Source organism: Heptranchias perlo, chromosome 11 (genome assembly GCF_035084215.1).
Source record: "Heptranchias perlo isolate sHepPer1 chromosome 11, sHepPer1.hap1, whole genome shotgun sequence".
NCBI lineage: Eukaryota > Metazoa > Chordata > Chondrichthyes > Hexanchiformes > Hexanchidae > Heptranchias > Heptranchias perlo.
Window position 1 is genome coordinate 24167453 of NC_090335.1, and position 72089 is coordinate 24239541.

At 44.2% G+C, this 72089-nt stretch overlaps 1 long non-coding RNA gene across 1 annotated transcript; it reads left to right on the forward strand.

Annotated features, from left to right (window-relative positions):
* Positions 1–30175: 30175 nt before the first annotated feature.
* LOC137327180 (uncharacterized) lies at positions 30176–34397 on the forward strand. The gene is made up of 2 exons (XR_010964384.1): positions 30176–30391; positions 33690–34397. It is a non-coding gene; the product is annotated as an uncharacterized lncRNA (long non-coding RNA).
* Positions 34398–72089: the final 37692 nt, after the last annotated feature.

Here is a 72089-nt window from a genome sequence, read left to right on the forward strand (position 1 = left end):
GTAATTTAAAATTTTATAATAAGAATGATGACTGTCTCATTTATTATTTAGCTTTCTAACGAGTAGCCTGATTTAACTGATAAAAGACAATGGATTCCTCTGTCCGTTTAAGTTTCTGTATGCAGTGCACTATTCCTGAGCGTGAGGAAGGCCCCTGCTAATGTTGTTGTTTAAAGGTGGCTGGTCAAAGATGTATGAGAGTGGTGCCTCTTTACAAGGCCAATGAGGCTAAGAGGGCAGAGCCAGGGGTGACGACTCCCTTCCCTAGGAGTTCCTTGGCACAAAAAGGACCCAGGGTAAGATTGGAGGGTATTACACAAGGGAGATGAGGCATACCCATCCTCCAGAAGGCAGCAAGTGGGCCCTACAAGTGGTGCAGGCCACAGATACAGCCTGGATCCCTGAAGGTAAGGTAATAATTTCTTTTTAAAAATCCTAGATTGACCCCCATACAAATGGCGCGTTGGTGGGGGTTCCCATGAGTTCTTCCGACTCAACCGGACATCGGATTTTCCAGCAGCATGGGGCAGGTAAGTGCCGGAGACGCGCCCGTGGTGGTGGGGATGCCCATTAGGCCAATGGAAATAAGATGCAAAATGTGGCAGGGACAGCGCGGGAGGGCACAGCGGGTGTGAATGTGGCATAACTTGGGACCACGGTCTGCGGATTTTCGGGGCCATTGAGTTTGCAAAAGCTTTGCTTAGAATTTTTGGTGAATCAGGAGACTGTGAGCTTGCAAAAGCTTAGTTAATAAAGTTCGCCATCTGATGGAGGGAAGGACTGATTTCCTTTTTAACATTGGACTGAGTATTTTGTTTAAGAGGAAAATTCAGGCTCTAACAACATAGTTTTGGTGCATAAAATTTTCCTTCAAGCAATCTACTTCGTAATGCAAATTAATTGTTTTTCTTCGTCTACACAATTAAAGACTTCATAGTTGACAGTTTCTACATATCAGGTATTGTTGGAGAGCTCGTTAGCAGAATTTTATCATCAAATAATGATGATGTCTGATTGCCAGCTGCTGCTGGTAGAAATACATGGGCAACTAGTGTTAATATACAAGATCTTTATTAATTAGGAGACTGGGTAAGCTAAATTGCTAGGGATTAAACATGAAAGGAATTTCTCTGTGGTGAAAGTCACACTATACTCTGGGAAAAAGCAAACTATAGAATGCACAGAGCTAGATTCCCATGCATATCACCAAGTTCTGGCTGGCATCTTGACATAATTTAATGACAAAGCAATAATGGCTGCCATTGGGTTTGCCTTTTCCTCACAGTTCTCTCCCCTCCTTCCTTTGAAGTCACAAAGGCAGGTGTTTCCAGGGTGGGTGCGGACTGGAGGGCAATGTGCGTGCACAGCCCTTGGGCAGCACTGGAGCGCCTGGATTTCCTGGAGGTGCCCATTTACATCGAGAGGGTGGAGGTGTGTAATTGGAGCAGGGCCACCCAGTTCGAGCACATGTTGCACCTTAAAAGTCTGAGGCTGATTTAAAGGGGCACAGAGCAAAAGGAGGCAGAACCAAGGCGGTGGAGGCACTATTGAGTGACCACGAGATTCTTGCTAAGAACCTAAGTGACTGTTTTGGCAGCTTCTGATAGTTTTATAAAGGGCAAGAAAAAATTGAAACTGGATGATAGGCATAAAATCCTTTCAAAGTATTAGTGACTGAAGTCTGGCCTGGAATGTAAGTGCTGTTTGTTGGTTTTAAAATTCGATCCCTTGATACTGCTCTTCTGCTTCTTTGGCAGGATGGGGGTGTCATCAGCAAAGGGCTCCGCAGTTTGACAAGGCAAGCACGGAAGCACAGGTGTGGGCTGCGGAATGGCGGAGGGGAGGTGCTGTACCCTGCCACGGGCAAAAAAGTCTCAAGACCAGCTGGACGCAATGCATGGCAGCAGATAGCAGAAGAACTGATGCGTGCGTGGATGCAGTGCCAAAAGAAGTTCACTGACCTTGCCAGAAGAGGCAAGGTAGGGCTGGCTTTCCCTGTCACCAAGGAGAAGGTGATTGTCGTGTGCGCCTCAATGCATTCTGTCTCTCACTACCTCTCTTCCTTTGCACGTGTCCTGAAAACCTCTGAATGGAAATAGACTTGGTGCTGTAGAAGAGCAGAGGGATTTGGGGGTACAGGTTCACAAGACATTAAAAGCAGGTTGATGAGGCTGTAAAAAAAACGAATTAAATTATAAGTTTTATCACAAGATTTATAATGATGAGCCTATATAAAATTTTAATAAGACCTCAATTAGATTGTGTGCAGTATTGGGCTCTACACTATAGGGTGGGTTCTGAGGCTTTAGATTGGGTACAATGCAGATTCATGAGGATGCTGCCTGGTATGAGGAAATACAAATATGAAGAAAGATTTGAAAAAATTGGGTCTTTATTGGTCTGGCAATATTTCTCCATTTAGCAGTTAATAGTTCAGCGTGGGCATGCAAACCTGCATACAGATGCAAATTTCAGTTCACAGAGACACGGCCTGCTTATAGAAACTGACATCCAGACACCAACATAGAGAAAGGTCCTGGGAATAAAAAGTCCAAACCAGAACAATATCTACAGATATTTTTAGATCTTTCCTACATCACAACAGTGACTACACTTCAAAAATACTTCATTGGCTGCAAACCATTTTGGGACGACCTGAAGTCATGAAAGACCCAATATAAATGCAAGTCTTTCTTTTCTATGTGATAAAACCACAATCTATTTTAATGAACATACCAAGTCCACACGTGATTAATATTTAATGTAAATACAAAAATCCTTTCAACTTTCCCTTGTAAAGTGATGGATAGCTGTTGAAAGCCCTATATAAAATATGTCTGTTTAGTAATCTGTTTACTTTAGGTGCCCACATTGTTCATCTTGCACTGAACAACTGTGGTTTTAGTGTACCCAGAAATTTCAATTGGAAATTTAAATATTTCTACTACCCACCCTCCAAAAAAATCAATAGTATCTAACTGCATAATCTCCAGTCTTACATTTTAATTATGACTTATTAAACATTTTGAACATCCTTCCCTGCTGCCAGCCCTTTGATCACTGACTCTGTTTCATTTCTATTCCCCTTTCCCTTTTTGTATTAATATCAGATTTCTGGAGAGTCAGAAGCCTGTAAACTTCAAACAAAAACATATCTGATCAGGCAACTTCTCCAGTTATTGATCTGCCCAAAAAATAGATGTTGCCCAGTTGAATTACTATTATAATATTTTTACTAATTGCCCAATATATCTTTTTAAAAAATTGATGAGGCTAATTTCTCTGGAAAACATCTCAAGGACATTTCATAGTAAATTTGGACAAGTTATTCTAGTCTCATGTATTACATTGTGTAGTCAGTGAGGCTACATTTGGAGTACTGTAAGCTAAATATTCAAGCCTGATTTGGGCATGAAATTAGTATAATGTGGGTGGGGGACAAAATTGGGGAGGCCCCGTTTTTGCCACATTTCTCCCCCTTTCTGGCCAGAATTCCAACGGAGGGGGACTCGGTGCTTCCTCTGCTCATGCCTCCTCTCTTGGGATGTCACAGTTGGAGGTGGGGTTGGTGGGATGCCATGCTCCTCAAGAAATCCCACCCATTCCACCGAGCATACCTTGCACGAAACAGTTGTGCTTACCTTAAAATGGCTGTAAGTCAGACTTATGGCTCTAAGTTATGAAGAGGCCCTCTCAGAACTGAACTTGTTTTCATTGGAAAAAAAGAAAGTGAGAGGACATAATCTGGTTTTTAAAATGCTGACGGGGCGGAAAATATAGCAGACTATGAGCGAGGCTTCAGATTGTAAGGAACATTTTCCCACAGATTAATGGATTTGTGGAGTAGACTACCAGCTAAATAAATTACTATTCTACTTAAATTAATATTTAGTTAGGAATGGTTTTGAGAGTCTTGCCAATGAGTATGAATGAGATTGCCAACTGAAAATATGAAAAGGAAGGCTAATTTATCAAGGATGAATAATATTGAATGTATGCTAGTGTAGTGGTTATGTTACTGGACTAGTAATCCAGAGAACATGAGTGCAAATCCCACCATGGCAGTTTGAGAATTTGAGTTTTGTTTTTTAATAAAATCTAGAAATAAAAAGCTGGTATTAGTAAAAGTGACCATGATGCTGAAGGATTGTCGTAAAAACCCAACTGGTTCACTCATGTCCTTTATGGAAGGAAACCTGCCATCCTTAGACCATCTGGCCTATATCCAGTCCCCACACCAACGCAGTTGACTCATAACTGCCCTCTGAAGTGGCCTAGCAAGTCACTTAGTTGCATCAAACCGCTACAAAGAATAACTCCCTACCTAACAGCATTGTGGGAGCACCTTCACCACATGTAATGCAGTGGATCAAGATGGTTCACCATCACCTTCTCAAGGCAACTAGGGAAAGTCAATAAATGCCAGCCTTTCCAGCAACACCCATCCCGAGAATGAATAAAAAACGGTTAGATGGGTATTCTGGACTTTTGCTTGATTGCCCTTTGGCGGGTGAGGAGAAACTCTGAAGAATTATCTGCACATTAAAATAGAATGCATCACAGCGCAGATTGTATGCGATTTAGGGAGAAATGGGCTCGATGGAGTGAATGACCCTTTCTTGTTGCATATAGTGTTACAATAAGGCGTGAGTGCTAGCAGCCTATTTGACTATGTAGGCATCACAGCCAAGCCTAATGCAGCATCCGCATGCAGCATCCACACTATGCACATCCCAGTAAGGGTCATCAGCAGTGATCAGGATTCAGCGGGAACCCGAACTGAATTTCTTCTTTCCTGGGTCAGGAGTACCGAAGCTAACTGGAAAATGTCAATTTTCAGACTTTTATTTATAGGCGAAACAGTATCTTGTATTAGGAACGAGATTTTGGAGGAACGGCCTATACTTTAAAACTAAGTTGTTATGAGGATGAAGTTATCTTTAAAAATTAGCCGATGTTATAAATAGCAAATCGTTCTTTCCACCTGTGACACACTATTCTCTAAGCTCACACTGTTGTCACCATTAAGTCAGCCCAGATCGGAAGTCAAATCTGGGAGCTTTTACTCTGTATGGTCTGGTCCCACAAAAAGCAGAGCCACTGGGGGCACCCACCCTCAATTTTCATTGCTATTATATGGGTGAATTGATAAAATTTAATTTGTGCCGTGAGGTAGATGACAATGGAATTTTTTGCACGGTAAACTAAACAGAAATTGTGTTGGAGATTGGGCTTCTCCTTTTAGCTGACGTAGATTAACAACAAGGTTTTAGTTTCTATTTAAGTCAAAGTTCCTAATCACAAATGTGAGACTGATACGTTGTGAATGCTGGGTTTTCTTCATCATACTTAAAGCAGGTCAACCTCGAGCTGCCTGCCTGACATTAAAGGGTCAAATTTAACCTGGAGCAGGTTTTGGGCAGGCGGGTTTTGGGCAGGGGGGGGGGGGGTGCGTTGAGTGGGTAAAATATTGGGCTATTTTAACTCCCAGGCCTCATTTAGATGCTGCCAGTCCACTTCCTGCCATGAACGGGCGTGAAGACGGGGCAGAGCGGCTGTCGGCAGGTAAAGATCAGGCAGTCCTTGGCCGCCCGCCGGCTTCCAGGTAAGTGGCAAACAGGGGGTTTTGGGAGGGTCTCACGGGAGGGGAGGGGGTGGAGTGAGGCAGGGGAAGCACTTCTGCTCCTCCTCGCCCCACAAAGGGAGGTTTTACCAGAAGGGCCTCTTCTGCCTTCAGGCCTACTGGGAAAGCCACAGCAGCTCAGGCCCCGGTTAAAATTGCATCAGGGTCCTATTGATGTCATAGCACCCCAATTTGGATAGATTTATGAGGCTCCCGCCTGCTTTAGGAGGGCACCTCATTCGCCTGCAAAACCCTGCAGGTCAACATCGCAGTCTGAAATGGCTGGGATCTGAGCAGGTAAGTAACTTGCTTGATTAGAACTATCCACCCTCCTGGTTTCCACCAGATGGGTAGGGTTAAAATCGACCCCTGAGACTTGGATGAGCCATAACTTCCTCCAGCTCAGTGTCGATAAAACCGAAGCTGTCCCTTTGGCTTCTTCTGCGTCATAGGTTTGAATTCCATCAGTTCCCCTGGTTTCCATCTGAAGCTAAGCCCACAGATGCAAAGCCTCAGCATCCTGCATGGCACTGGGCTCAATTTCCTTCTCCACATCCAATCTGTCACTAAAACCATCCCCAAATATTGTATTAAAATAAGTATTTATAATGCCTGAACAAAAGGAAAAATGATGCTCGCCTGATAGCTCAGGAATTTTATCCAGTGAGTAGCTGAACCATACAATCCAGAAACGCTTGTGTTGAGCTGACAGATCTCAGCCAACACAGGAATAGGAGAGCTACAGTTGGCCCTCGGACAAGGCGGGGAGGGGAAATCAACAGAGTTCCTGTTCCCAATCGGTACCCTGCCATTCCTGCTGGAAGTGCACATGTGTGGATGCCGGGTGAAGATGGGTTGGCTGTGATGCTCCCATGGTTAAATAGCCTGCTGACACTCAACGTCAAAGCTCACAAATGAAGATTAGTTGAGGTACTAGAAAGCAACTGGTGGGGAGTTAAAATCTACCCCAATGTTTTCAAGATGGAGGGGGCGAGGGACGGGAAAAAATAGCAGAAAAAGGAGAAAATTAAATTATAAAAAAGCGAAATGTAAGATCATATTCTCAGACTTTGTACATTGTGTCCCGGGCCTTTGATCATTCAAGCTGATAAAAGGAACAGATTTTTAAAAAAGAGAACAGATTGCCTCCCATTGTAATTCTTTAATTATTCTGTCAAGCAGTCCGTTCCTGCCAATGGTCTCCATTGTGATAAATAGCAGCCGGAATTCTGCATCTGCACTCAAGCCAAAATTAATCATCTGAAGCCTGGAAATAAATGGTCCTATTCAAATACTGCAAAAAAAGAGAGACTTTCATTTTACATAACCAGAGCTTTTTAAATGGTTATGGGAACAGAACTGGTTTGAAGTCTCATTGGTTGTTTGGAGCCAATATACTATCCGCAGTGAGAAAGAATGCTAGTAGCCACAGTGCCCAAAATAAAAAAATCTGGCATGCAGCTTCCAGCAACTGTCCACAGTCTCTTTCTTGATGATTAATAACAAGCTGCTGCTCAGTATTCTCTCTGCTGTCAATTAAAAAGGGGAAAGAGAAACTGTGATGGAACGTTATAATCACTGTTCCTCAAAGCTTCTATCCACAGTAATTTTAAATGTAGTATAACCATAGCAAAGATTCGGTCAACATCTTCCCAATTTGCCAAAAATCAGTGAGGATTTTTGGACACGAGAGCAAATAGGTTCATTTATTTATTTTCTTTCAGGTAATTTGATATGTACCTGGTGAAGCAAAGGCACCACATCAACTGGAAGAAATAGTTCAAATCCAGGGGGGCTCGAAGTGGATATTGACGACGGCAGATGTTGTAACTAATGAAACATGGCCATCAAATACCATATTCAGCAATCAGGTGGCATCACCTTTCAAGGTTTCCACAAGGAATCTAACCAGCATCAGAAGGTTTTGATGCTTTGATCCATGTAGACGCAGAATGGTCCCTTGCAGCACAAGATAGCAGCTTTGCTCTGGCATTTAGGTCCCAAGAAATCTCTGGCATTGCATGCTGCTTTAATTACTCCACAGCTCATGTTAATAGTTTCAGGTTCCACACAAAACTTCTTGATAAAGGCGAGAACCTGGTTCTCAATCATCTTGGCACTTCAAAGAATGTAGACAATGCTCTCTCTGCTGTTTGCTTTGCTATCTCTCCATGTTTATATGAGGCACCATATGATTGACAGTGAAATCACAGCCACACATTTTAGAGAATGCATATAATGGCCCTGGTTTACTGCCTATAATATAATGAAAGGAGTGAATTCCTAATCTCTTTTGATGTGCACACCACCTGAGGAAGGAGGAAGCCTCCGAAAGCTTGTGGGATTAAAAATAAAATTGTTGGACTATAACTTGGTGTTGTAAAATTGTTTACAATTGTCAACCCCAGTCCATCACCGGCATCTCCACATATTTTGATGTGGTGCAGTCTCAGATTGTGCTTCACGACACATACTGAGGGGATTTATTCTGTGGTGGATTTACGTGGAAATAGCACTGAAACTGTAAATGTAACTTTGACAAGGACCGGCTCAAATTTCCTTGGTATATCTTTGTTAAATGCTCTTGATGGATTCCAACACTATTAGCACCCTCGAAAGGGGTTCGGGGTGGGGGGTGGGGGGAGAGATAAAATCTAGTGATGCTGCGACAGCTGAAAGGTCCAAGACAGCCATTTTGTGTCTGTAACAATGTCAATCACTGCAATGTCTAATGCTGATGCTTCTTCAGGGCACCGAGCCCACAAATTTAAGGGCTCTTCAGTTACGATGTCACTCTCTGTAATCTAGTGTAAACAATTTTACAACACCAAGTTATAGTCCAACAATTTTATTTGAAATTCACAAGCTTTCGGAGGCTTCCTCCTTCCTCAGGTGAATGTTGTGGAAATCTGTAATCTAGTGAAGGAGGACCCAGCTTTTTGGGACAAGAGAATGAGGCCCATGAAGGCCTGATCCAGGCCCATAGAAGGAGGTAGCCGTGGCTGTGTGTACCACCTCCAACAACCCCAGCAAGGCTACTCAATGCTGAAAGTTCACTGATCTCTCCAAGGTAACAGAAGGCAGTCATAACTTGCAACAATGCACTATAATAAGCTTCCTACCCAGTTGTAGCACCATCTGGAACGTACCACATATGTACAGGTACCATAATACCCTTAACACCCCCTTCCTTCTTGTGCAACTGTTCCTTTACTCACAGCTGAACACAGAGGGAAGCAGTGGGCTGCTTACATGACAGGATATTTCATTGCCATCCTCATCCCATTAAGGAATGCTTTCTGAAACCTGAGTTTCATTTCATATGATGGCATGCAGTTCACTCTCTCAACTTTCCTCTTGGAAATGCCCACAAATCTCCTGCAAATCATTGGCCAGCCACCTTCGAACCTCCTGCCACAATAGGAGAAGTAAGAGGCTGGGATTGAGCAGCGACACAATATCAGACACCGGGGGAAGCATGGTGGCCTTGAACAAAAGGAAGGTTATCAGATTTGTTTTCAGTGAAATCTTTTTGTCACCGATGGGATGTGTGTGGAATGCTTTGGGGCAATGGCTGCACAAAGGAATAGTGGAATGAAAGCCTTGGAATACAGCCAAATGTCAGCAATCAACTAAGTTGAGTTTGTTGCCGAAGGGGCACCGTCATCGGATTAAGTGGCACCTTTGTAGTTGACTCCTATTGCAATGTCAAATGGTTAGCTCCATTTGCTCGATATAGGTGGCTGTCTGGGATAAGCAGGGACAGGGTAAGAGGTGGGGACTGTATAACCCTCTTTATACCACATATAATTCAAACAAAGAAAAAGAGCTGTCTCGAACTTGCTCGGGTTGTGCACCTAACTTAGAAAGCTTGCAAATGCCGACCAACAGTTTCAAAAAACTGATACAGCCTACAGAAAGCTCAAGAACAGCCCTGAATCTGGGTCTTAAAACATGCGAGGACAAGTAGTTAAACTGAAAGTGTAATGGGATATGGGCTTGTCATAACCTGAGTAGTGGGTACACCCAACAGTCAATCACTTTTATCACAGATGTAAAACAACTGAAGTACACAAAAAATGAGGCTTGTAGCAGTAATAAATGTAGAAATCACTGAGGGTGGGGGGGAGGGGACGATTGGGAAGGGGGAGAGGAGCAGTCCTGCTCCTTGTGACTCCACAAAAAAACATTTTAGAAGCTTTGAGGCCTTTTTTTGAGTGGCCTTCAGCGGTCCCTTTGGTTAGGCTGCTCAAAACTCATGCATCACAAGCTCCAATTGGGGCACACAAATTTAGGAGTCCGGATCTGAAATGAGCAGCCGCCTAAAATAAGATCCCAACCAATTTAGCAGTGACCCAAATTCCAGTGCAGATCGGGTGCAGGCCTCTGCACTGCTAGTTTGGTTCTCATTACACCCGTTAAAGGCCCATAAAATGGCCGCAACGATGTTTAAATCTAGACCCACTTGGGCGGAACTTTCAACCTCAGCAGAGGCGAGAAATGGGAGTGATCAGATCGGCCACCCATTATACACTCAGCCTGAATTTCCTTTCCATTGCAAGTTTTGCCGATTGTCTATAAGAGCAGGGAAGAGGCTGGGTACTTCTTGAATGAGTGGATTACCTCCTGACCCCACGAAGCCCACCATTTACAAAGTTCAAGTCAGGAAAGGCCAAACAGGCTGGGCTCTTTTCTTTAGAAAAGAGAGGGCTGAGAGGTGACCTAATAAAGGCCTTTAAAATTACGAACGGGTTTGATAGGGGGCGGGGGAGACAAAGCTAGGGGCCACAAATATAAACATAAGATAGTCACCAATAAATCCAATAGGGAATTCAGGAGAAACTTCTTTGTGCAAGGAATGGTGAGAATGTGGAACTCGTTAGTAGTTGAGGCAGTTAGCATAGATGCATTTAAGGGGAAGCTAGATAAACACATGAGGGAGAAAGGAATAGAAGGATATGCTGATAGGGTTAAATGAAGAGGGGTGAGAGGAGGCTCGTGTGGAGCATAAACGCTGGTATAGACCAGTTGGGCCAAATGGACTGTTTCTGTGCTGTAGAATCTATGTAATTCCGTGTAATTTTATGACTGTGATGGATTGCTCACCACTCACCTGGGATATTCTCATGTGAGATTGTACACTCCTGTCATATGATCATAATCTCACTCCTGTGTGGAGTGTACTGGTAATTCCAGATATTTGCCTTGTTTTCTCTTGGCTAAAGAACCAGAGGTGGGAGGAGGAGAAATTTTTTCACACAGCGAGTTGTTATGATCTGGAATGCACTGGTGGTGAAAGCAGATTCAATAATAATTTTGAGAAGGGAACTGGATGAATACTTGGTAAAAATTTTCAGGGCTTTGGTGAAAGAGCAGGGGAATGAGACCAATTGAGCCAGCACAGGCATGATGGACCAAATGGCCTCCTTCTGTGCTGTATCATTGAATGATTCTATGTATGCTGGGATAGCCCTGCTTCTGTAGGGGCTCCTGCTTTTTTCTCTGTTCAGCCAGTGAAAGCATGAGGAAAGTCTGGCAAATCTCAAACAGTGACGAGAAAGACAGAAATAGAGAAGAAGAAAAATAGGGGAAAAAAAAGGAAGTGATAGAAAAAGGATGAGAGAGAAAGAGTAAAAGGGAAACAAGCAGAAGAGGATAAAAGAGAGATGAGAAGAATATATTAATGTGCTTGGCTGTCTCTTGTGGCCCATGAAATAGATGCAGCTTGTCACTTTTAATCGTGTTTATGTTTTGGGTGTGAAGTGATACCTCAGGTATATGGCTCCTGACTGAAAATCTCACAGATGTGATATCTCCAGTGTTTCCCAGCTTTGGAGCACATGTGGAAGATACACACGTATCAAGTGTCAATGCAATTGAAGAGGAATGAAAATGATCACCCATGTCCTCCTTTACCAGTGTTAATTCACATTTCAACTGGGCATTTGAAAGCTCAAGTATAATGTGCCATAATACTGTTACATTGTGGTGAATTTGACTGCTTATAAAATATTTACAAACATTTCATCAGGATGAATACTCACATCTCTCTGTGCAGGGATGTAAAGGTTTCATTGTGGATCTCTTGTGATTAAGTTTGCAAATTTGGTAGTGGGGTTGCAAACCAGAGTTTTAGACAAACTCTTGCCTGAAAGTCAGAGAATGACATTATAGATACAACGCAGACAGTGCCCCAGACATCCTCAGAATAGTTATTTGGATAACAGACGCTGGCTGATTAGTGTTCTTTTTCAAAATCTCATGCTGTGGCCAGACTTTGAATCGATTAAAAAAAAAACTAATGGCTAGAACTGAAGTAAGTGATCTGTGATGAATGACATTCCTAAAATCATTAACCATCTGTGTGATTATCAATGTTCAACAGCAAAGGCTGTTGCTGCCCTCCTGTGGCATTTCCACAAATCACATGCTCTATTCTTGGTCTTACTTTACCATTTCCCCTTCTTGTCAGATCCTTGTTATCTTCTCACTCATGGGACCGGATTTTCCTCTGGGAATCTGTCTGTTTTCAGGCGGAAAATATGGTGGGAGGCCTGTTGCCGAATCCCCACCCCTAAAACTGGTCGCTCACATTTTCCTCCATCACTATTGTCATCTATATTGCTCACCTGGCCACGGCCCACCCTACCACATGTAGATGATGGTGAGGGGGGAGGGGGCTGTGGGACGGGGCTTAGGACTCTGGCTGACTTTGTTCCCATCCCTAAACCACCAATGGAGGGGAAGGCCAAAAGAGAGAAGGACGGTGGATGTGGGAGGCAGGAGGAATCATTCTCGTGGACGTGGGGTATGCGATCTGGCCACCTCTCCCTCATCTAGCCCCTCCACCTGCCTGCTTTTCTGCTGCTGGAAGCTTTCAAAGCCAGTTTAAAATACCGACGTGCACATTTTGGGAGCTCCTGTCCCATTTATATGTAGCCCCACCCACTTTAGGCATTGCTGTGAGTGCCCTGCTGCTACTCCAGCACATTTTCCTTCCCATTAGTGACAGACTCCCTTTGAAGATGGCAGATACCGATGGACACTCACCCTGAAGTGAACTGATTCCGACCCTGGAAAACGGGTTGGCATCATGATGGGCCTGACCCACTTCTGGCAAGCGATACCGCCCTTAGGGAACACCCCCCCTCCCCTCCCCATAGTTTTGCGATGAGGAGATCAATTAATCTACTTGGAGATGGACTCCTCCATGTTCTGCAACATTGTGGGGTGCAAGCTCTCTGGCGGGCTGCCTGGTGCACCTAGCATTTCCAAGTGTATGCCCATCAGACTTGTTCACTAGCCTGGGCCCTCGTAGTCTGCTTCTGAGTCCTCTGCAGCAGAACTAGTATGTGACCTCGCCCTCTGGCGGGCTGGCACCTGTGGCGTCCTATCCCCTTGCCCTGGCTCCTGCGCAGTTATGCCCGGTGAGCCACTACATGCAGATGCCTCCTCTAATCTAGCCTCTAAAATCTGTGCATTGACAATATCTAAGCTGGTGCTTGCGGGAGTCCTCCACTGGCTGAGGGGCGTCGACATAATCAGCAGCTGAAATGCAAGAGAGGGACAAGGACTAGCTTGTGGTGAGAGGGAGAGCAGAGAGAAAGAAGTGGGTGTTGAAAAACATCTGCAGCTTGTCATGCAGAGTGCGTGGAGTGAAGGGGAAGTCAGAAGAAGCAAAGAGGACCAGGTGTGGAGAAACCCTGTGTGACTTCTCCTCCAGCGTTGCCCGTTGCCACAGAAATCCGATTTTGGGGGCGATTGCATTTCTGGGCCATGGTTCACAAAAGTTCTCCACTGCTGGGGGTTTTCCTTGCATCATGTTTGGGTCTGTTGTAGACTAATTGATAAGAGATTCATTGCTATGATTAGTCAACAACTCCATTATCGTCGTATCATGCGACTATCAAGATGGTAGAAGGTGAACTGGATGGATCTTGGTCTTTTTCCATCCAATAATTCCAATGTCCCTGTGTAATTTTAACTATCGGGCAGCTCAGGCAGAACAGCCAGCCATTCTCTCCGACAGGAGGCCTGGACCATTTTGAGAATGGGGCCCCATTAACAAGCCCCAAATGGGCGTCCCGCTGCAGCTCGCTGGCTCCGGGCTGGCGCAATATTGGGCGGCCCAGAGGCTGCCCCAGCCAGCAGGATGATAAGTCTGATGAGCAGGTGATCCCAGAGGGGGGAGGAGCCCCAGGCGGCAGCTGCCCACATCATTGTTATGGAGCCCGGAGGATTTTTCACATACCTTGTTGGGGCCTCTTTCTCGTGATTGCCAGGTTTTACTGACCAGACGTCTGTGGCACACGCTGTACCCGGTAGGCCATCAAAACTGCATTGGGGTCCTAGGTACGTCATGGGACCCCGAATTGCATAGAATAATGAGGCTCCCGCCTGATTCAGGTGGGTCGCCCAGCGGAAGGCTCTGGGGAAAATGGCGATGGAATGGGGGCGGGGCGGTAAGTCGACCACCTCAATGTTAACTCCATTACCATCCCATTTCCATCTGTCGTAGGGAGTTAAAATCTCACCTAGAACGTATGACTTTAAAGTCAGGACTGAATTATGTCTCCCTGCCCTGGTTCAATTTGTCCCTCGCCCTTTAACCCCGCTTCACCTGAAGATTAGTATTGCTCACGACTTCAGTGGGACTGAAACTCGGGCAAGGCGTATGACAGGAGGCCGGTGCAAAATAGCTCGTTCTGCACTACACCCAAGATCAATTTCTACCCCCTACTTTGTGCAAACCTACAGGAGATTACGAGTATAAATTTAAAGTTATATCATTCCAATGCCAAAAGTCCATCTGTGAGCCACGCCACAGGTTTGTAGTACTGCAGAAGTAAAACAATGGGCTTCGTTTTAGCACCCGCTATCAGGTGCGTTCCTGGGGGGGGGGCTCCGAAAATCGGGGAATCCCAGAGCGGGTCCGGAGCCCGGCTCCAACCCGCCCACTTCCGGGTTCCCCACTGACGCGCCAACGTGCGCGCGCAGTCCCCGCATGTGGGAATCCCGCAGGCAATTAAAGCCGGCGGGATGCCACTTAAAAGTATTTACTGAGGTATTTCAGGTCATTAACAGACCTGATTAGGGGAATATGTGAGGAGGGGTGGGATTTTATAGCAAACTGGGACTGTTTCGCATACTGGGGGAAACACTCCCAGTTCAAATGGACGTGTTGCAGCTATCAGCCTGTGGCAGCTGCAAAGGTCCATTTGACAAGTTGGGGGGGGGGAGACTCTCACTCATTGCAGGAGGCCACTCTGTCACTTGGGACAAAGTTTGGCCTCCACCACTCTCCTCCTGACAAGAAAATTCACCAACTTGCACACTTACCCCGGGGTCCAGAGACACGTACCGACCTTGCGGACCCCCTCAGATGTACATCTTCCGGATGGGGGCCGCCGTAGCTGCAGTCATGCCCTCCTCGGAGGGCGAACAGCATTACCAGCCTCACCAGCCTCGCCGTCCACCTCTGACATGTGGAGCTCCACAACAGAGTGCTGTGACACATCCACCTGCACAGCAGGAGGGAGGGCAACCGCAGAGAGAGATGCGTCGCAGAGGGCACTACCCTCGCCACAGGGTCCACAGACCGAGGCTCAGCTTCCTGGACCTCTCTGAGCAGCAGTGCACACGGAGGCTCAGAGTCACTCGACATGTAGTCATGGACATCTGCAGCCTCCTTCATGCCGAGCTGCTCCCGGTTGGCCCGAGCACCATCTTCTTACCTGTCACTGTCAAAGTCACCAGTGCCCTCAACAACTTCTCCTCCGCATCCTTCCAGGGTGCCACCGGGGACATCGCCGACATCTCCATAAAAGAGCCCTGCAAATACACCTACACCACTCTGCAGTGACAGAATGGGTGTCATCAGTTGTGTGTCTTCATTGTGATCCTCAGGAAAGGGCATTATTGCACAAACCAGACAAGATTCGCAAAGACGTGGCAGTAGTGGTGCCAATATAATATGTAATGTGAGTTGGTCAGAAATTCAATATAAGTAAAAACCATGACAAACCCTCAAACACCCTTGTGCATCCCCTTCATGCTCACAACACGTTTGCCTTACGCTTCCTACTGCACATATGTGATGCATGCCCTGTGGCTGCAGCACAGGTAGTGGCAGGTTGAGTGAGGCTGACTGTAAAAGAGATGCACGAGAGGGTGAGTATGAGAAAGAGCCATGAGACTTTATGAGGATTGGGTTCAGTGGTAGTGGCGGGATGAGTACTGGCGAGGTGAGTAAGTGCAGGTAAGATGAGGATGAGCTTTGAGTGGGTATGAGGGGTGATGTGACAGAGTAGTGTTGGCAATGCAGAAGGAGATGTGGGGTGGGGGCGGTGATGTGGCAGACAGAGTGTAGGGGAATGAGTAAGTGTACTCACTTTGGCTGACCTACTTAGGTCATTGGAGCGCCTCCTGCACTGTATGCAGGTGGGCGATATGTTGGTGGTGCAGGTGACCTCCTCTGCCACCTCGAGCCAGGCCTTCCTGGTGGCAGAGGCAGGCCGCTTCCTCCCGCCCGCTGGGGGGAAGATCTCTGTCCTCCCTCTCCTCCTCACCCCATCTAATGATACCTGGAGTGAGGCATCATTAAACTGGGAGCTGCCTTCCCCCTGGGCTGCTCCATGCTGTAATTTTTTCTATTTGTTGCAGCATCTGTCAGTGGAGGACTGCCCCTTTAAATAGAGCTCCTCCAGCTGACAGACCTTACTGCGCATGCGCAGCCCGCCCAACGCGCAGATCAGCAGTGGGGAACCCGGAAGACCAGGTAAGTGGATCCAATTAGGCTGCGATTGCGCGGGGGACAGACTGATTTACCCACGCGCCCAATAGCCCCCCCGCCGTGAACCCGCAGCCCTGCTAACATCGAGCCCATTGTCCTTAAACTCAAGTCCTCATGAAGTTCATATGGTGTAGCTGAGAGTGGCCACTAGGGATCAGCAAACCACAGTTAGATTCTCACACCAGCATTAGAGACCAGGAAAAACACTCAAGACATACACTTAGAGACCAGGAAAAACGCAGATGTTTTCAATTAAAGACCAGGAAAAACACACAAACATTCAATTAGAGACCAGGAAAAACACAGACATTCAATTAGAGACCAGGAAAAACACCCAGACATTCAATTAGAGACCAGGAAAAACACAGACATTCAATTAGAGACCAGGAAAAACACCCAGACATTCAATTAGAGACCAGGAAAAACACCCAGACATTCAATTAGAGATCAGGAAAAAACACAGACATTCAATTAGAGACCAGGAAAAATACCCAGACATTCAATTAGAGACCAGGAAAAACACAGACATTCAATTAGAGACCAGCAAAAACACCCAGACATTCAATTAGAAACCAGGAAAAACACAGACATTCAATTAGAGACCAGGAAAAACACCCAGACATTCAATTAGAGACCAGGAAAAACACAGACATTCAATTAGAGACCAGGAAAAACACCCAGACATTCAATTAGAGACCAGGAAAAACACAGACATTCAATTAGAGACCAAGAAAAACACCCAGACATTCAATTAGAGACCAGGAAAAACACAGACATTCAATTAGAAATCAGGAAAAACCCAGACATTCAATTAGAGACCAGGAAAAACACAGACATTCAATTAGAGACCAGGAAAAACACCCAGACATTCAATTAGAGACCAGGAAAAACACAGACATTCAATTAGAAACCAGGAAAAACACAGACATTCAATTAGAGACCAGGAAAAACACAGACATTCAATTAGAAACCAGGAAAAACACCCAGACATTCAATTAGAGACCAGGAAAAACACAGACATTCAATTAGAGACCAGGAAAAACACCCAGACATTCAATTAAAGACCAGGAAAAACCCAGACATTCAATTAGAGATCAGGAAAAACACCCAGACATTCAATTAGAGACCAGGAAAATACCCAGACATTCAATTAGAGATCAGGAAAAACACCCAGACATTCAATTAGAAACCAGGAAAAACAGACATTCAATTAGAAACCAGGAAAAACACCCAGACATTCAATTAAAGACCAGGAAAAACACCCAGACATTCAATTAGAGACCAGGAAAAACACAGACATTCAATTAGAAACCAGGAAAAACACAGACATTCAATTAAAGACCAGGAAAAACACCCAGACATTCAATTAGAGACCAGGAAAAACACCCAGACATTCAATTAGAGACCAGGAAAAACACCCAGACATTCAATTAGAAACCAGGAAAAACACCCAGACATTCAATTAGAAACCATCATACTATTATCACGATTAGAGACCAGGAAAAAGACTTATTTTATTGAAATGAGGCATTTTTTTTTCCAAATAGATCTTGCAATGGCTCAACTTGATCACTCAAGGACATGTGATGAATGAAGGATATAACTCAACATATTGTCAGGAAAGTTCTTGATATAAACGATAGATTGCAGGCAGTAATCCCTGCTCTTTGAATTGTCCACAACTAGAACACTCAAAAATATGGAGCTAGCCAATTATCTGCTCAGAATCCAGAGATAGAAACAGGACTGTATGAATTGGAGGACACATTGCCTGTTCTGACTAAGATTAGCTGTACTTTTCTAGTTGAACATAACAGGAAATTTCCAGTGACATGTCAATAAATGGGTGAAGTACCTTGGTGACCCCTTTTTGGAGCTTGTACATAGAGAATGCTGTAATATAATGAGCTTAAATATCAAAAATAAAAACAGCTAGTGCTTAATATGCACAGCTGGTCAATGGGAATCTGAAAGAAAGCGATAAATCCGGCTTCTTCATCGCCCTTAGGTTATACTCCATGTGGTGTCAATCACAAGCAGCGTGAGACGGCCTCCTAGAGGAGGTTGCATATTGCCGTGTTCTGGGGGTCAATTTTAACCCCACCCATCCAGAAATCGGGCAGGTGGACAGTTAAAAACACCTTGCACTCACCCTACCCTACCCGAAACCCACTTTGGATTAAAATCAACTTCTTGGAGTCAAATTTGGACTTAACCCTGGAGATATAAGAGCTCATTTCATGAAATTGTGCTCCCAGCATGGAGTCTTGCCTTGCGGAAGCCCGTATCAGGAATTTGGCTGGACGCTCATCACGATTTTCCATGCATTCATCTTAAAGGATCGTAATTCATGGGAGGCACTTATGAATTCCCAATATGTACCTCTGGTAGGCTATGCTCTACACCGGGAGTGTAATTTTGTAAAATTACTTCTGAACTGGCACCTTAGCATTGCTGCAAAGTGGAAACCTTATCACTACAATGCAAAAGTGGCACTACAACTGCATCCTAAGAAGTGCCTGTACAGTGGGAAACCCCTGAATTTGTTTTGATTTCATACCTTAGATTGGTGTATAGTTTGGTCAGCTGATGAGCATAATATTTTTAATACAGAGTTCACTTGGTTAAGGCAGGCAGAGTTGACAATCCCTTTATGAGCAGCCTTCTTTACTAATTATTTCTCCAAGATGGTCCATTCTGCATGATTTGAATGATCACAATTTGCTATTGCCTGTGATGGTAGGATGCTTTGCTGTTTGATCCATTCTTTCAGTGGAAGAAATATGGCTTTGAACTACATTAGAATAGCTAATAAAGCAGTTACTCCATTTGACAGTGGTACCACTCGAGTGGTCAGCACAGAAGTATATTGCCTGCTTGCACTATACTCAATTCAGAGCTCTACACATGATATTTAAAGCGCATCATCAGGCTCCAACTGCTAGTGACATTTTTAGAAAGAAAGACGTGCATTTCTTGATCTCAGGATGTTCTAAAGCGCGTCACAGCCAATGAAGTACTTTTGAAGTGAAGTCACTGTTGCAATGTAGGAAACGCAACAGCCAATTTGCACACAGCAAGCTCCCACAAACAACAATGAAATAAATTACCAGATGTTCTCTTTTTAGGTGTTGCTTGAGGAATAAATATTGGCGAGGGCAAATCAAAATGTGAGCAGAGCAGAGGACACTGCCTGGAAGTAAACTACAGAAATGGCACCATTTATTAAACAGGGTCAAGTTCAAACTGGTCCAGTGATCAGGAATGATTGTTTCAAATATTTCACAGTTGGGAGGGGTCATATGATGGTGAAATAAATGTTAATGAAGTATGTCTAAATTCAGGGCTTGATCAGAATAACATTAGTATTTCAGCACTTGTATTATCTGGTGTGAATTACTGAGTGAGGGGACATCTTGTGCTGTTTCATAATATGCTTCTCTCAATTAATCAGTGGCTAACAGACCTGAGCCAGTCTCCACAGTTAGCAGCAGACTGAGTCATCAACAAAGCTCACAACCCCTGCAGTGCAGGACTGCTAACAGTTCACAGTGCAGCCAGCTAGTGCTACACTTGTTTTAAATACAGAAACCGGCATAGTGTGAGAATAAGCTGACCAATTATATAGTCTCTTTTTCTCCCATCTCTTTGTTAGACTGTCCTGTGTTCTACTGGGAACAGGAAATTATAAGTTGATCATCAAATAAGAAAGCATAGAAAAAGAAAAGGACATTCAGTCTGTTAACTCTGATCTCTGCACAGTAAAGGCATTTGGCCGGTTAAGCCTGATCCCTCCATAGGCTTCCTTCATTCTTCCGCTATTGCAATCTATATTACCATATCTCTTATGCCATACTGATTCAACAACACCCACTCCAAAACTAGTATACATTATTATTCTACCTGACGTAGAAATTCAATCTCTCCCACATGATTCAAGATTGTAAACCAACTGAATTATTGCCTTTAATAGCTTCGCCAATGGCTCAGTGGGTAAAGGATATCCCTGGTTTAACACTAAGCCATAGGATATCCCTGGTGTAATGCTAAACCATAGGATATCCATGGTGTGATGCTAAACCAGAAGGTTATCCCGGATGTAACACTAATGGAGATGGATATCCTTGGTGTATCACTACGACACTAGTTAACTTCTCATCACAAGAACTTCTTTTAAAAAGAATGTCTCAACACTAACCTTAACACTTGCCCTAGCCAAAACCCTAACCCTATCCCTGGTCTAGCCCTAACTCTTTTTAACTCTAAATGTAACCCCAACCCCAACGCAAACCTTAACCTTGCCCTAGCCCTAACTCTATCAGTATCCATAATCCCAATGCTAACCCTAATCCTAATCCTAGCCCTAAACCTATCCAAGTTAGTCCAGTTAATCTATTTGGGTGGGTAAGTGCATAAATCAAGGCTTTTGAAAGATGGAGCCTCACTATCAGTAAACAGATGTTTTCACCATCAATCCCCATTTCAAAGAAAGAGTCTCTTCATCAGGAACCCTTTTAAAGAGCAATTTTCACCATTAAGAACCCTTTTTACAAAGGAGGTTTTACCATCTGTACCCATTTCAAAGAAAGAGTCTCATCACAAGAAACTCTTTTAAAAAGAAAGTCTCACCATTGATCCTTTCTGAAGTAAATGATACGAGATATTACTAAAAATTCAAAGAAAGGCAAAAATATCAAATCAAAAGGAGAGAAATTCAGTAGCAAGGGGAGAAGGCATATTAATCATCGTTCACAGTGTGGGGTGGGTGAAGAAACTGGTCAGCAGACACTCCCCAAACTCTACATTGTAAATCGTTCAAACCTTTTTAGGGGCTGAGCATTTTATCTCTTCAACTAAGGCCCTGAGCCTTTAGAGGTTTAGCCTGGTATAACTGGAGTACATACACATATACAATTATCCCTGACTATTGTATTTTCCACACATTTAAAACTAGGCATTGGCAGCACAAGGAAGGAGGCCAATATATTAGCAGATAGGGATCTAAAAGGGACCTTCATGGAAAACAATGAATCTAAAAGGAATCCTAATGGAAGGCAATGAGTGGGATTGGGTCAATAGCTGCCTCAAGTTTAGACTTTAACTTCAGTGCCATTGTCCAGATACACTGGATCAGGGCAGAGGTCCAAAATATATGAACAAGATCACTGCCTTTCGTGGAATTTTAATCTGTCATTCTTGTAACCCCATTGCTAATGAACTGGTTAATAATTCATCTCTGGACCCTTGTCACATCTTGGTCACATTTTCCTATTTGTCTAAATATTACCCCATTTCTCCATTGTGGTCAGGTGGCCAATATTTGCCTTCCCCTCTTCCCCACTCCCAGGCTGTAAAGCAGCCCAGTACTCACAAGGCCCATAGATGGGAAATCAGCACAGGGACATGAAAATAACATGAACTCAGAGGTAAATATGTTAAAAGTACTCCAATGTCAACACCATCTAGAAGATATTCTCAAGAGTTGCATCCAAAGCACTATATAGGTTTTTCCGAGCAACCCTGGTCTTACTTTACATTCTGTAAGAAAAAAAGACTTGCATTTATACAGCATCTTTCATGACCTCAGTGCTTTACAGCCAATGAAGTACTTTTGAAATGTGGTCACTGTTGTAATGTAGGAAACGTGGCTGCCAATTTGCATACAACAAGTTCCCACAAACAGCGATGAGATAATGACCAGATAATCTGTTTCAGGTGTTGTTTGAGGGCTAAATATTGGCCAAGACAGTGGAGAGAACTCCACTGCTCTTCGAAATAGTACCATGTGATCTCTTACGTCTACCTGAGAAGAAAGACGGGACCTCAGTTTAACTTATTATCCGAAAGACGGCACCTCTGACAGTGCAGCGCTCCCTCAGTACTGCACTCGAGTGTGAGCCTAGATTTTGTGCTCAAGTCTCAGGGATGGGATTTGAATCCACAACCTTCTGACTCAGAGGCAAAAGTCCCACCACTGAGCCATGGCTAAGGCCACATACCAACTTATATTTCTTATAAGTTGGTATTTCTTATAAGTTGGTGTTTATCATCTGTCAAAGCTATTGAATGTGTAATATTAAAAAACAGCATACCTAACAATTGATTCTCACCTCTTGAAATGACAATTGTCTCCCCGCATTGCAATAGTGCATGTCATGCATGAGAGAGTGCAGCTCTAAGTCAGTTAACTAAACTGCATGAAATAAGTCCAGGCTGCAAATCCTCAAAACAATGTGGAAAATGTTGGTCACAGTCACATCCTTTAATGAGCTGGGTAATAATTCATGCCTGTATCATTGTCACTTCTAGTGCTGGTGACCTACAGGATGCCACAGACTGGTTATAATCAATCAGAATAACCACTTGTTAGAACAAAAAGGGCATTGGAAAGGCTGGGACTGATATGATAAATACTCATTCTGCACAACACATTTACACCTTGTAAATGGAACCTTAATGGAGTTCCTGAGAATTGAATTAATCTGCTGAGATTTGTGTTTGGACATTGTTCAGCTGGGCACTGACTGGCAGGAAGCACAAACCAAAGTGCCCACAAATCATTGCAGTTTCAAAGCTGCCATTCTGTATGTTCCATAATGGAGGAGGGTTAAACGATAACTGGCTCTTCACTGAGTTGTGTGAAATGTTAATGATTCCAAAAATTGTTTGATAGAAACACTGTGGAGTAAGGAGGGGAGGGGGAAGAGGGAGATAAGTGCAAGAAAGATGTCACCTGTGTATCTCCCCATTCACCACTGTTCGGAACATCTGCTCTGGGCTGGAGAGGAACTTGCAGTGGGAGGGGGAGGATCCAGTTGCCGTGGTCCACGTAGGTACCAATGACATAGGTAGGACGAGGGAAGAGGTTCTGCTTAGGGAGTATGAGCAGCTAGGGGCTAAATTAAAAAACAGAACCTCAAAGGTAATATCTGGATTATTACCTGAGCCACGAGCAAATTGGCATAGGGTAAATAAGATTAGAGAGTTAAGTTCGTGGCTCAAAGATTAGTGTGGGAGAAATGGATTTTGATTCATGGGGCACTGGAACCAGTGCTGGGGAAAGTGGGAGCTGCATCATTGGGACGGCCTTCATCTGAACCGTGCTGGGGCCAGCGTTCTGGCGAATCATATAACTAGGGTGGTAGAGAGGGCTTTAAACTAAATAATGGGGGCGAGGGATCAAGTAAGGGAAGATGTGATAAATTAAAGAAAGAAGAAAAGACAAGACAGCAAGGTAGCAAAAAGGGAAATGATGATCAGAGAGTGGCAGGAAGGGACAGAGCATGCAAACTTAAGAGTGCGCCAGCAGATAAGACTAGAGGTTGCAAAAATAGTAAAAAGACAGCACTAAAAGCTTTGTATCTGAATGCGCATAGCATTCGTAATAATATGGATGAATTGACAGCTCAAATAGAAATAAATATGTATGATCTGATAGCTATTACAGAGACATGGCTGCAAGATGTCAATGGCTGGAACCTGAATATTCAAGGGTGCTTGACATTTCGGAAGGACAGGAAGCTAGGAAAAGTTGGAGGGGTAGCTCTGTTAATTAAGGATGACATGAGAGGAGACAATAGAGAGAAATGACCTTAGTTCTAAAGACCAAGATGTAGAATCAGTTTGGGTAGAGATAAGAAATAGTAAAGGTAAGAAGTCGCTTGTGGGAGTAGTTTATAGGCCCTCTAACAGTAACCACACTGTAGGACAAGGTATACAGGAAGAAATAATGGGGGCTTGTGAGAAAGGAACAGCGATAATCATGGGTGATTTTAATCTACATATAGATTGGAAGAATCTGATTGGCAAAGGTAGCCTGGAAGGTGAGTTCATAGAGTGCTTTCGGGACAGTTTCTTACAGCAGCACGTTCTAGAGCCAACCAAAGAGAGCAGGCTATTCTAGATCTGGTAATGTGTAATGAGACAGGATTAATTAATGACCTCATTGTAAAGGAGCCTCTAGGTAGCAGTGATCACAATATGATTGAATTTCGCATTCAGTTTGAGGGAGAGAAGAGTAAGTCTAAGACTAGTGTTTTAAACTTAAATAAGGGCAATTATGAGGGCATGAAGACAGAGCTGGCTAAAGTGAACTGGGAAATTAGGTTAAGGGATAGGTCAGTAGAGATGCAGTGACAGACATTTAATGAGATATTTCATAACACTCAGCAAATATACATTCCAATGAGAAAGAAAGACTCTAGGGGAAGGATGTACCATCCGTGGCTAACTAAGGAAGTTAAAGATAGTATCAAATTGAAAGAAAAAGCATACAATTCCGCGAAGATTAGTGGCAGGTCAGAAGATTGGTTGGAATACAAAAAACAGCAAAAAATGACTAAAAGAATAATGAGGGAGAAATTAGAGTACGAGAGAAAGCTAGCTAGAAATATAAAAACAGTTAGTAAGAGTTTCTACAGGTATTTAAAAAGGAAAAGAGTAAGTAAAGTGAGCATTGGTCCTCTAGAGAGTGAGTCTGGGGAATTAATAATGGAGAATAAGGAAATAGTGGATGAATTGAACAGATATTTTGCATCCGTCTTAACTGAAGAGGATACAAATAACATGCCAGAAATAATTGTGAATCAAGAGGTGAAAGGGAGAGAGGAACTTAAAACATTTACAATCACCAGGGAAAGGGTTCTGAAAAAAATATTAGAACTAAAAGCTGACAAGTCCCTAGGTCCTGATGGACTTCATCCTAGGGTCTTAAAAGAAGTGGCTACAGAGATAGTAGATGCATTGGTATTAATTTTCCAAAATTCCTTACATTCTGGAAGGGTCCCATCAGATTGGAAAATAGCAAAGGTAATTCCTCTATTCAAGAAAGGAGGGAAACAGAAAGCAGGAAACTACAGGCCAGTTAGCGAAAATGCTAGAATCTATTATAAAGGAGGTTATAGCAGGGTACTTAGAAAATCTCAATGCAATCAGGCAGAGTCAACACGGCTTTGTGAACAGGAAATCGTGTTTGACTAATTTATTAGAGTTCTTTGAGGAAGTAACAAGCAACGTGGATAAAGGGGATCCTATGGATGTGGTGTACTTGGATTTACAGAAGGCATTTGACAAGGTGCCACATCAAAGGCTACTACACAAAATAAGAGCTCATGGAGTAGGGGGTAACATATTAGCATGGATAACGGATTGGTTCGCCAACAGGAAACAGAGAATCGGTATAAATGGATCATTTTCAGGTTGGCAAGATGTAACGAGTGGAGTGCCACAGGGATCAGTGCTTGGGCCTCAACTATTTACAATCTATATCAATGACTTGGATGAAGGGACTGAATGTATGGTTGCTAAATTTGCTGATGACACAAAGGTAGGTAGGAAAGTAAGTTGTGAAGAGGACGTAAGGGGCTCAATTTTAGGGGGCAATTGCGGGTGCATTGGGAGCGGGGGGGGGGGGGGGCTCCAAAAATCGCGGAAATCCTGTTTGGGTTCGGAAGCCGGCTCCAAACAGCGATTAAAGCCGGTGGGATGACAGTTAAAGAGCCAAATGTACTTCATTGAGGTACTTAAGGCACTTTACCTGTGATAGATGAAGTAAGTGTAAAGATTTTTAACTTACTTGGGCGGCTTGCCCACCGCTTCTGATTCACGCCTGGTGAAACCAGGGCCGGATCAGGGAAAAACAAACAAAATAAAGTACATCAAAAACCATAGCAGGAAGTTAAAACACAAAATCAACCGACCTTTGCACCCTGCTCCGATGTCCGATGTCTCCCTCTCCGATCTTCCACTCTTCACCCCCCCGGTGTCCTCCCGCTGTCCCCCTCTTCACCACCACCCCCCCGGTGTCCTCCCAATGTCCCCCTCTTCACCCCCCCCACCCCGATGTCCTCCCAATCTTCCCCTCACCCCCCCCCCCCCGATCTTCCATTCTCCCTCTGGATCTTCCACTTCCCCCCCCCCCCACCCAGTCTTCCATTCCAGCTCCAGATGACGTCTCGCTCTCTCTCTTTCTCTCTCCCCGCCCTCGCATTGCAGCCAGCCTGAGAATCAGCACCTTCACCCCCCTGCTGCCAACCTGCCACCATTGCTAAATCAACCCCCAGGAGTCTGCAAAGGGATATAGATAGGTCAATTGAGTAGGCAAAGATTTAGCAGATAGAGTATAATGTGGGAAAATGTGAACTTGTCCGCTTTGGTGGGAGGAATAGAAAAACAGTATATTATTTAAATGGAGAGAGATTGCAGAACTCTGAGGTACAGAGGGATCTGGGTGTCCTAGTACATGAATCACAAAAAGTTAGTATGCAGGTACAGCAAGAGATTAGGAAGGCAAATGGAATGTTGTCATTTATTGCAAGGGGAATGGAATATAAAAGTAGAGATGTTTTACTACAGTTGTACGGGGCATTGGTGAGACCATATCTAGAATACTGTGTGCAGTTTTGGTCTCCTTATTTAAGAAAGCTCATAATTGCTTTAGAGCGGTTCAGAGAAGGTTCACTTGTCCGATTCCTGGGATGAGGGGGTTATCTTATGAGGAAAGGTTGGACAAGTTGGGCCTGTATACATTGAAGTTTAGAAGAATGAGAGGCGATCTTATTGAAACATATAAAATCCTGACGGGACTTGAAGGGATAGATGCTGAGAGGATGTTTCCCCTTGTGGGAGAGACTAGAACTAGGGGACACAGTTTAAAAATAAGGGGTCTCCCATTTGAACCGGAGATGAGGAGAATTTTTTTCTCTCAGAGGGTCGTGAGTCTGTGGAACTCCCTTCCCCAGAGAACGGTGGAGGCAGGGTCATTGAGTATTTTTAAGGCTGAGTTAGATAGATTCCTGATTAACAAGGGAGTCAAAGGTTATAGTAGGTAGATGAGAAAGTAGGGTTGAGGTCACAATCAGATCAGTCATGATCTTATCAAATGGCAGAGCAGGCTCGAGGGGCTGAATGACCTACTCCTGCTCTTAATTCGTATGTTCGTATGTTATATCATACTCAGAATGGAGGAGGGGAGATGTCTGTTAAATTCTAGATGTCTATTAATAGCTACTTATTTGCCTGAATCGTTTTGAAACAATGGCCCGTGAAGTAACATACCACAGTATTTCATTCCCAGAGTACGTTTTAGCTATTGGAGGCAATATTGACTTAATAGTGTGAAATTGCCTGATGCAGCAATTGTGTGGAAACCACTGAAACCAGAAGAGATGACGGCATCTTGGGCAATTAAGCAGCTTAGTCAGGTTAGTCAGCCGACTTCATTTTATACCTATTTATAAACAAAAATATTACACCTAGAGTGGGTCATTTTTCTTCAAATTTTGTGTTTGCCAGTTACCCTATTATTTGATATTTGTATCTGTTTGTCCAGCTTTCTCTTCCACTCTCTACTGAAAGAGAGAAGTTGCATTTATATAGAGCCTTTCATGTACTTAGCTCATCCCAAAGTGCTTCACAGCAAATGAGGTACTTTTGAAGTGCAGTCACTGCAGCAAACACAGCAGTTAATTTATGCTCAGCAAGGTCCCCCACACAGCAATGAGATAATTGGTCAGTTAGCTGAGCCAGGACACCAGGAGAACTCCTCTGCTCTTCTTTGAATAGTGTCATGGGATCTTTTACATTCACTTAAACAAGCAGATAGGACTTCGGTTTAACATCTCATCCAAAAGACAGCACCTCTGATAATGCAGTACTCTCTCAAAACTGCACCGGAGTGTCAGTCTTGATTTATGTGTTCCAGTCCTGGGGTGTGACTTGTATCTGAAATCTTCTGACTCAGAATCAATAGTGACACTGCTGAGCAGATGATTGTTGGGTTACAGGTCTATGGGCACTGGCAGCCATCTGGTATCTCGCCTAATGGCCATTCTTCCCGTGTGAGTCCAAACAACACTCAGAGTTGAGCCCAATTCTGTCCTTTGATGTACACACATAATTCTTTTCCAGCAGATGTTACTAAACAACATTCAGGTGTGGGAACCTTGGTTGATTTTTCTTCTCCTTAGCCCTGGAACACTGAGGCCAATTGTAGCACTTCACCACCGTTCCAACTGAGATCAGCTAACTTCTCACAGACCAAGGATCAAACCGATCTGTGCAGCTCAGTACCTCAACACATGATGCCATTGCCCAATGAGCCATTGGTGAGAAGATATTGAGGTATCTTTCATTAAAAAAATATAAATTTAGCTTCCAGCAAGGTGTTAGGATATTTTTTAATCTCTGAAGTATGTGTTCCAACTATCTTCAGTTGCTTCATCAATGACCTTCCCTCCATCATAAGGAAAGAAGTGGAGATGTTCACTGATGATTGCACAGTGTTCAGTTCCATTTGCAACCCCTCAGATAATGAAGCATTCCATTTCCGCATGTAGCACGGCCAGGCTTGGGCTGATAAGTGGCAAATAACATTCGCGCCAGACAAGTGCCAAGCATTGACCATCTCCAACAAGAGAGAAACTAACCATCTCCCATTATCATCGCCGAATCCCTCACCATCATCATCCTGGGGGTCACCATTGACCAGAAACTTAACTGGACCAGCCACAAAAATGCCGTGGCTACTACAATAGGTCAGAGGCTGGGTATATTGCGGCGAGTAGCTTACCTACTGACTCCCAATACCTTTCTATCATCTACAAGGCACAAGTCAGGAGTGTGATGGAATACTCTCCACTTGCCTGGATGAGTGCAACTCCAACAACACTCAAGAAGCTCAACATCATCCAGGACAAAGCATCTCGCTTGATCAGCACCCCATCCACCAGCATAAACATCCACTCCCTCCACCATCAGTGTACAGTGGCTGCGGTACTATATAGTGTGTACAATCTACAGGATGCACTGCAGCTACTCACCAAAGCTTCTTCGGCAGCACCTCCCAAACCTGCAACCTCCACCACCTAGAAGGACAAGGGCAGCAGGCACATGGGAAAACCACCACCTCCAAGATGCCCTCCATATCACACACCATCCCAACTTGGACATACATCGCCGTTCCTTCATCGTCACTGGGTGGAAATCTTGGTACTCTCTACTAACAGCATACGGACTACAGCGGTTCAAGAAGACGGCCCAATACCATCTTTTCAATTACAGCCAGGGACGGGAAATAAACACCGGTATTGCCAGCCATATCCATGTCCTGAGAATGAATTTTTAAAAATGAGATATTCACCAGGCAGGCGATTTATTATTATCATTTCATCTTTTACATTTGATGATTGCAGTTCTTTGTCTTTTTTTTGCTACGGTCTCAGTGATAACACCAAGATCGACTTATGTTTGCTTTGTGCTCAGGTGCTGCATTTTGTTTTCTTACAAGACAGACCGAAAGATGGAATTTCATGGTTGTTTTCTCATTAAAATTGACAGATATTTGGGGGGAAAATGGGAACAAATCTGAATGATAATATGTATGTAATTCATTGATGAACCTGCTGTATTGGTAATTGCAGCATTTACAAAATAAGACAGCACACTTGTGGCAACCTCTCAGAGTGCATTTGGTATTCCATCTGTTATGTGATCGCCCTGCCACCAGAGGACTGCATTGCAGCATGTGAATGCAGCAGACTGCGGCTGAATCACATGACAGGCTGGTTAATATTCTGTAGCCTTGCTTCTAATACACCTTTTGAACTGCTTGAGGTGACATCAGTCTGGTCTCGTTGGCCCTGGTGCATGTTGATACTATGCCCGAAAACAAACACTGACAGACAGGTTAAAGAGCACCGAACCACTTGTGAAACTGGTACACATCTGATTTGCTAGATTACGTAGCACAGGGTGGAGTAAAATAGAACGCGGAGGTACTGTAGCTTCCCTACTGAAAGTATGTCCATAATTTAAACATTTTCTTTCCTTTCGTTCAGCTTTGAAAATCAACATTATGCACAGAAACCTTACACCAGAACAGAACTTGGCCTGACTTCCTCATTAAATGCTTTGTAGTAGTTTAACATGGCTGCTGACAAAGTGAGGACAAGAAGGACACAACTGGGATTGTATCTGCTGTGAGTCTCACAACATATTGGTTTCTGAAAGTTTATATGACCACTAATGTGCAGTAAACAATGACAGGCAGCAGTGGAGGCACCAGTTAGAAAATATAAGCTGATGAAGGCATAATGTTGGCTCGTTTGTTGAGCTACAAAAGATTTGTAAAAGTTTTGCATTCTTTCTAAGGGTGGCCGTGGTTTCCTGTGAAACGGGCTTATATCTGCATTGTCTAATGTTATTTGGCCCTATTTTCTAAATTTTGTGATAGCTGTTTGTATTGACAATGTTTTATGTTAGCTCATTAGACATTTGACAAGTTTATATATGTAGCAGAGTTCAGGCTGAAAAAGGAGCACAGCAACAGATGTTTATAACCTGTGACACATGGGGGCACAGCAACAGATGTTTATATCCTGTGACACATGGGGGCACAGGAACAGATGTTTATAACCTGTGACACATGGGGGCACAGGAACAGATGTTTATAACCTGTGACACATGGGGGCACAGGAACAGATGTTTATAACCTGTGACACATGGGGGCACAGCAACAGATGTTTATAACCTGTGACACATGGGGGCACAGCAACAGATGTTTATAACCTGTGACACATGGGGGCACAGCAACAGATGTTTATAACTTGTGACACATGGGAGCACAGGAACAGATGTTTATAACTTGTGACACATGGGAGCACAGCAACAGATGTTTATAACCTGTGACACATGGGGGCACAGCAACAGATGTTTATAACTTGTGACACATGGGAGCACGGCAACAGATGTTTATAACCTGTGACACATGGGGGCACAGGAACAGATGTTTATAACCTATGACATGTGGGGCACAACAACAGATGTTCATAACTTGTGACACGTGGGGGCACAGGAACAGATGTTTATAACCTATGACATGTGGGGCACAGCAACAGATGTTATAACCTGTGACACGTGGAGGCACAGGAACAGATGTTTATAACCTGTGACACGTGGAGGCACAGGAACAGATGTTTATAACCTGTGACATATGGGGGCACAGCAACATATGTTTATAACCTGTGACACATGGGGGCACAGGAACAGATGTTTATAACCTATGACATGTGGGGGCACAGGAAGATATGTTTATAACCTGTGACACATGGGGCACAGGAACAGATGTTTATAACCTATGACATGTGGGGCACAGCAACAGATGTTTATAACCTGTGAAACATGGGGCACAGCACAGGAACAGATGTTTATAACCTGTGACACATGGGGCACAGGAACAGATGTTTATAACTTGTGACACATGGGGCACAGCAACAGATGTTTATAACCTATGACACATGGGGCACAGGGACAGATATTTATAACCTGTGACACATGGGGGCACAGGAACAGATGTTTATAACCTGTGACACATGTGGGGACAGGAACAGATGTTTATAACCTATGACATGTGGGGCACAGCAACAGATGTTTATAACCTGTGACACATGGGGGCACAGCAACAGATGTTTATAACCTGTGACACATGGGGGCACAGGAACAGATGTTCATAACCTGTGACACATGGGGGCATAGCAACAGATGTTGATAACCTGTGACAGATGGGGGCACAGCAACAGATGTTTATAGCGTTTGACACATGGGGGCACAGGAGCAGATGTTTATAACCTTTGTCACATGCATGTGTGCGTGTAAGTGTTTGCGTGTGTGTGTGTGTGTGTGTGTGTGTGTGTTGAATGAATACAGTATCAGGCTTGGCTGTGATGCTCATGACCAGTGTCTGGGCTCCATGTGAAGAAAGATTACCGAGATCAGAAGACAAGGGATTTAAATTGGATGAGTTGGGGAACAGGGAGCCGATGTAGCTCAGCAAAAAAGGGGTGATGGGGAATGGGACTAAGTGTGGGGCAGTTGTAACTTATGGAGGATGGAAGGCCAGCAAGGAGGACATTGGAATAATCAGGTCTTGAGATGACAAAAGCATGGATAAGGGTTTTAATGGTAGGGGACTGAGATAAGTGAGGAGAAGGGACATATTCTGGAGATGGAAGAAAGTAGACTTAGCGATGGAGAGGATGTGGGGTGCGAAGTATATTTTTGGGTGGAATGCAATGGCAAGGTTGTGTATGGTTTCCTTCAGCCTGAGTATCTGGGGAGGAGGATGGTAACAGTGGCAAGGGAGCAGAGTTTATGACGACCACCAAGAATGATGGCTACGATCTTTCCAATGTTCAGCTGCAGCACATAGTGACTCACCCAAGACCTTATATCAGGCGAGCAGATTGATAGCATGGAAATGGGGATGGGGCTAAGAAAAATGGTGGAGAAATAGAGCTGGGTGTCATTGGTGTACATGTGAAAACGTACACTGTGACTACATAAGAATATAAGAACATAAGAAATAGGAGCAGGAGTAGGCCATACAGCCCCATGAGCCTGCTGGTTATTCAATAAGATTATGGCTGATCTTTGACCTCAGCTCCACTTTCCCGCCTGGTCCCATATCCTTTGATTCCCTTAGAATCCAAAAATCTATCGCTCTCAGCCTTGAATGTACTCAATGACTGAGTATCCACAGCCCTCTGGGGTAGAGAATTCCAAAGATTTACAACCCCCTGAGTGAAGAAATTTCTCCTCATCTCAGTCCTAAATTGCTGACCCCTTATCCTGAGACTATCCCCCCTAGTTCTAGACTCTCCAGCCAGGGGAAACAACCTCTCAGCATCTACCCTGTCAAGCCCTCTCAGAATCTTATATGTTTCAATGAGATCACCTCTCATTCTTCTAAACTCCAGAGAGTATAGGCCCATTCTACTCAATCTCTCCTCATAGGACAACCGTCTCATCCCAGAAATCAATCTAGTGAACCTTCATTGCACCGCCTCTAAGGCAACTATGTCCTTCCTTAGGTTAGGAGACCAAGACTGTACACGGTACACCAGGTGTGGTCTCACCAAAGTGCTGTATAATTGCCTTTGTCGTCCAGTACTTCCCCGGAGCGGAGAAACTACGCCATGTTCTCCGCAGCCTTCAACATGTCATCAATGACGACGAACACCTCGCTATGGCCATCCCCACACCTCCACTACTCGCCTTTAAACAGCCACCCAACCTCAAACAGACCATCGTTCGCAGCAAATTACCTAGCTTTCAAGAGAACAGCGTCCACGACACCACACAACCCTGCCACGGTAACCTCTGCAAGACATGCCAGATCATCGACACAGATACCACCATCACACGAGAGGACACCACCCACCAGGTGCATGGTTCATACTCCTGTGACTCGGCCAACGTTGTCTACCTCATACGTTGCAGGAAAGGATGCCCCGGAGCATGGTACATTGGCGAGACCATGCAGACGCTGCGACAACGGATGAACGGACACCGCGCAACAATCACCAAACAGGAGGGTTCCCTCCCAGTCGGGGAACACTTCAGCAGTCAAGGACATTCAGCCACGGACCTTCGGGTAAGCGTACTCCAAGGCGGCCTTCGAGACACACGACAACGCAAAATCGTCGAGCAGAAATTGATAGCCAAGTTCCGCACCCATGAGGACGGCCTCAACCGGGATCTTGGGTTCATGTCACGCTACACGTTACCCCACCAGCGAACAAATGTTATCTGTTTTTAATATAACGGGTCAGTTGCTGTCTTTTCTATGTTTCTTCCTCTCTATCTCTGTTTTTTTTTGGTGATTTGTATATTCGGAGACCTTGCAGGTAACACCTGTCTGTCTGCACACTGATTGCCTTGGCAACGGGCAGTTGAAAAAACTGTCTGTAATCACCAAGCATTGTTCTGTGATTTATAAATGCGATTTCATTTCGAGGATTTCATTTCCAACAACGTTCACCTGAGGAAGGAGGAAGCCTCCGAAAGCTTGTGAATTTAAAATAAAATTGCTGGACTATAACTTGGTGTTGTAAAATTGTTTACAACTGTATAATTGCAGCAAGACTTCCTTACTCTTGTACTCCAACCCCCTTGTAATAAAGGCCAACATACCATTTGCCTTCCTAATTGCTTGCTGTACCTGCATTTTAACTTTCTATGTTTCGTGTACAAGGACACCCAAATCCTTCTGAACACCAACATTTAATAGTTTCTCATCATTTAAAAAATATTCTATTTTTCTATTCTTCCTACCAAAGTGAATAACCTCACATTTCCCCACTCCATCTGCCACCATCTTGCCCACTCACTTAATCTGTCTATACCCCTTTGCAGACTCTTTGTGTCCTCCTCACAGCTTACTTTCCCACCTAGCTTTATATCATTAGCAAACTTGGATACATTACACTCGGTCCCTTTATCTGAGTCATTAATATAGATTGTAAATAGCTGAGACCCAAGTACTGATCCTTCTGGCACCCCAGTAGTTACAGCCTGTTAACATGAAAATGACCCGTTTATTCCTACTCTCTGTTTTCTGTCCATTAACCAATCCTCTATCCAAGCTAATATATTACCCCCAATCCCATGAGCCCTTATCTTGTGTAACAACCTTTTCTGTAGCACCTTATCGAATGCCTTTTGAAAATCCAAAGATACAACATCCACTAGTTCCTTCTTATCCATCCTGCTAATTATATCCTCCAAAAACTGTAATTGATTTGTCAAACACAATTTCCCTTTCATAAAACCATGTTGACTCTGCCTAATCATATTATGATTTTCTAAGCGCTCCATTACCACTTCCTTAATAATAGACTGTGCATGACATTGTCAAGGAAGAGAGGGGGCATGAGGGGAGGTGATTCTACAGGAGGGAGGAGCAACTATTGCTGGAGATGCGCTGGCTTTGTCTGGACAGGTGGAGATGGAACCACACAAGGACAGTTCCATGGAGCTGGACAATTTAAGAGAGCCAGTGAAGGAGGATGACATGGTCAACTGTGTCAAATGCTGCAGAGGAGGACATGGAGGGAATTTGTACCATGGCGACAGTAAATTCAGTTGGTAAATATCTTGCTCAGTGTGGAACATACAAATCAGGAAACACCGAGTTTGATCCTTCTTCAATGCTGAGTTGGCTGATCTTACCTAAGGCTCTGCAGGGATGCTTCAATTAGCCTCGCTGCTTCTAGGCTAGCGAGGGGAAAAATTCAGCCAGAATTCCTGCGCCTAATCAATATTCAGTACCTTTACATATATGGAAATAAGGCAAGGTCAAGATAAGGTGTAACCTTACACATCAAGAATGGCCAATTAAGCAAAGTAGTGGAGGCCACCCCTGGGACCGTATTTCAGTGAGTCAGAACCTTCAACACAGAGGGGTAGAAAAGAATCAGTATATTTAGCATATATTAAATATCAAATGCTGCAGTGGATGTTAAGAGCTCTATTGTGATGATAAGTTCATAAATTACAAACTTCTACCTTGTGATTGATGCCATCAGATCCTCAATTGAATTTTGTAGCTCTGCACAGTATCTATTACCAATACTCCATATATTATCTCTGTGATTTGTTTTGATAGTGGCCATTGCTGCCAACTCTTAGGAATCTGTAGAATTCCGAAAGATCAGCAGATGTTTTTGTATTTGAATATTTTTGAACTATTGTGATCAATATGATGGGATTCTTTCTTTCTTTCTTCCTCACTTTCTTTCTATCTTTCTTTTTCTTTCTTTTCCATTGGCTTGCAGAGTTATCTGGGAAGGGATGGGAAGAATATCAGCTTTTAGTAACTTGTCTGCTGCTACAGGTTCCTTTAGTGAGTCAAGCTGCTTAATCTATCATCATTGACTAAATACACAATGGTAAAATACATTAAAAATTTATTAAAAATTGTTGAGCATCACATTTAGCTGCCTGATACTGAATTGAGCCAATCTGATTAGTTAGTGCACATGTGAATCGAAATGATCATTTCCTTAGTGTTGAGCATGCATTATTTGTGCACTAATTGACAGTTCTTTTCGGATTGTACTATAATGGAAGATTAATTCCTGCTTTGGGAGCACATCAAAGGTTGTTTACTAAGGCAGTAGTTCCCCATTTTACTGCTGCCTGGCTAACTCCCATCTCAAACTGTTGCTACAGTAGAGGCTGCAGACGGCTACATTTCAGTGCCAGGTATCAGCTACAAGGGTGGAGATTGCTTTAATATGCAAAATATTGAGAATTGGAATGGGTTCAATGATGACAACGAGCCAGCTGTGGATCTTACAATGCAGCAAGGAATACTTGGTATCAGCCACTCATACAGGATTCCTTCCTATAACTTCCAGATCTGCCATAAGAACAAACCCATCCAACCTCCGATGACTCTAGCCTTTATTAATATCATGATCTCTTTCAGTTCCCTGTCGTGTGTGACAGATCAGAGATTCAGCCATGATGGTTCCTACTTCTTAAAGGAGAGTCTGATCAGTGGTTACATCAAGTAGCTGCCTGCAAGCAGGGATTTCACTGTTTGTTTCATGGTGTCTTTAGGGTTCACTATTACAGCTGTTTACATCCTTTCAAAGCTGTATTTCATCTGCTATCTGTGGTCGTTGGCTGGGAGAACAGTTATTGAGCTCTCCCTAAATAGGTCCTAAGGGTATTCTGTGGCCAAAAATCTATTGCCTTTGCACTGGACTCCCTATGTAACTTCAAGAATCTGCCAAAACAACGCAAACTTAGCTGAGATCCAGATACACCAGGTCCCGGTCTTGCAATGGAGTTCCCTATTGTTCTTGCCAGCCACTATAAGGCCAATGATATAAGGGGAGAGAACCTGGAGGAAGCTCCTTAAGCTGGGAGTTCCCATATCCCGGCCCTCAGTTAGGACTCACTGTATTCTGATGGAGATGTGCCCTCAACTCACTAAAGGCCTGGTCCTTGCGGCCCCTTTCTCTGATCCCTTAAACTTTGGTGGGGTCAGCAGCAGAGGCCAATGGCAGGCACATCCTGGTACTTCAGCTGCATTGCGCTCCCCCTGGATTATTGGAACCTTTGCTGATCATCTCTTTCTAACTACTTGTTCTAGAGGAGGAACAGCAGGATCAGAGGAGATATGCAGTACAGACTGGCTGAGGCGTCCAAGATTGCAGCCTGTTGTGACTCACACTATCTTGACTGGCAGAGGGCCATTGCAATGGAACAGGTGGAGAAGAAGAGGACCCCAGAAGAGGACCCCAGCCATCAGCCACCTGATGCAAGCACCTTGTGTTGACTATGTGCTTGGTATTTATTCCTTACCAAATTTCATGGATGAACTGGGGTTAGTTGAACTCTCTGGTAAATTCCCGATTCCATGGAGAAACTTTGCATCGTGGATGTTTGCCCAAAGTAAAAGTGGAACACTACAGAGAATGGCAAAAACTTTGATACACTTTATTGTCTTGCAACAGATTTGTTAAGTAAGACATTATGATTTAACTATTTGCTGCAGTTTGACTCTTGCACCACTTAATCTTATTTCTTAATAAATCTGATTCGTAATTTGTAATCTGAAATATAAGGTGAGTCAGGGCGCTATCTGTCCACCAGTCAGCGAGATCAGGGATATGCAGAGATATCTCATACCATTCCCAGTGTATACCACATCAGTAAAATGGTTCATTGTTCATCTTTTGCCCTCCTAACCCAAATTACTTTGCACATGAGGTCAGAACAGGAACCCTGACTGATTTTCCCTTCCCTAATTAAGGGTGCTGCAGCCTATTTTAGCTTGGCTAAAATCAACTAATTAACAAAGACCAGGGATTGAATTGAGGCCTTTTCCTGGTCTGTATGGTTCAGAGACAGAGGCCTAAATTTTAACCTGGAAGAATGGGTGGGTTGGGGGCGGAGGGGCGGGGGGTTAGTGAAAATTTTAAAAATCTAAAACCCGACCCGAACTCGCCTCCAATTCGCCCACTTCCGGTTTTAACGGAGACGGGATGAGGGGCAGGTGACCAACCTGCTCTTAGAAGGCTTTTGAGGAGGCTGCACGGCTCCATTTTCACAGCTTTTTTATTTTTAACCCCTGGGGGCCTGGATTCCCAGGCCTTCTACTTCATACCACGTGAGAGGAGGCAAGAAGGCCCGAAACAGCAGTAAGTGCCTTTATCGCACTGCTTGTGGTCCCAGAGGAGCAGGAGTGCTTCCCCCAGGTCTAACAAGCCTACCTGCAGCGACCCCCCCTTCCCACAACATGATCTCCAACCCCCCACGATCTCCGACCCCCCCCGATGATCCCCGACCCTCCTGATGACTCCTGACCCCCAACCCCCCAATGACTCCGATGGCCTCCGACCCCCTCGATGACTCCCGACCCCCGACCCCCCCGATGACGTCCGACCCCGACCCCCCCCAGGACCCCGATGACTCCCGATGACCCCCGACCCCTGATGACCCCCTCACCAACCCCGCCCCCCCATGTCCGACCCCTCCCCGCCCTCCCCATCTATGACATACCCTCTTGCATCTGCTTTCTCCCTCTTCTCCCATCCGACTGATGGCCAGCCTGTCAATCAATCAAAATCTTAAGGATGTCTGCGAAACCTCTAGTTCCAGGTTTCCCGTCAGGAATTCCACTCCCCTCACCGTCTTCCCGGCTCCGTGTTAAAACTTAGGCCAGAGATCTTATCTCAGTCATTGGAGCCACAACTAAGGAGCGCTAAGTGTATCATTTGGATTTAACTCCCGTTCTACCAAGTTAAAACTTCCCTCTTGAGTGCCCATTTCAAACTTTAGCCACATCAAACGCAGCTGCTGTGTTACAGCCTGCACCCCTTAGCTCTGTCTGCATTTTTGGACTTTTCCTCAGCATTTAGAGAGGCATCTTCATGAAAAAAGTTTGCCAACCTTTTTTTTGTTTCTTAGCTCAGTTGGTAAGTGTACAACGGAGCCTTATAGACCAAAAGGTTTTCGGGGTTGCTTCTTGGTGCTTTGAAATCCATCATTCGTGGTTTATATTTGGTATCAAAAGTAACACGCGGATCTTCTAGCTCTTCTCCTTTTCCTAGCACTTTTTGACAAAGGTGGTGTTTTAAATTATTCTTGCATGTTACTAGACTGTTATTCAGCTTGCCAAATATGGGAATTGGCCCGAAGATGCAAATTAGTGCAGGAGACATTTGCTTCAATTCTCAGAGGAAAAGGGGAATTTTGTGATAAGATTTGAGTGCAATGTTCTTTCACACTGTGTTCCACTATTTTAGGCGAAATAAAACCCAATGCTTCTGAAGAGATTTTAAAACCCTCTAAACTATACCTGCTAAAGGTAGTTACGCTGCACAATTCATAGTGGTGCAGGAAAGGTGCTTTATACTGTGCTTGTGCCAGTTTTACACTGAAATGGAACAGTGCTGCTGCGGGTGAATGTATCTTGGATTTATGTTGGAATGTTTTATTATACAGGGCTTTAACTCAAAACTTTTGAATTTATTCTGGTATTAAGTCTCTAATGTAACTGGGGTAAAATAATTTGATTTATGTTCTTCAGTGAATTGTTTGCTCATGGGTGTGAGAGACAGCAGTGCTGCAAAATGGAATACATTCCTCCTTTTTGAACGCAGAGTCTACATTGAACACTCCCAGGTCAGGTACAGCATGAACAGATGGAGAACAAAGTTCACTCTGTTGACTCCCAATAACGGGGGAGAAAAATTGGATCGGGCCTATTTTCGAGCGTGGGTAGCGCGATCTGCTTTTAACCCACGCCCAATGGCCCCTGCGCAGGCATGGTGAGACTTTCGTCGGGCCTGAGGACTTACCTTCAAGCAGTGTTGGAAATCAGCGTGGACACGAGGATTCAATGCAATTCACACTTTCCAGAAGCAGAGGGATCCCCAATCTCTTAAAGGGAGGATGTCTCTTAAAATCTCTTAAAGGTAGCCGGTACCTGTTATTTGCTGAATATAACAGTCAGCTGTCTGCATGGAGTCTGAACGGAGATCAGACATCACACACGTAAAACACAGATGCAGGTCCCGCCTCTATGTTTACAAACTGATGAGTTATGTTAAAACATTGAATAAAGGTTGCACACTACTAAATCCCACATCCTCCAATCTGCATGCCAGACCTCACCAATCTGCCGATCTGAGTTTGTACCAGGCCTGTGAGAGTGCGTGCACCAAGGTTCACTGATGATGCACTGGAGACCTTGGTGTAAGAGGTGGACAGAAGGAGGGACATCCTATATCCGCAGGGGGCAAGAGGCCCTCCACACATATGGGGCTCAATTTTATAGGGAAATTGCAGGTGCGTTGGGGGCAGGGGTGCTCCGAAAATTGGGGAAATCCCGTTCGGGTTTGGAGCACGGTTCCAACCTGCTCACTTCCGGGTTCCCCATTGACACATCTGGATGCGCGCGGGCCTCCCGAATGCGGAAGTCCCACCAGCAATTAAAGCCGGCGGGATGATACTTTACATAGTTGTTCAGGTACTTTAAGTACTTGAGGTACTTAATTTTCTCCTGATTTTGGCAGGGGTGTGATTGTGAAGCATCCTCAGCATGTTTCCCGTGCTGTGGGAAACACTCCATGTTGCAACAGATGTGTTTCAGCCAGAAGCCAGTGGGAGATTCAAATGCTTAATTGACAGATGAGGATAATAGGTCACTTATTGCAGCAGGGCACTCTGTTCTGTTAGACAAAGTTTTGGCTGCAAGATCTTTGTGTTTGCAATCAAAATTCTTACTTTCCACTCAAAATTCTGCTGTTCAAACATATTTAACTACTTTGCGCACCCCTCAAACTCACACCGTCAGGATGGGGGGGGGGCGCATGGCTGCATTCACTACTATATCAGAGGACGAGCAACATCTCCAGCCTCACCAGGCACGCTGTCCACCTCCTCCACCTAGAGCTCCACAACACGGTGCTGAACCATAGGCACCTACACAAGAGCACAGAGGACAACAACAGAGAGAGCGACGCCGCAGGAGGCACTACCCTCGCAACAGGGTCTACAAACCGAGGCTCAGCTTCCTGGACCTCTCTGAGGATCAGTGCAAATGAAGGCTCAGAGTCAGTCATCAGGTAGTCACAGACATCTGCAGCCGTCATCATGCCGAGCTGCTCCCAGCTGGGCCGAGCAGCATCTCCTTTCCTGTCGCTGTCAAAGTCACCACTGCCCTCAACTTCCTCGCCTCCGGATCCTTCCAGGGTGCCACCGGGGACATCGCCGGGGTCTCTCAGTCGTCCGCACACAAGTGCATAAGGCAGGTCACTGACGGCTTTTTTCGTAGGGCCTCGCACTACGTCAACTTCCCCATGGACGACCTCAGCCAGACGGAATGGGCTTTCACTCTGTGGCTGGCTTCCCACGGGTGCAGGGTGTAATCGATTGCACCTATATAGCAATACGAGCACCTCCACACGAGCCAGGACTGTTCATCAACAGGAAGGGCTATCACTCCATCAACACTCAGCTCGTTAGTGACTGCCGCAAAAGATTCCTGCATGTGTGCGCTAGATTCCCTGGCAGCTGCCACGATTCCTTCATCCTCTGGGAATCTAACATCCCACCCCTCTTCCACACACCGAATACCCTTAAGGGCTGGCTCCTTGGGGACAAGCAATACCTCCTGCACATGTGGATCATGACACCTCTGAGGAAACCCATAACCAAGCAACAATGTTGATGCAATGACAGCCTCATCACCACCAGGTCTATAATTGAGCATGCTATTGGGCTGCTCAAGATGCGCTTCAGATGCCTTGATCTTTCTGGGGGAGCGCTTCAATAACCACCAGACAGAGTGGGACGCACTATAGTCGTGTGCAGTGCCCTGCACAACATGGCACAACAGAGAGGGGTGCTGCTTCAGGAGGCCTCATCCACATCTGCCACCCACATTGAGGAGAAGGAGGAGGAGGAGGAGGAACAGGAGGAACCCATGGGCAGAACATAGGCTCACCTGGCTGCTCGTGAGGCCAGGGAGTCACTGATATGTGAACGGTTCTCCTAACATCAGAAAGTGTGAAGAGGCCAGTCCTCACCAGCGCCCACACCAGCTCTCCCCCCACCCTTCCCTGGACAAAACAGGTCTGCAACTACACATACACCCACTGTAGAGTGACCCAATGGGTGGCATCAAGTGTCGCCGCTCATGGTGAACCTCATGAAAGGGCCTTATTATAGAAGCCAGTCAAGAATGGCCAAGACAATAATAATATTTAATATGCGTTTAACAAAAAGCTAATATAAATAAAAAACATGACCAACCTTCAAACACCCTTGTGCGTACCCTTCGTGCTTATAAAACCATCGCCTTTCTCTTCCGACTACTTCTAAGTGGTGCTTCCCCTGTGGCTGCAGCAGAGGTAGTGGCAGGTTACTCTTGTTCATGCCCTGGCTGCATAGGTGCTTTCAGCCTACGCCCTCTGGGTTTTGAAGCCTGGGAGGGCCCCTCCAAAGACTGCTCCACCTGCACCTGTGCAGGAGCAGACTTGGCCACCTGGAGAGGAGGCAGCATTGTGGGTACTGGTTGAGAGGGGGGCAACGGGTGAGACATGGGAGCACTTTGAGTGGCGTCCCCACTTCCATGTCCCCTTTCACCATCAACCCTCCCCTGGCCCACACCACTCCTACCACTCTGCTGGACAACAGTTTGGAGAACGTGTGAAGCCTTGTAAGGCCAGTGCTAATGTATCTGTTTAAGGCGGCAGAATGTTGTTCACCCTGAATCCGAACGGTCGTTGTCAGGGCCTGAATGGGCTCACTTGTGAGCCGTGCTTGAAGCTCAATGGAGGCTAGCCTTCTCTCCATCGCAGACGTTCCTGCACTTACCCATGACAGTATCTCAGAAATGCCCTCATGTCCCTGTGATACTATCTCAGAGATCCCCTCTTGTACCTGTGTCACCATTCCACTCATGCAGGAGTTGGACTCCTCCATCCTCTGCGCGATTGTGGAGAGTGCGCGTGGCACCTGTTCCAGCACCTCGCAAATGTGCTGCTGCCCCTCTATCATTCTCCTTTTAAAGGATGGTCCCCAGGGTTCAGCATCTGTGTCCAGCTGAGCAGAGCCTGGAGAGGAGTGCCCCCATCGACATCGACTCTCCACAGCTGCCCCTGCCACCAGTGACTGCTCGTGCTCATATGTGTGTGGTAACTCACCAGGTGCGAACCCAACTAACTGAGGACTAGGACCCACTGAAGTGTGAGTATCTGCACTGGTGGATGGCTTGCTCAGATTTGACGGTGTACCCTCAGAGGTCGGCAGGTCCTCTGAGGAATCACCCTCTGCAGTCACAGCAGTCGCTGAAGGCCTTGTAAGAGAACAGAAGGCAATATTAAGCATCATCACAGATGTGTCATGTTGCAATGAGCATACTGAGGTACTGAAGATGGCAAGGCACGTTAACATCAATTCATATTATGTGTGATGAATGTTAAAGTTATGTCACCAGACGTTTGTCGGGTGTCAGCCTCGATGTCCCCGACGGATAGACGCTTGAGGGTTCTGCTGAGCTCCAGCGCCTCCCGCTCCATGTCTGTAAGGACGACGATTTGTTGCGGCCCCGCTCCGGTCCTTGTCCTCTCCTGTTCATTCTGGACTTTCTTCTCATATGAGGGGAGAAAGTACAGACCCTTGAGTGAGTGATAGTGATGTGGCCAACCGATGAATGCATTGGTTTGTGTTCGGCTGACCGTGAAAGAGATGCATCAGAGGATGAGTATGAGACAGAGCCATGACATTGTATGAGGATTGGGTTGAGTGGTAGTGGTGGGGTGAGTACTGGGGAGGTGAGTAAGTGCAGGTAAGTTATGGACGAGCCTCAAGTGGGTGTGAGGAGTGATGTGATAGAGTAGTGTTGGCAGTGCAGAATGAGTTGTGGGGTGGGGGCGGTGATGTGGAAGACGGAATGTAGGAGAATGAGTAAGTGTACTCACTTTGGCTGACCTAATTAGATCATTGAAGCACTCCCTGCACTGGACCCAGGTGTGGGAGATGTTGCTGCTGGTGACCTCCTCTGCCATCTCGAGCCAGGCCTTCTTGGTGGTAGAGACAGGCCACTTCCTCCCGTCCGCCGGGTAGAAAACATCCCTCCTCCTCCTCACCCCATCCAGTAGCACCTGGAGCGAGGCATCACTAAATCTTGGAGCAGCCTTTCCCCTGGGCTGCTCCAATGTGGTGTGTGGGTGTTTGCACCAGGAGCAGCCATTGGAGGACTGCCCCTTTAAATAGAGCTTCTCCAGCTGACAGCCTGTGATGCGGGCGCGCAGTCCGCCCGCTGCGGAGTTTTCAGACGGCAAACCCGGAAATCATGTTAAGTGGCTCCAATTGACTCACTATCGCGTGGAAAACTGACAATTTTATTGGGCGGGTTATCCACGTGCCCAATTAACACCCCGCTGCCATTCCGCCTCCATACTAATATCGGGGCCATGGTCCCGAGGCAGTGGGAGGCAGCAGGGAACGAAGTCAATGCCAGGAACATAGTACCACGAACATGGATGCAGTGCAGGAAGAAGTTCAATGCTTTGACATGAGTGGTCAAGGTGAGTGAGGTCAACTGTCAAGTGGCGTCTCCTACCAACTGCACCAGGCACTACACCCATCACCCACATACCAATAAACTCTTTCAATCAGTACTCAACTCTTCCAATCAGTTGTTTCATCTCACCCTTACACATTACCATTGTTGCAAGCCGCACACCCACAATTCACAGGCCACACACACTGGCAGCTATTCAACCATGAAAGGCACATCACGCAGACACGTCCGGCTTTCTTGCAGGAGCAGGTGGCGCATATCTGGCGGCAGCAAGTGGCAGTGGCATTTAGCCCCTCGAGCCTGTTCCACCATTCAATGAGATCATGGCGTATCTGTGACCTAACTCCATATACCCGACTTAGCCCCATATCCCTTTGTACCCTTGGTTCCCAGAAATCTATCAACCTCAGATTTAGAATTCACAATTGAGCTAGCATCAACTGCCGTCTGCAGAAGAGCGTTCCAAACTTCTCCTACTCTTTGCGTGTAGCAGCATTTCCTAACTTCATTCCTGCATGTCCTGGCTCTAAATGTTAGGCTGTGTCCCCACGTCCTCGTATTCAAATATAGGAGACCTCCAAAAACAGTTACAAATGTATCAGCAGCCAGAAGCAATAATCCAGCCACTAACATGTAAATCCTGCATGGTCCCTTTAAATAGCACTGGTGGGGGTCCTCCAGGCACTCTAAGATATGTTCAGATGGTTGTGGTTAAGACTGTGCGTTGAGTTGAGCGCTAAGTTCCAAAATGGTGTCTAACACTTTAAATCAGCTTTGCACACTGCTTGTATCCATTTTCTCCTTACTTTACATGCAGCCGGTGTTTGGTATTTGCACATGCGCTAATACCTATACCAGGATGGCGTCCGGCACACGTCACGCTGGAAACGTGCTTGCGCAGCCAAGGCGCCATCTTGGCACTTCGGGAGGCCATGTAGCGCCAAAACAACGGATGCTACAAGGCCCAATTTCTCGCCCTATATGTTTTAACTCCACCCGTACCCACCTATTGCACCTACACAGAGTTAAAAGGTCAGTTTCAATAGTATAAAGGTCTCCTTCTATTTGTGTTTTGAAACACTATCTCGCTGAGGCAAGGAGTGGGAACAGTGCTGATTCAAGACACTGAAAAGGGAAGGGAAACTGGAGTAGAGGTAAAAGTATGAGGGGATGAGAAACAAAAGTATGGGGGAGGGGGAAAAGAAGGAGTTAAAGCAACAACATTAAGGTTTCCTGAAACATTTTATCAGGACACTGGGACAAACATTAGACGAATCAAATAATCTCAACCAGACCAAGCCACCAGATCATGGCACCTGATAAGTGAAAAATGCATGTTTTTAAACTTTTCCTCTCCAATTTTCCCACTTCCTCTTTTGAAGGTGCTGAGGATACAGTTGTATGGACACTGGGTGCTCTCTGGTACCATATCAAGTGGCCATTCTTCATGTGTAAGCCTAGGCACTGATGTTGGTAAGCTGTTCTAATATGGGAAGATATGACTATCCTCATCAGGTGTTGAATCACACACAGTTTACCAGCAGAAATCACTGGATAGCAATCAGTAATAGAAATGCTAGCTATATAAAAAATTCCTTTTCAAGCTCAGAGCCAATTGTAGTGCCTTTACCACTATCCCAACAGAGGTCATCTAACTCGTCACAGACTGGGGATCAAACCTGGGAACTTCCTGGTCTGTATGGCTCATTTGCATATTAAGCTATCAGAAGAGCTGGAAAAACGGTTCCAGAACTTACAGGGTTAATGTGCAAAAAAAAATCAGACGTTTGACTTAATGCACTAGAGTGGGGCTCAGTGTGCTATGCAGCATTTATTTATAAAGTTTATAGCTTGCTCTGAGGGATTATTGTATTTATATAAAATTGATGAAAAGCAGGAATTTTAATATTTATAATTTCGAACGGCATAATTTCAGTGCTGCTGGGAGGGTTTTGTAAAAATACAGATGCTCAGTGACACGCCACTAATACCAGTAAATGAAAAATACTCCCATCCCTGTATTTTCCTTCCCTGTTAAGCTTTAAAAACATAATTCATTGCTTCAATTAGTAACATTTTTTTCGCAGATAGAAAACATAACTTGAGGTGGGTGAAATGGACCTGGAAGAAACAGGTCGATGTTTGAGACATAGTTCAGAGACAATCCAAAGAACGAAAGAGCATTAATATATTTTGGGCAGGAGAAGAGCCATCAGTCCTCCCAGCCGGCCCATTTATCACCCCCTTTCCCTATTATGAAAAACAAAATAGATGCAACCAAATCCCACTGACTGCTAGGAAGAGGAACAGAACATAAAGTTATCTTAATCTTAAAACGAGTAGATACAAATTTTGTAAACTTCCCTATATCCTAAGTCATTGAAATATTTTAATAAGTATCTCGTTGGAAATAGTGATAGTAAATAGTGGGCCGAATGACCTTTTCTCATTCCATGCTTATGTTCTTATGTCCCATTGTTCTCTGACGTTGTGTGATACCATTTGGCCTGCTTTTGGTAACAGTGCAAGGATCAGCTGTAAAGTTCAGAATGATTCCACCTTAACTTTCCTATGATGATACTGGGGTCTGGATCCTCCCATTCTCCAATGGATCTTTTGGTAGTCCTGGCCTCTGATATTCTGCACAGTGTTTGCTTTTCCTGGGCAGTGCTTCAAAACTTAGATCAGGGGGAGGGACAGGGAGGGAGACAAAGAAAGAAAGACAAAGGTCTTCCAGTATTACCCACTTAAGGCCGTTACTTTAATTGGGTCTTGTTGCTATGGATGCTTCAGAATGAGTAAGGAGACCACACAAGTGCCAATGCCCCCCCACCCCAATTTTTCTTACATCATCTTTTGTTTTGAGGGACCATTAAGCATGATCCCCGAACAGAGAAAGTTTTTCTATTTTCTGGAGCTTCCCAACCTCATTCCCAGTTGTTTTCTCTTGTTCAGCATAATTCCCATTGCACACAGGTGAAGCACTACTTATTTGTAGTAAATTCCCACTGCAATCAGGAATGACGGGTCAGTGCTGGGATTTTATGACTCCTGGTTGGGGGTGGGGGGGGGATGGTCTGTGGTTAGTATACTGCTCCCAGAAGATGGACTTAGTTACTATTTCCTTTTAAATAAGCTCCAAATTCCAGGAGGTTTCGAACAAATTTTTTTTTTTTAAGTATTTGTGCAAATGGCGCAATGAAACACTTATTCTTTAAGGTGGCAGCACGGTAATATTGTGATCAATGCTGTGTGGTATTTTAATTTAATAAGATTATGGGGCAGCATCTCAAGCAAAGAATTAATACTATCCTCCATCCCTTGCATTACAGTGCACTGCAAGCATCCTGCACTACTGGTCAGAGAGGGAGAATCAGATGGGGGAAATTTTAACCTAACTCGCCAGTCGTGAAACTCAATGGAGAGTAATATTGGGCGGGGTGTAAATCCAGCGTTTCACCTGATCCCGTTGGTTTCCAGCCAGGTGAGTTAGGTTAAAATCACATTATTTCTATCCTACACGTTTGTGTGTACATCATGGGACACAATATGAATGCAAATTCTGGCAGTGCAGGTGCAGTAAAATCTAGTCCACAGCGTTATCTGCTAACATTTATTTACATTCAAGGGACACTTTCTTTACAAAAAAAGAGTTTAAGAAGCCTTTGGTTGTTTTTATGATGACTCACAGTGCAGCAAGATGTGTCAATATATTATGAAAATGGTAGTTCATCGCTTGTATGTGACATCAATATGATGAGAATAATGGGCAGCTGTCCTCCCTCCCTGTTATGAAGGTAGTACCTGTTTAAGAAATTACACTTGGTGACATTAAATAAAGAAGAAATCTGATATCAGGTGGGACAGCAGTAGGGGTATACCACAGCTGACTCTGTGTCCCTGTGGTATGGGGGAAAATCAGCACCAAATGGTTATCCAGTAATGCCTGTTGTAAAATATGAATGGTGAGATGAAGATAGTTTGGGGCTAAACTGTGATGTTCCCCCTAGTTTAATACGCTCACTTTATACATTCACCCATCAAGGGTGGCCACATGCTTGTGGTACTAGAAGACTGTTAGCATCCGTGGAACTGTACAACAGCTTCAGGAGAAGGGGGAGGAAAGTGTGAAAAAGGGGGAAATAATAAGGGGGAAGAAACTTAATATTTCTTTCAGAAAACTAACTGAAATGAAATTTAATTTGTCACAACAAAATGTTACTTCATCTGTAGTTTCACTAAATTTGGAATGTTACGATAGGTTCCAAATTTAGCAATTCAAAGGCTTTGTAATTCAAAGAATATACTATAACCTAAAACTAACTGCATATTTTGCAAAAGGGATTGGAAGCAAAATATCCACCATCATTTCACTAAGCTGCTCATGTTACGCTCAAGTGCTGGATTCTTGTTTTGTGTTTTTTTTTGGCTTCCATTGCTTTATGACTAAGCACCAATTCCTATTGATTATTGAGAGTCACTGCACCTTATGGCCTAACCAGTGAAAGACTAATACTCGTGTTTTCATTATACATCGGGAATAAATTTGCTGTAATTGGAATGTCTTTCCATTTGATGCAAGTGAACTGAAGCTTTGGCTTTTTAGGGTCAATTGTTCTGTCCCCCCTGCACCTAGCCACTAGTCAGGTGGAACACATCCAAAGTGGGTTCCACCTGATCAGATCTGAACCCAGCCAGGAAACATAGCCGTTGCTGTGGACCTCTCAGACCTATAGCAGCAGTAATGGTCAACAGGGTCAGGAACTGAGCTTTTCCCAGGCCCCATGGAGCTTCACTGCTTTGAAATTCTACCATATAATTAAATAAATCTGTGGTGATATTGTGTTTAACATATGTGTAGTGTCATGCTGACATCCAGCTTTGAGGGAACATTTAAGCTTACCCTGACTGCTGCAGGGTTCAAATTGCCCTTGTAGTGGGTCATCAGACCACAATATCTGTATTATCCTTTCTTTTGAGACATTAGGCGTCTGTATATTTCTCCTTCTTGCTGTTTTTTAGTTGACTGTAGAACAAATACGGCTATTCATCTGCACAGTGGATGCACAGTACAGAAAGAAAAGAGAGACTTGCATTTATATTGGGCCTTTCATAACCTCAGAACGTCCCAAAGCGCTTTCCTGTCAATGAAGTACTTTTGAAGTGTGGTCACAGCTGTAATGTAGGAAATATTAATATAGGATTAGGTTGGACACAACCTTGAGTTATACCTGTAAGGTGGTGATTATACTGGGTCAAAATGTTCACAACCTTTGTCCCGTCTGCTTCTATTCCATACCTTTTATACTTCACTGTTAAAAATACAGCCTTCTGACGATTCACTCCTCTAATATGAGTGGTGCGATTCCACCATCAGAAATGTGTGCTAATTGTTACTGTTATGCTCTTTACACTTCCAATCGCTAAATGATAATAACAGGAAATACAGTATATCAATTGGATAATAAAACTGCTTCAAAATCCTAGTTGATTTTTGAACTTTTTTTTGCAAATCTACTTAGTTTTGGAGCACCCTCTGTGTTTGGAAATTAAATTCTAACCCAACTGTTGATCGTGGAAGGATGCCACATTTGATTTAAGATTAACCAGCACTCAAATACAACATGATTGTAGCATTTGGCTTTAAAACGGCAAACCTCAAATAAGGAAATGGGAATAGAATCAACTTTATTGTTTCATGCAGCTAAACAATGATTTCCTTTCTTATGTGGAATATCTGTGGTGAATAAGCAACAGATTCACAGCATGACACTTGGAGCCAAACATCCTGCCTGAGATGACGGTTTCAGTGAGGACAATGCCTAGCCCTGCAGGCTAACTGTGCACGCAGTCACGGGCATTTCTCACACGGTCTTGGACTCACTAAATAGAGTGGGTCACACTCTCTGGCTGCTGGATGGCACATACTCCTACACCCTACTGACTCTCAATCACTGCCAATGAGAAATAATGTGGAGATGCCGGTGATGGACTGGGGTTGACAATTGTAAACAATTTTACAACACCAAGTTATAGTCCAGCAATTTTATTTTAAATTCACAAGCTTTCGGAGGCTTCCTCCTTCGTCAGGTGAACATCGTTCACCTGACGAAGGAGGAAGCCTCCGAAAGCTTGTGAATTTAAAATAAAATTGCTGGACTATAACTTGGTGTTGTAAAATTGTTTACAAATGAGAAATAAGTGAGGACAGTTTCTTTCGAGATCTGCAGCAAGATAGATTTGTTAGATTGTGCCAGAACACTGAGACAATTTATACTTAGCTACACGGGCTCAATTCCATCTAAAGAAAAAAAGAAAGAAATAACTTGTATTTATAGAGCGCCTTTCATGACCTCAGGATGTCCCAAAGTGGTTTACAGCCAACGAGGTACTTTTTGAAGTGTTGTCACTGTTATAATGTAGGAAACTCGGCAGCCAATTTGACCACAGCAAGGCCCCACAAAGAGCAGTGAGATAAATGACCAGATAATCTGTTTTAGTGATCTTGGTTGATGGATAAATATTGCCCTGGACACCCGGGAGAACTCCTCTGCTGTTCTTTGTAATACTGTTGTGGGATTTTTTATGCCCACCTGAGAGGGCAGACAGGGCCTCGATTTAACATCTCAACAGAAAGGCGGCACCTCTGACAATGCAGCACTTTCACAGTACTCCACTGTTCCATTGGGCCCAGGTCTGCCTTTTTACATTTTGCCTTAGGCATAATCTCAAACCTGGTAGCTTGTTTGTAACTAATGATTTTAAAGGGGTGATAAAGATAGTGGATCCCATTTTATAACACCTTTACCTTGCTAAATTGTGTCCATCACCACGACCTCTCCTCACTCTGTCCCCTGCACTTACAAATATAATTTGACCTTCATTGTTCATTATTCTGATGGCACTGTAGACCCAGATTACCCCGTGGCGTAGTGATCGGCTGCCAGATCTGACACCTCTGTTCCTGCTTCACTAAATGCACGAGCCAATTTATGGCACACAGAATGGCTCAACACTGAAAATAACACAAACTGTGCTCCAAAGGAACATAACTTTGCGGATGCTGTCCTTACTAGAAATAAACTTGATTTATTTCCTTTCTTTAGAGATCAACTGTGAACATAGTGACTTGCAATTATGCCGTGATGCATTGATTTTTTAGGTGGGCCCCTAGGGGCCTCCAATGGGTCTACAGGGAGAATAAATATTTAATATAAATGAGGGAGAGCATCACAATCTCCCCAAATCCACTACAGTGGTGCTGCTGCCCATCAGTCTTGGTGAGTGTGTACAGTTTCGTTCAGTATAATCCAGGTTATCTTACATACTAAAAAGTCTCTTCATAGCAAAGAAATCTTCAAACTTTTTTTTTAGAAAAATCCCACCTCTACTTTTGAACTTTTTCCTAGGCGGAGGGAAGAAGTGTTCATTAAGGGGAGGGACAGGAATGTTCAGAAACAAGCATTTTTGGAAGGATTTGTAATGTCATGGTGAATTCTGATTTTTTTTCTATAAAAGTTGAAAGCTGAGAAATTACTGATGTTGATATTAGTGGCTGAACACTTAACACGTTCATATGACATTCCTTTGTTTGCTATTTTAGTGGCAGCATCAATTCACACGGGCTCAAAAGATTGACACACTTTTCGTAGAAGCCACGGTTTTGTGTCCAGTCATTTATTTATCATTTTGATATCTGTACCTTCAAAGATGATTCACTAATATACCAAGACCTGGAGGCCACTTCTCTGGTTTCAGATGAAAGGAGGAACGAGATTTAAGGAAGAATGAAAGCCAGATGTTGAGCCACTGTAGAGCTATCATCGATGGAGTACTACATAAGTCTGATTGAGAGAAGAGAAAAGATCTTCAGGGCAGTAACCATCAGAGGACACTTTCAGAAAAGGCATAGTGACAGTGGCAACAACACTCTCAGTTAGTATCATTGACTCATACTGCACAGGAAGAGGCCATTCGGCCCATCGTGCCTGCGCCGGCATTTTGAAAGAGCTATCCAATTTGTCCCACTCCCCTGCTCTTTCCTCATAGCCCTGCAAATTTTTCCTTTTCAAATATATATCCAATTCCCTTTTGAAAGTTACTATTGAATCTGCTTCCACCACCCTTTACAGGCAGTGCATTCTAGATCATAGCAACTCGCTGCATAACAAAAATTCTCCTCATCTCTCTTCTGGTTCTTTTGCTAATTACATTAAATCTGTGTTCTCTGGATTCCGATCCTCCTGCCAGTGCAAACAATTTCTTATTATTTACTCGATCAAAACCCTCACTGGAGGAAGTCCTGACACAACATCCAAGTAGGCCTCTAGAGGTAATGCCAAAGTACAACTAAAGAAGTGAGGATTACTCCTTCAGCACTGCTTCATCGCTAATTCAAGCATCCTACTTGGATGCTGTATTGAGACTCTCTTTTAGAATTGCAAACGTTGGTAATGCTGCATCTGGTGACTAAACTGTGAGAGCACAAGAAGAGGTTTCATAGCAGAAGGAGGAGCAGCACGAGAGGGGGTCTGCAGTGACCAAGGCCCCAAGGTTCCCAGATGCTTCGAGTAAAGTAAATGTTGGTAGAGTTAAGGACAAGAAGAGACAGGCTCTTTGGCACTCAAAACAGGAAACCCCAGAAAAGGGTGGAGCAGGCAATACGGAGGGTGGGGGCTCAGGCAGTCAGTGCCACATCAACCGCACCACAAACGGTAATGCACTGCTGCAAACATTTTAATCACCTCATGAGGATGGTCAAGGTAAGTAAGTCATGAGTACCAATGCAGATCCTAAAATAATATTGGAAGCATGACTCATCTCCACACCATCTATGTCCACACAGTTAATATGCACAAAATGCCACACCAACCTCTCCTCCAACACACACCCTTCTCCCACAATTTCATTCTTTCTTATCCTACTTCCTGAGACCAAGGGTAGTAACCTTTGAGCGAATAGTGAAGATTGCTGCATAGCCTGCACCTGAAAGCATTATCACAATGGAAGGTCTGCAGACACCTGGGTGATATTCAATTTTGAATCAATCAGCAGCATTTCTAAATCTTTATCCTCCTTGCAAAGGGAAAGGTCACCTGCAATTAGTTGTAAATAAGTGCCTTAAGTGGAGAAAAGGCTCTTAATTAGGCATAAAGAGGATGCTATTCAACTCCTCAGCCGATACACTGGGGAGATGGTGGGAAATGGGGAAGTTGGAGGAGACCTGCCAGGATTACGTTGGTATTGGGATGGATCACCTACAGCACTGTGAGTGGCTACGGCCTTCAGACATTCACAATAATTGTAAGGCCTCCTACATTGAATTTCAGTGTTAGCAAAATGATGACCAAGGAAACTGGGCGGGTGGACAGTTAAAATTGCCCAAGTAACATGCCTGCCTGGGAGCCGCCGGGAGCTGACCACTGCCAATTTTAACCTGCTCTCCTGAGCAGGCGGCAAGAACACCTGCCCAAAGCTGCTGGGGTCCTTTTTCACATGGGCATGTAGGGTCCCAATGATGTCATCAGGAACTGACTTCAATTTTAACTCGACTATCCGAGCAGGAAGCTGCAGTGGCTTCCCCGCCAGTGGAGAACAGTATCCGGGCAAGAAGAGGCCCAAAGAAGGTATTTTACTTTCCTTGTGGGGCCAGGAAGAGCAGGAGTGATCCTGCAAGCCCCACAAGGGAAGGGTAGGCCTCTTCTGTTGCGGATTCTCCCCCCCCTCCCAATCACAAGTCCCCGGCAAGGTGGCTATGGCAGCGCTGACATCAGAAGGCAACCTCCAGGCCATGTGATTTTCTGCTGCTTCCGGCTGCTGAGGCTGACCGCCATCACCTTTTGAGGGAAATCAGGGATAGGCAATAAATGCCGGCCTTGCCAGCGACATCCGCATCCCAAGAAAGAATAAAAAATCTTTCCCAATAAACTAAAGCCCAAATGTTTGCTACCTTCCAGCAGCAGAAACTTTCTGGGGACCATTGTTGAGCTGGTTCCTCAGAAATAATTAAGGATCCATGACGGACTGAACAGAATTATCTAACAGATTGGACAAAGCCTTCTGTTGTGCAACATTGATCTTTCTATAGTAAATGAAAAGATAGTGGACACCTCAGGCTGCAAATGTCAGCGCAACATGAACTTTTCTCTAATTACAATAACAGAAGCAAACATGGAATGAAAAAAGGCCATTCGGCCCTTCAGGTTCCTTCCTTCCAGAGACCGTCTACAATCTGGCCTGTAATGAACTCTACCAAACCATTTAATCTTCTGAGGAAAGGTTATGCAAAGTTTCTTTGTTTCCCCAAAGGTAAATCAAGATGAACTCCAGATAAGAGAAACAAAAGGCATTTCTTTCTGCAGATATGCCGTCATTCTTTAGACATTGGTAGAATCTGCATTCTGCAAATAGTTTAGCAGGTTGCTCCAGGCCCCTACATGCTTTGCCTTATACCTACCTTATTTAAAATGAGCTTTCTGACAATAAGTTTCCTTTCTGAAGTGATTGCATCCTTGATGGTTGACAGGCCTTTATTATATCTTTTGGGTGGTGTGAAAAGGGCTATCATGAAATGCAATTTGCTACTAGATTTATTCAGCAACATTTGATGGGATTGTGACAGTGACTTGTCTTGGCTAATAGCGCGTCCATACAGCAAAACCAGGTTAACAAGACTGTTGTAAAATACTTGGCATTAAGTTCTTGATGCTTAGATTTCTAAGCATTTTAACCTTGTATCATCCATGTTTTCTGTATTCGAAAGATATGAATCCTGAAATTCTTTAAAATAAAAGTAAACTGCAGAAGGAAAAAGAGACTTTGTGCTACATTGTCTAATCACGGTTACCGCAGCTTATATAAAAAAAGGAACGCAGTGAACAGCTGGCCGCCTTCTTTTGTTTCTCCTTTAGTATGCCTTCAGACATGTCCATCTTGAGTACAACCACCAGTTTAGTATATCATCCTAGCCTTTTTCCTTTAGCTGAGGGAAGAATGACAAAATGCAGATGCTGCCAGTATCTAGAGGACAACAGCACATCCACAGAAAGAAATGCGTTTTGTTTATTTGTTATCTGGTGTATCCTGTAGTTCCTGCTTTTCGCCATTTCCTTCTTTAAGGAAATCTATAACAGCTTCAAACTAAAAACTCCTGGCTGAAGTGCCTCAGCACAAGTGGGATTATCATCAGGTTGACGTTTCACAGAAAAACAGTCACATTCTATTCAAACCAGCAGGTTTAAAATTGAAGTTTCACTGAGAAACACTGAAGTACAAGTTATACACACAGGATGGTCAGCATGTAGAAAAGGAATGCAGTTATTAGTCTCAAAAGCGAGCTCACTCCGAGACACAAAAGACAATCTCAATGTTTTAACAGACAGAGGATTCTTATTTTCACAAGTTGATTCAAAGCTCATTTTATTTAAGATGTGGAGATGCCGGTGATGGACTGGGGTTGACAATTGTAAACAATTTTACAACACCAAGTTATAGTCCAGCAATTTTATTTTAAATTCACAAGCTTTCGGAGATTTCCTCCTTCCTCAGGCAAATGTTTCAAGAGCTCCTTGAAGCCTACGCATTTATACATATAGAACAATACATGGTGTTTACAGACTGCCCCTGCAACTGCCCGTTGCCAAGGCAATCACCGTGTTCAGACAGAGAGGTGTCACCTGCAGAACCCCCGAATACACATTCAACAAAAAAACCAACAGGGAAAAAAAACAGAGAAAAAAAACAGAGAGAGGCAGAAACATCCGGAAGGCAGAGAGAGCCAGCAAATGACCCATTATATTAAAAACAGATAACATTTGTTCGCTGGTGGGGTAACGTGTAGCGTGACATGAACCCAAGATCCCGGTTGAGGCCGTCCTCATGGGTGCGGAACTTGGCTATCAATTTCTGCTCGACGATTTTGCGTTGTCGTGTGTCTCGAAGGCCGCCTTGGAGTACGCTTACCCGAAGGTCGGTGGATGAATGTCCATGACTGCTGAAGTGTTCCCCGACTGGGAGGGAACCCTCCTGTTTGGCGATTGTTGCGCGGTGTCCGTTCATCCGTTGTCGCAGCGTCTGCATGGTCTCGCCAATGTACCATGCTCTGGGGCATCCTTTCCTGCAACGTATGAGGTAGACAACGTTGGCCGAGTCACAGGAGTATGAACCATGCACCTGGTGGGTGGTGTCCTCTCGTGTGATGGTGGTATCTGTGTCGATGATCTGGCATGTCTTGCAGAGGTTACCGTGGCAGGGTTGTGTGGCGTCGTGGACGCTGTTCTCTTGAAAGCTAGGTAGTTTGCTGCGAACGATGGTCTGTTTGAGGTTGGGTGGCTGTTTAAAGGCGAGTAGTGGAGGTGTGGGGATGGCCATAGCGAGGTGTTTGTCCTCATTGATGACATGTTGAAGGCTGCGGAGAACATGGCGTAGTTTCTCCGCTCCGGGGAAGTACTGGACGACAAAGGGTACTCTGTTGGTTGCGTCCCGTGTTAGTCTCCTGAGGAGGTCTATGCGATTTTTTGCTGTGGCCCGTCGGAACTGTCGATCGATGAGTCGAGCGTCATATCCCGTTCTTACTAGGGCGTCTTTCAGCGTCTGTAGGTGTCCATCGCGTTCCTCCTCGTCTGAGCAGACCCTGTGTATTCGCAGGGCCTGTCCATAGGGGATGGCCTCTTTGACGTGGTTAGGGTGGAAGCTGGAAAAGTGGAGCATCGTGAGGTTGTCCGTGGGCTTGCGGTAGAGTGAGGTGCTGAGGTGCCCGTCTTTGATGGAGATTCGTGTGTCCAAGAAAGAAACTGATTCTGAGGAGTAGTCCATGGTGAGCTTGATGGTGGGATGGAACTTGTTGATGTTATCGTGTAGTCTCTTCAGTGATTCCTTGCCGTGGGTCCATAGAAAGAAAATGTCGTCGATGTATCTGGTGTATAGTGTTGGTTGGAGGTCTTGTGCAGTGAAGAAGTCCTGCTCGAACTTGTGCATGAAAATGTTGGCGTATTGGGGTGCGAATTTGGTCCCCATGGCTGTTCCGTGTGTTTGGGTAAAGAACTGGTTATCGAAGGTGAAGACATTGTGATCCAGGATGAAGCGGATGAGTTGTAGGATGGCTTCCGGAGATTGGCTGTTGTTGGTGTTGAGTATTGATGCTGTCGCAGCGATGCCGTCATTGTGGGGGATACTGGTGTATAGTGCCGAGACGTCCATCGTGGTGAGAAGTGTTCCTGGTTCAACTGGTCCGTGGGTACTGAGTTTTTGTAGGAAGTCTGTAGTGTCGCGACAGAAGCTGGGGGTTCCCTGTACGATGGGTTTCAGGATGCCCTCGATGTATCCAGAGAGGTTCTCACACAGGGTTCCGTTGCCTGATACGATGGGACGTCCGGGTGTGTTGGCTTTGTGTATCTTTGGGAGGCAGTAGAAGTCTCCCACGCGGGGATTACGTGGGATGAGAATGCGTAGGATGCTTTGAAGGTCTGGATCGAAGGTCTTGATCAGTTTGTTGAGCTGGTGGGTGTGTTCTTTGGTCGGATCTGCGGGTAACCGTCTGTAGTGTTCCTGGTTGTCCAGTTGTCGGTATGCTTCTTTGCAATAGTCTGTTCTGTTCTGTATGACTATGGCTCCTCCTTTGTCCGCTGGTTTGATGACGATGTTGCGGTTGGTCTTGAGAGCGTTGATGGCGTTGCGTTGTGCTCGGGTGACATTCTGGACTGTCTTCTGAGTGCGGCTGATGAATCTGGCATTGACGCATTTTCTGACAGCTTGAGCATACATGTCCAGCTGAGGGCAGCGACCCTCCGGAGGAGTCCAGTTTGACTCTTTCCTCTTCGGTTGCTGTACCGCGGATCCCTCTGTCTGCTGTTCCGGATCGTCGATTGTCTCATTGGGTTCGCTGCTGAAATCTTGGGGTTTGTGGTAGAATTCCCGGAGCCTCATTCTCCTGATGAATTCCTCTGTGTCCGCCGCGAGACTAGTGGGGTCCATTTTGGTAGTGGGGCAGAAATTGAGCCCTCGGCTGAGAACTTCGATTTCGTCTGGTTGAAGGGTGTGGTCGGATAAATTGACAATAGACTTCCCTGTGGTTGCAACCGTGGTACCAGGGGAAGCTTGGTCGTTGCTGGTGGTGATGCCGAGTTTCTCAAGCTTCCTGCTCTTGGTTTTCATGTAGGCAGCGTAGTTCCGTTGCCTCGTCTGTTTGGCGGTATAACGTAGCTGGTCTGCTGTGTCCTGAGTACAGGTTGAGAGTATGGACTCTATCTTGGTTTCGATATTCATCCACCGACCTTCGGGTAAGCGTACTCCAAGGCGGCCTTCGAGACACACGACAACGCAAAATCGTCGAGCAGAAATTGATAGCCAAGTTCCGCACCCATGAGGACGGCCTCAACTGGGATCTTGGGTTCATGTCACGCGACACGTTACCCCACCAGCGAACAAATGTTATCTGTTTTTAATATAATGGGTCATTTGCTGGCTCTCTCTGCCTTCCGGATGTTTCTGCCTCTCTCTGTTTTTTTTCTCTGTTTTTTTTCCCTGTTTGTTTTTTTGTTGAATGTGTATTCGGGGGTTCTGCAGGTGACACCTCTCTGTCTGAACACGGTGATTGCCTTGGCAACGGGCAGTTGCAGGGGCAGTCTGTAAACACCATGTATTGTTCTATATGTATAAATGCGTAGGCTTCAAGGAGCTCTTGAAACATTTGCCTGAGGAAGGAGGAAATCTCCGAAAGCTTGTGAATTTAAAATAAAATTGCTGGACTATAACTTGGTGTTGTAAAATTGTTTACATTTTATTTAAAATTGTGTTCTGCCTCTGTTTATTAGGATTGTTAACTGTCTGGGTTTGGACAAGATAGTCTTAATTTCCTTAGGTTGTCAGATACAAAGTGCTTCCTTTTTAAAATAGCACTGTTTTTTCCACATACATCTGTGTATTATGATGAGGAGGCATTAAGTGTTACGGTTACCAAGATTTGCAATGAATTTCCATAAGGAGCAAAGGGATCAGATCTCAAGCCAAGGTGGCACCATCTCTTAAACCCCACCCCTCCCCCTTTTCCTGTCTGCCCCCCTGTCCAGCTTTGGTTGTTTTCCTTATAAGGGAGAATGCTCCAATGCTTGCTGTAATCCATATATCTGTAAAATTAATGAATAAGTAGAATCAGCAGGAATGACAAATAACCTAATACAGGAGGAAATGGGGAATTAAGGATAAATCGCTGGAAAATGTAAAGTTGGCCTGTCAACCCTTTTTCCAAACTGACGATGAAGTAACAAAAGAAGCTGAGGATTTTCCTAAGGTTAAAATTTTCAGTTTACCAACCCTAACCTTCTGTAACCAGAGGGGGAGTTCTGGAATGGTGGATTACGAAGCAGGACAAGAATAAGAAATGGTTGTTGGGGGTGAAATTTGTCCTGGGTGGTAGAACAGAACGGGCATTAATCAATCGGTAGTCTGTTTTACACTCCCTCCCCCCGATTTTCTATTCCATTGCCCTCATTCGGCAGGGCGTAAAACGGACTGCCGATTGGCGATCACCCGTTTTGCGATACCGTCCAAGTCGTTTCTCTCCCCCATTATTTAATTATTTTGGTACAAGTCACTCAAAATATAGAAGCTCAAATATTCAAATATAAAAGTTAGATTTGGCTTAAACTGTGGAAAGGAGACTTGTTTATTGTTGACTTGGAGCTTAATCTGGTCCAAATCTGATCATGCTGCAATGCATCAGAACAAATCTTTAAGATTCAGTCAGAGCTTTGGTTAAATTACGGTTTCCATCTCTTTATGATATCTTACAGTGGAACACTGCAGGCAAAACGTATGACTCCAAATTCTGCAGGGTGGAATTGGATTTTATAACCATCAAGGACCTCTTCTAAAAGCTCTCACATGTATTTGTTGATGGTTCCAGCACAGAAGGTACTCAGCTTGGAGATTAAATTATAGGGCCTGCTTCAACTTTAGTGGAATCACTACACTATCTACATTTAGTAATTGGTTACTCCAGTTGTTGAAGTTTTTGTATCTTCACCTCTTCCCTTGGAGAATAGTGTGCCACAGTGGAAGGATTCTCAAGCTGATTAACAGTCTGACAGGTTGAAGATGGCCGCAGCCACCTTTACTCCAGCTAATGGCTAACTTAGTCCTATGTGGCAGGAGGGTTTAATAGGCTTCCACAACCCACACAATGGGGGTGAGGGGGTCAGCCACCCACACCACACGCACACACACACACACACTCACGAGATGCAAGTATCCTACTGGATGTCAACCCAGAATTCGGAGCAGGAGCTCAAGTTTCCACTTGCCAGGACAGTCTGGAGCAGGTTTCAAACCCTGTGCCTTCTGACTCAGAGACGGGAATTCTACCGCTTCCGTTTTACGGTTAATATCACTATCTTTGTGCATAGTACACGTACGATTGTTTAAGCTTTTAATTGTGGCCATGTGCCTCAGTCCATTTACAATGCAGCAGATCAGAGAAAAATGTACAAAGAGGATTTATGGCAAATACATAACAGACGAGAAACCTTCTGCTTGAGGAATGGGACAGAACAAATAATAAATTATGAATCGGAAACATTCTTGAGTTGGCAGGTCATAAGCTGCTGTTGGTGACAATCAATTAAAAAGTCTCCAGAACAGTAACTTGATGAGTTCATTTCTGGAAGGGTTTGTATTTAGCTTTCAACACGCATAGAAGGCATATGTCAAAGGCATTTCCATGTGGATTGAAATATATGGGGATAGAATAATCTGGCAGAGCGGATCTCCCATCCTTTGTAGAACCTGCCTGATTTTCATTATGTGGGGGTGACTTTGTCTTACTACTGCCCCATTTTTAACCAGGATGTGGAGATGCCGGTGATGGACTGGGGTTGACAAATGTAAACAATCTTACAACACCAAGTTATAGTCCAACAATTTTATTTGAAAATCACAAGCTTTCGGAGGCTTCCTCCTTCGTCAGATGAATGTCCACATTCACCTGACGAAGGAGGAAGCCTCCGAAAGCATGTGATTTTCAAATAAAATTGTTGGACTATAACTTGGTGTTGTAAGATTGTTTCCACTTTTAACCAGGAACAGGGTGGTAACAAGAAATTATTTTTAAAAACATACCACTGACTTGCTGCCCATTCAATTTTTGAAACAGGTGGGAGCTTCATTATAATATTTAAATCTGATCATATGACCTATTTAAGACCCCAATAAAATTTTGGTCTTCCACTGGGTGCAGCACACACAGCACCGTAGAACTGAATGTAGAATGTCCAAATGGGACTGATCATAGAATGTCCAAATGGGACTGATCATAGAATGTCCAAGTGGAACTGAACATAGAATGTCCAAGTGGAACTGAACATAGAATGTCCAAGTGGAACTGAACATAGAATGTCCAAGTGGAACTGAACATAGAATGTCCAAGTGGAACTGAACATAGAATGTCCAAGTGGAACTGAACATAGAATGTCCAAGTGGAACTGAACATAGAATGTCCAAGTGGAACTGAACATAGAATGTCCAAGTGGAACTGAACATAGAATGTCCAAGTGGAACTTATCATAGAATGTCCAAGTGGAACTGAACATAGAATGTCCAAGTGGAACTGAACATAGAATGTCCAAGTGGAACTGAACATAGAATGTCCAAGTGGAACTGAACATAGAATGTCCAAGTGGAACTGAACATAGAATGTCCAAGTGGAACTGAACATAGAATGTCCAAGTGGAACTGAACATAGAATGTCCAAGTGGAACTGAACATAGAATGTCCAAGTGGAACTTATCATAGAATGTCCAAGTGGAACTTATCATAGAATCTCCAAGTGGAACTGAACATAGAATGTCCAAGTGGAACTGAACATAGAATGTCCAAGTGGAACTGAACATAGAATGTCCAAGTGGAACTTATCATAGAATGTCCAAGTGGAACTTATCATAGAATCTCCAAGTGGAACTGAACATAGAATGTCCAAGTGGAACTGAACATAGAATGTCCAAGTGGAACTTATCATAGAATGTCCAAGTGGAACTTATCATAGAATCTCCAAGTGGAACTGAACATAGAATGTCCAAGTGGAACTGAACATAGAATGTCCAAGTGGAACTGAACATAGAATGTCCAAGTGGAACTGAACATAGAATGTCCAAGTGGAACTGAACATAGAATGTCCAAGTGGAACTGAACATAGAATGTCCAAGTGGAACTTATCATAGAATGTCCAAGTGGAACTTATCATAGAATCTCCAAGTGGAACTGAACATAGAATGTCCAAGTGGAACTGAACATAGAATGTCCAAGTGGAACTGAACATAGAATGTCCAAGTGGAACTTATCATAGAATGTCCAAGTGGAACTTATCATAGAATGTCCAAGTGGAACTGAACATAGAATGACCAAGTGGAACTGAACATAGAATGTCCAAGTGGAACTGAACATAGAATGTCCAAGTGGAACTTATCATAGAATGTCCAAGTGGAACTTATCATAGAATGTCCAAGTGGAACTGAACATAGAATGTCCAAGTGGAACTGAACATAGAATGTCCAAGTGGAACTGAACATAGAATGTCCAAGTGGAACTTATCATAGAATGTCCAAGTGGAACTTATCATAGAATGTCCAAGTGGAACTGAACATAGAATGACCAAGTGGAACTGAACATAGAATGTCCAAGTGGAACTGAACATAGAATGTCCAAGTGGAACTGAACATAGAATGTCCAAGTGGAACTGAACATAGAATGTCCAAGTGGAACTGAACATAGAATGTCCAAGTGGAACTGATCATAGAATGTCCAAGTGGAACTTATCATAGAATGTCCAAGTGGAACTGATCATAGAATGTCCAAGTGGAACTGATCATAGAATGTCCAAGTGGAACTGAACATAGAATGTCCAAGTGGAACTTATCATATAATGTCCAAGTGGAACTGATCATAGAATGTCCAAGTGGAACTTATCATAGAATGTCCAAGTGGAACTGATCATAGAATGTCCAAGTGGAACTGATCATAGAATGTCCAAGTGGAACTGATCATAGAATGACCAAGTGGAACTGAACATAGAATGTCCAAGTGGAACTGATCATAGAATGTCCAAGTGGAACTGATCATAGAATGTCCAAGTGGAACTGAACATAGAATGTCCAAGTGGAACTGATCATAGAATGTCCAAGTGGAACTGAACATAGAATGTCCAAGTGGAAATGATCATAGAATGTCCAAGTGGAACTGATCATAGAATGTCCAAGTGGAACTGATCATAGAATGTCCAAGTGGAACTGATCATAGAATGTCCAAGTGGAACTGATCATAGAATGTCCAAGTGGAACTGAACATAGAATGTCCAAGTGGAACTGATCATAGAATGTCCAAGTGGAACTGATCATAGAATGTCCAAGTGGAACTGAACATAGAATGTCCAAGTGGAACTGAACATAGAATGTCCAAGTGGAACTGAACATAGAATGTCCAAGTGGAACTGAACATAGAATGTCCAAGTGGAACTGATCATAGAATGTCCAAGTGGAACTGATCATAGAATGTCCAAGTGGAACTGAACATAGAATGTCCAAGTGGAACTGATCATAGAATGTCCAAGTGGAACTGAACATAGAATGTCCAAGTGGAACTGAACATAGAATGTCCAAGTGGAACTGATCATAGAATGTCCAAGTGGAACTGATCATAGAATGTCCAAGTGGAACTGATCATAGAATGTCCAAGTGGAACTGATCATAGAATGCTGGCAGCAAAGTAAAGCAGTTCCCTTCCCTGTCATCATTTCAATATCCTAATGCAGCTCCTGCCTGCTTCAGATGGGAGTTTCTGATACCTGACCGAGGCGTGAGTTGAAATTGTGCAGGGCCAAAATTAAGCAGCAATCTGGCTGTCTTGGCAGTCTGCTGTGCCCCATCTGTGCCTGAACATTGGGTGCAGATCTGATGTACCAGGCACCAAAAATCAGTGCCACAATCTGTACATAGCGGTTGAAATTCGCTTTGGGTGGTAGCGCAAAATCGGACAATTTACAAAAGAAAATCAGGTGGAGTGGCAATTGGCTACCATCTGTCTTGCCCTACCCCCCCAAAGCGAATTTACTCCCCATAAACTTAGAGTTATGCTCAATCCACGGAGCTATGTAGAAAATAGTCGGAGGTTTCCCTCAATGGCTCAGCGGGTAAAGGCAGCCATTGGTCCAGACCAGGAAAGATCCAGATTTGACCCCTGCTCTCTGCTGAGTTATCTGACTTTTAGCCAGGGCAGCACCAGAGGTGTTGCATTTGGCTGCAGCTTTCCTGAACAATGACAGAAAGAAAGAAATACTTGCATTTATATGGCATCTTTCATGACCTCAGGACTCAGATCCAAAGCGCTTTACAGCCAACGAAGTACTTTTGTGTAGTCAATGTTGTAATGTAGGAAACGCGGCAGACAATATGCACTCAGCAAGGATCCACAAACAGTAATGTGATAATGACTAGATAATCTGTTTTAATGATATTGGCCAGAACACTGGGGAGAGCTCCCCTGCTTTTCTTTGATTTGGAGATACCTCACCTGACGAAGGAGGAAGCCTCCGAAAGCTTGTGATTTCAAATAAAGCTGTTGGACTATAACCTGATGTGGAGATGCTGGTGATGGACTGGGGTTGACAATTGTAAACAATTTTACAACACCAAGTTATAGTCCAGCAATTTTATTTTAAATTCACAAGCTTTCGGAGGCTTCCTCCTTCGTCAGGTGAACGATGTGAAAATGAAATCCTCGAAATGAAATCGCATTTATAATTCACAGAACAATGCTTGTTGATTACAGACAGTTTTTTCAACTGCCCGTTGCCAAGGCAATCAGTTTGTAGACAGACAGGTGTTACCTGCCAGGTCTCAGAATATACAAATCACCAAAAAAAACAACAAACAAAAAAACAGAGATAGAGAGGTAGAAACATAGAAAAGACAGCAACTGACCCGTTATATTGAAAACAGATAACATTTGTTCGCTGGTGGGGTAACGTGTAGCGTGACATGAACCCAAGATCCCGGTTGAGGCCGTCCTCATGGGTGCGGAACTTGGCTATCAATTTCTGCTCGACGATTTTGCGTTGTCGTGTGTCTCGAAGGCCGCCTTGGAGAACGCTTACCCGAAGGTCGGTGGATGAATGTCCATGACTGCTGAAGTGTTCCCCGACTGGGAGGGAACCCTCCTGTTTGGCGATTGTTGCGCGGACTATAACCTGGTGTTGTAAGACTCCTTACATTTCTTTGAATAGTGATGTGGGATCTTTTATGTCCACCTGAGAGAGCAGACGGGTTAACGGCGCATCCGAAAGACAGCACCTCCGAAATTGCAGCACTCCCTCACTACAGCACTGAAGTGTCAGCCAAGGGAGGGGATCGGGGTCCCACTCCTGATCGCTAGCCAGTGAGCTGGAAAATATATGTGTCTGGTTGTTGGGTGAAGGCAGGATCAGGCTCAGCTGTTATCCCCACATGGTTTGATAGCCTGCCTAGGCTCATACACACAAAAAAAGTGGACACTTCGGGGAATTGTCTCGGACCTATGGGACTGTACCTCATCTAGAGATGAGTGACTTTCTAGAAAACAATCAATATCCAGGAGGGATTACAGGAAGTATTCTGATATAGGAAACCATGTTGTGTCATAAGCTGCAAGAGCAAAGTTTGGACAATTTATAGTCATCTGAACCTGGAGATTAATTCACAGCCTGAAATCGTGACAGGATACCTGTTTTTTTAATGATACACACTCAGCATTATGAGATGATTTTTATTCTGTTTACTTGTCAACAGCTGCTCTCAGTGGTGATCCGTATTGTAAACTAAAGTGGTTCCATGAAGAAATGGAATTTATGCTTGTCTAGTTTGTGCAAGTGTATAAGCTAAAATATAGTAGAATATAATAAGTGCCTTGGGATGTTTTACTGCGTTAAAGGCGCTATATAAATGCAAGTTGCTGTAGAAGAAATATTGCTGACAACTTTCAGGAAAACTGGAGTTTTCAGCTAATTTAAAACCACAAAATTAACAATAATGACGCCCATGATTGTAAGTTTATCAATAAGAAAATTCAGTGGACAGTTTTAAGGCCAGTATAAGTGTATTGCTATAATATAAACTGATGTGTTAGTATCCTAAAATAAACAGTTGATTCTCTCTCAATAAACTGTCAGGGATTATATCACCATCCCTCCGGTGTGGCTGTCATCACCACATGGAATGTCCTGGCTGTCAAGTGTAACATTCACTATTGGCAAAAAATGGACTAAAATGGAATAAATCTGTCTCCATAGCATATCTAAAAAAACCAGAAGATGCTGGAAACACTCAACAGGTCAGGCAGCATCTTGAGATTCATACGAGTATTGTATGCTGCTTGGATTTCCCTTCTAGTTTGAACAAATAATTACTGCATTGAAATCATTCCTGTTCATCCTCTCTAGTTTGCATCACTACGAAAAAGAGAGAGGAAAAGAAACTAAAAGAAAGGGACAAAAAAAAATCAATATTTAAAATGTCCTTGTAATGAGAAATAAGACAAATAGGTTTTTATACAGTATCCAAATACTTACATACTGGAGATGGTCATTCTGATTCCAAGTCCATGGGGGTGAGACTGGACTTGGACCGGGGAAGCAAAACAGGTGAACTTGCTTTTGCTGCCGGTTGAACGACAGGCCTGATATTCAGCTCTATCGAAGACAATAGGTGTGATTTTAAACCCCAAGAACAGTTGGGTTGGGGGCGGGTGGGAGTTGAAAATGGTTGTTTTTTGGGTCGCGACCGCAACCTGGCTTTATTTCCAGGTTTAAAGTACAGGCTTCCCACTGGGAATGCAAAATCCGAAAATTTTGCGGTTGCGACCCAAAAAACAGCTATTTTCAACTCTCACCCCACCCCCCCCCAAACCCACCCGTTCTTGGGGTTTAAAATCACCCCCAATGAGACTGAATATCGGCGCAGCGTATAACTGGCGACCAATGTGATACCGCTCGTTTTGCGCCCCCCCCAAATCTTCATCACAGGCCAGAACATACGGGCTAGAAAAATATGGGCCATGCACATTTCTGTGTACTTTCAATTTCCCCTGAAGTACCATGCAAGATGTTCCATACTTATAATATCTGCGCCATTAGGAAGCCAATCCTTACGGATGGGGAGGAGGGGTGAAGGTGTTACTGCATTTTTAACCCATAGTATTCATTAGATGAACATAGGAACATAAGAAATAGGAGCAGGAGTAGGCCAATCGGCCCCTCGAGCCTGCTCCGCCATTCAATAAGATCATGGCTGATCTGATCCTAACCTCAAATCTAAATTCATGTCCAATTTCCTGCCCGCTCCCCGTAACCCCTAATTCCCTTTACTTCTAGGAAACTGTCTATTTCTGTTTTAAATTTATTTAAGGATGTAGCTTCCACAGCTTCCTGGGACAGCAAATTCCACAGACCCACTACCCTCTGAGTGAAGAAGTTTCTCCTCATCCCAGTTTTGAAAGAGCAGCCCCTTATTCTAAGATTATGCTCCCTAGTTCTAGTTTCACCCATCCTTGGGAACATCCTCACCGCATCCACCCGATCAAGCCCCTTCACAATCTTATATGTTTCAATAAGATCGCCTCTCATTCTTCTGAACTCCAATGAGTAGAGTCCCAATCTACTCAACCTCTCCTCATATGCCCACCCCCTCATTCCTGGAATTAACCGAGTGAACCTTCTTTGTACTGCCTCGAGAGCAAGTATGTCTTTTAAGTATGGACACCAAAACTGTATACAGTATTCCAGGTGCGGTCTCACCAATACCTTATATAACTGCAGCAATACCGCCCTGTTTTTATATTCTATCCCCCTAGCAATAAAAGCCAACATTCCGTTGGCCTTCTTGATCACCTGCTGCACCTGCATACTAACTTCTTGATTTTCTTGCACTAGGACCCCCAGATCCCTTTGTACTGCAGTATTTTCCAGTTTCTCGCCATTAAGATAATAACTTGCTCTCTGATTTTTCCTGCCAAAGTGCATAACTTCACATTTTCCAATATTGTATTGCATCTGCCAAATCTCCGCCCACTCACCCAGCCTGTCTATATCCCCTTGTAGGTTTTTTATGTCCTCCTCACTCTCTACTTTCCCTCCCATCTTTGTATCATCTGCAAACTTTGATACGTTACACTCGGTCCCCTCCTCCAAATTGTTAATATAGATTGTAAAGAGTTGGGGACCCAGCACCGACCCCTGCGGAACACCACTGGCTACTGGTTGCCAGTCCGAGAATGAACCATTTATCCCAACTCTCTGCTTCCTGTTAGATAACCAATCCTCCACCCATGCTAGAATATTACCCCCAATCCAGTGATTCTTTATCTTGAGCAATAATCTTTTATGTGGCACCTTGTCGAATGCCTTCTGAAAGTCTAAATACACTACGTCCACTGGTTCCCCTTTATCCACCCTGTACGTTATGTCCTCAAAGAACTCAAGCAAATTTGTCAGACATGACTTCCCCTTCATAAAGCCATGCTGACTTTGTCCTATTAAATTATGTTTATCCAAATGTCTCCTTAATAATAGACTCCAAAATTTTACCCACCATGCTATGTGGTTATTTTGTGAACTTGCTCAATAACTGACAAGACTTTCTGTTCAAATTGCGAAAATTGACTAATCGACTATTAGATTAAAATGTGACTGCTGCACTAGTAAATAATTCACAACAGAAAAATTCTGCTCATCTTTTCAACAGGGAGCTGAGAGTGACCATGGTAACCTCAGTAAAAGGTTGTATTCTGTGCCACAGGGAATCAACATCTCCGTTAGACTTGGAGAAATGGGTTTCTCCTGACTGCAAGAATGTGAAGGAGCCAGAAGCTTTTATCAGCCACCTTTGGGATAATTTAGAATCCCTTTTTTTAATGCCTTCCTTCACTCCACATATTTTTACGTGTAGTTTGTCTCAAGTCTGTAAATCCCGTCACACAGTGCACCGTTCTCTACCAGAAGGTGGGAGAACCTCTTACTCCTGGGACTCTACCAGTGGCACTGATGTTTGACAGTGGTCGAAGGTAATGTGGGTTGAAATACTCTCCGCTTTTTTTCGCTTCCTCAGAGAAAGCTCCTCTCTTCAGACAGCATTTGCTGTGATTGGGAATTAACTATTTGGGGAAATCAAATGCGGGAAGACACAAGCCTTGTTTTCCCCGGTGGAGCATATTACAATGTTAATCTTCTTCACCACAGCAGCCATTTAATAAAATCTAAATAAGCAAATGGATAAAGCTCGTCGGAGCTTTATAAAGCTCCCCTGGTGTCTCAGCGGATAAATGCATCACTCAATGAAGTCGACCGTACAGACAAGGAAGGCCGCAGATTCATTCCATGTCATGTGTTCAGTAGCAAACTTCATGGCCTTCGTGCCCCCGGGCGTGGGAAGGGAAAATCAGGCAGGGATCCTGCTCCTGATCGCTGACAAGTAATTCCTGATAGAAAGGAGAGGCATTTGGAAGTCGGGTGAGGGCAAATTGGGCTCAGCTGTGATGCCCCCACTGTTGAATAACTTGCCAACGGTCACTGGCGAGGTTTATATGTGAAGGATGGCCACTTAGTTGAGGTCATCAGAAGGAAGTTGGCTTTGTGCACTGTACCGTATCTCAGCATGAGTTGGTGCTTGCAGGACAGGGAGGAGGAAAATGAAGAAATAAAAAAAATGGATATGATTAGAGAGATTGTCAGACATGTCGTGACAAGCAGCTTTGATCTTTCCAGCAAAACCCAGTGCAGAGATGCAACAGAACTGTTTGAACAGTAGGGGCCAAGCACGAGACTCAAACCTGTCCTTGTCACAGAGGGTGATAAGATGAAGATAAAGTAACTATATGGAGAATTAGTTCGCCAGCCCCCTTTTTTTCCACTGGTTTCTTTCATTTTTTACTTGTATTGCTGAGTTCTATAATGAGTTGCGGTTTTTGCTCTGAGTGTACTGCCCACACCACAGTGAGTCATCATGAACATGCATTTCTCTGACAGTGTTGTAGATTTATGTCATGTGATAAATGTTTTAATTTGCTCTGCAATTACAATCACATAAAATAAGGTAAACATTTTTAAAGAGAAAACAAAAAAAGTCAGGGCTAACATTTTTAAAATGCCCATTTTCCATTGCAAGGACAATGGGACCAGTGACGACACTGACCACAGACACCCACACACCTGCGTCTTTTATACCATGTGAGGCAAAGACTGATCTGCAGTGTGAGGTGACACTACTTTAAAAAAAACAGACTTGTTATGTTCATTCTCCAAAGCAACATGTCCTACCACTATCACCACTATTCTTCAGCCAGCCATTAAGAGGTCCATGGGAACAGTCTGGTGACAACCCTCCCTTCACCGTTCCTTGTGGGGCAGCACCTCCCCTCCCCACATTAGCATTGCAAAGGTCAGGAACTCAGCAGAGCAGGTTGGGGAGGGGGGGGTGAGGGGAAGAATCACCCTGTGGCACACCAATCCACGAGGTTGCCCATTAGAGTGGCAATGTGCTGACCCCCCCCATGCCAGCTTTTATGTTCACGATTATTATTGATGGTGCTTTGCTTATATCAATTCTTTTTTTTTTCTCCAGTCACTGCCTCCATCTCATCTCCTTTCCTGAAGGTGATGATGATTTATGTTGGGGAACAGTACCAGAGGTAACAAATGACCTTCAGTACTTTACCAAAGTAACTTCTGCCATTACAACAGTGGCTACACTTCAAAAGTATTTCATTGGTTGTAAAGCGCTTTGGGACGTCCAGAGGTCATGAAAGACACCACATAAATGCAAGTCTCTCTTTCCCTCTTTCTCTCTCTCTCTTTCTTTCTTTCTTGTGCATTGAATGATAACGATCGGGATCAGTTCTCTGGCTGCTTTGCCCACTTCATAACCTAAGGACAACTGTCAAGCTTCCAACTCCATCCTGAATTGAAAAACTGATGGGGCTTTGTTCAAAAGTTGATCAGCAGAAATGCTTCCTTGTTCCAACTTGTTCATGTTTACTTACATTTATAGTAACAACCATATCTCAACACTGCAGGCACTTTTTTCCCCCAAATTTAACTTTGTTCCTGTTTCACAGACAATTACATGGCTTTTGTGTATCTGGAGAAAACAGTCATAGTTGCATTTCAGAAGCAAGATAGATGGCTTCATCCTTTCAATCAAAATAGTGAACACCACAAACAAACATATGAAAATACTCGTTCAGCTCTTTTAACTCAAAATAAATGGCGTCTTTAGTGGATT